The sequence below is a fragment of the Pinus tabuliformis genome, chromosome 8 (assembly GCF_031772625.1).
Source record: "Pinus tabuliformis cultivar Carrire ecotype Pingquan chromosome 8, CPIR1, whole genome shotgun sequence".
Classification (NCBI taxonomy): Eukaryota; Viridiplantae; Streptophyta; class Pinopsida; order Pinales; family Pinaceae; genus Pinus; species Pinus tabuliformis.
Genome location: NC_142294.1, coordinates 249,609,047 through 249,681,135, shown reverse-complemented (window position 1 = coordinate 249,681,135; position 72,089 = coordinate 249,609,047). Strand labels below are relative to the sequence as shown.

General features: G+C 39.5%; 1 protein-coding gene across 1 annotated transcript; it reads left to right on the top strand.

The window, feature by feature from the left end:
* The first annotated feature begins 35,852 nt into the window (after window positions 1-35,852).
* LOC149235084 (uncharacterized) lies at window positions 35,853-36,782 on the top strand. The gene has a single exon (XM_089368454.1). It carries the CDS (start codon window positions 35,853-35,855, stop codon window positions 36,780-36,782), a length of 930 nt encoding a protein of 309 aa, XP_089224580.1.
* Window positions 36,783-72,089: the final 35,307 nt, after the last annotated feature.

Sequence of the window (72,089 nt, the reverse complement as noted above, 5' to 3'; positions counted from 1 at the left end):
TGTTATGATGAATATTGGGTTTATGATTTAATACTGTATTGATGTGTGATTCTGCATGGTTTACATTGTTATATGACCGCAAGTAATAGTATTTGTTTACGTGAAGAATATCTTAATACATGTTAAAGATATCAGACACTTGAGCCGATCTGGGTAATAACAGATTTAGGAGTAATTATAGAGGCATGTAAGCGGTGGATTTACCTATTTATGGTCCGCAAAAGACAGTCCTAAACCTTCACGAAGGTCTAGAGGCTGGTAAGAGGGAGTTATATCGATAAGCCTTAAGGGCTTATCAATCTGCACAAAGGCAGATAAAGGGTATAAAAACAACATCACAACCATCTCTGGGTGCGAAAACTTGGTTCCAGCATCCCCACATACTGCTTCGGGTGAGACTTCAGTCCACGCTTCGTGGATCGATGCTGAAAGGTCTAGTAGTGTAGGGATTTGTTTGGAAAAATCAACTCTGAACCTGGGTCAAGACCCATTAATCCAACATCATGCACATAACCTTGTCGAAATACATGTTCAGCTTAAGCCGGACTTGCTTCTTGTTTTCGCCTCGATGAGTGTGCCAAATGGGTGGGGTCGCATGCGTGCACACAATGACATCCATTCTCTTGAATACCCTTACATGCGATCGACAAAACTGCTCACCCTATCTACTCCATGCTAGCTGCTAGATGGGACCATAACTTGTATGAGTGTAGTTTAATTAGTATGTGCATGTTGCAGCTCCTGTTGTGCTTGTTCCCGCTGCAACTCCTTCTCTTGTCGGTGCAGGTCCTATTCTTCTTTGAGTTTTAGCGTCGCCACCTGTAACTCCTTCTTTGTTTCTCTCTCTTCCTTAGTGCAATCCTCTTGTTGTGCCATCACCTCATAGCCTCAATATCCAAAGCTACTTTCATCACAAGTGGATCTGCTTGAGCTTGCAACTTTGTTCTGACTCTGCACTGTAAACAATCTTCCTCTTACATTTGTCGCATGCAGGTGTGCTACCTTCTGTTGCTGCTGCTACTCACTGTGATGCCACTACCATTTCATCTTGATATCCTTGTCCATGAAAAACTTGATGTCTTCATAGATAGGCAAGTTCATAGACACTTGATCGACTACATCCCCAGTTGTGTTCTGGACGGTGTCATCGACTCTCCTCTCCTGGAAGCCATCGTACCTGCACTGTTGAGAGGTAAACGAAGACCTGTGATACCTATAGACATAGAAACACTCATGACAAGCAATCTGTCAGTCGAAAACCAAAACAAACTGAGGGACTGACATGCAACATACCTGTGTGATTGTCTGTGAAGATCACACAGTTTTCACCGGGAGGCTGGGAGACTGACTGCCAAAACTATACAAGGCACAATCCAAGCTATTGAGAGGATGACTGACTGCTAGAAATATGCAATGCATAGTCTATCCTGGCCTGCTGAGGACCGAAATAGTGCAATGCACACTTTAAGTCAGCAGTGACATGCAAACCAACAACTTGCATTGCGCAGTTTCTATGGCTAGCAAGGCACTGCCTCCCAGAAATGCGCAATGCAAGCCTAGAGCTCAATGCTAGGCTAGAATTGCACAATTTCTGGAGGGAAGGCAGAGCCTTCACTTCCATAAATCTGCAATGCTAGTCGGGCAAGGCAAGGTCCGGGCCAAGGCAACCTAGACCCATCGACAGGCGACTGAAAACATGAGAAGTCTGACCGCATGGTGATACTGAGTGTAAACAAAATTGAGCAAGATCATGCATGCAACAGTAAGTGTAGGATTCAGAAAACAGGAAAACATGCATGCATGTGAAGTGAGTCTCCACAATGGTGACCGTTGGTGCGAAAACAGTGTCATGCATGCAACAGTAGTGGATGCGAACGAAAACTGAAATGATGCTTCTACAAGCTAACAAACATCAAAACAACAACAATCGCTTATTGAAATCAAGCAGAAAGCACTCACAAAATCCGAAACACATAAAGTGACAGAAACACAACACAAGACATGCAAAGTGAGCTTACTTTGAAACAACTGAGCTGAATGTGCTGATGAATCCTAGATGTGATGTGGGATGTTAGAGCTGCAAGATTGATGTGAGGAATGATATCTGCAACATATGGTTCATATGTTGTGATAAAATTGAGGTTATGACAGGCATACCACGAATCTAGGAAAAGCGACACTTGGTGAGAGGTTTCTAAAATGAGCATTGCATGTAACCTCTAGCTACTAAAAATAGACCCCTAAATCTAGGGATGCCTTTACATGTTGCCTTGGGAAAATCATTCCATTCATGCAAATCCATTTTGCTCAATCCCAGAGGGAACCGGTCAACCTGAAGGCACATGCATCAGTCTGCGAGGTTGGGATGAAAATTTGCACAGTTCCTGGGTTGAGTTGGGCTAGCTGTCCCAGAGAGATTGCATAATTTCTGGGGTCAGTAGGTGACTACCTCCCAGAATTGCACAATTTTTGGGTTGAGCAGCAGTGCTGGGTCAGATTGTGCAGTTTTCTGGAGCAAGGCTACCTGACTGCTCTGCGCAATTCTGGAGCCCATTGGTCTGCCAGGCTGATTTGCACAATTTTTGGAGGGAAGGCTAGTTCCCCTCCAGAATTGTGCAATTTTCTGAGGGAATCCTAAAAAATTGATTTGCGCAATTCTTGAGCTCAGCAGGCTAGCCAACTGATTTGTGCAATTTCTAGAGAGAAGGCTAGTTCCTCTCTAGAATTGCGCAATTTTCTGGGGGAGTTGCTTGGTCAAAACATGGTCTAAGTCCGGAACTACAACCTGTGAGGGGAGTGAAGCAAACTAACATGCACAGGTTGAAAAGACACTAAGAAATAGCTGAAGCCTATATGCTTGATGGTGAAAGGCATGCTGCTAAAGATGGTTGGTAGGGAGGCTCCAAAACGAAGCTAAGGAAAAATTTTGGAGGGTGTTTTTAGTCGCTACAACAGATTACTAATTTGAAGCAGAAATTAGTGATATTATTTATTTAATATATATATATATATATATATATATATATATATATATATATTAATGTTAGATGTCTTTTTTATTAATTATGGTTTCTACATGAACACAACCTAAATTTATTTTTGGGCATATGTCATTACAATTATGCTTTTTCACATATAAACTTTCAATTTCTTTTAAACCTAGTTTTAAAACTACATTCTCTTGTATGTTTAGTGTACCCTATAGAAAAAGAGGAAGAGATTAAGAGTGTCACATGATCCCAAAATTTGTTTCTCCAAGTTTATTGCAAGAAAAATATTAAGTGTGGAATGCATGGACCACAACTTTTTGCTTGCATATCATAAAGAAAGTTTGGAGCGATGCAATATTTCACTGTCTTTTCACTACCATTTCCACTATCCATTAAAAGGGCTTTATACCATTCATCCTATCTAGCATTACCTTTCATGTCAACCTGGTCATTATTGTTCCTAACTTCCAACATCCAATTTTGTTCGATTAGGGGATGTTTTGAAACTTGAAAGTGATGAATGGGTTTGCAAAGCGTTTTCTAGGGGTTTGAGTTAAATTATGCAATATAAGGACTAGAGGGATTCCTATAGTGGTTTCCAATTAAACACCACATATTTTTAGTGAAAGATTTAGTGAGAAGCATTTGGTTTGAACCAAAATTTTTGGTTTAAACATAAACAAGACCATTAGAATTTAGGCTAAGAGAAATGGAAACTCCCTGTTGATGGTGCTGGACCCACCAGAATGTCAGGGGATCTCGCCGGTAACAAGTCCCAACTAGACCTCAAATCGTTTGGTGTAGTAGTCCCACCAGTGGGGTAGTACGGTATCGCCTTGACCATGGTTGTGCGCTGAGGTGAGTAAGATGTCCCTGTTGGTAGCAAGGGTGTGACATGCATATCAAGTCAAGGAAGGTGCATGAATGGGTCTAACACACGTAACGGGGGTATGAGTACACCACTTAGAAAGTTGTGACAACACCTGGCTTGAAAGGGAACACATGAGAGAGATACATCACAAGTTGGAAAGAAGGTTAGCCAACGATCCAAAGTGATGGTTAAACCAACAACACATCTCGATAAGATTCATACAAACATATATTGAAAATTCCATACATACATGCGTAAACAACAAATACATATATTCGTAGAGTAACAAATATAGTCGAAATACAATAACAACATATGCATGAAATGTGTTGGCTCTGTTATATTGAGAAAGTGAAAGCTCCAATCTACATACAACTATGACCAACCACTAGTCTCGACAAAAAAACGTTACAGCCAAGGATCATTACATTAATACACTCCAAGCTTTCTATAAGATAAACCTATAAGAATCTTGGCTCCCAAAAGCCTGTACAATGAGTTATGAGGTTCTATAAATAGCAAAGGGCGGGGTGACCCTTGACATTCCCCTTTGTGACTCTTCACCTAGCCTCATGACTCTTCAACTACTACGTGATTGTTGCATTCTACTATCGACACTTGGTCTTTTACTTTTACAAGATATTACATTACAATTTGCACATGTACCCATGTGAGACAAAATAGGATTAAGCAAGATAGTCAAGACATTACTAAGACTCAGACAATTGTGGGAATACCAGCTCTTAGAAATCCTCGTGATGATCGACGGTGGAAAACTGATGCCAAGCTTGGTAGTCTGCTATGGTGTCCACGTGTTCAATGGTGACATCTTGTTGAAAGAGAATTCTCACCTCTTTTGCATCAAGGTACATTGATTTGGCACCAATGTCCAACTCGTATGATAACATGCCCATGATATTCGTTAGTGCAGCCAGATCAACAACATATTGATGCATAGTGTCTGCACTGATCTCCAAGTCTGCGCCGGTGGCTACGTTCATCAACTCATCAAAGTACATGTCTAGCTCTAGTCAGACTTGGTTCCTTGACTTCACCTCGATGAGTGTGCGAATAGATGGGATCACGTGCATGCACACAATGACATCCATGCTTCTGAATACCCGTTCATGTGAAGCCTGCAAACTAGTGATGAGCTCTGGGAGTTCCTCATAGTTCTGGATCTGACTCCAGATGTGTGCCTTCAAATCTACCACCTTTGGCTTCATCATCTTTAGAAAATGCAATGGGGCCCCTTTGTACTTCATTGTCCATGTTTGCATGCGGTTGAAAACAATGTTCATATTTGACAAGATGCGTGCTCTCCTAGCACAATGTTGCTGCCAACCTTTGAGATGGACAACTGACTTATGCACGGTGTCGAATCTGGAATACAACATCAACATGATTGTCTCTAGGGCAAATACTTCATCCAGTATCGCTCTCTTCAACTTTTCTCTGGAAGATGATGTATTCTGTTCTCATCCCTGCTTGGCCGCTTGTAACTCCTTAGCCATGCGCTCATTCCCTGCTATCAAGAATCGAACAATCGAGTTGGTGGATTCAAAATATGCTCTAGTAACATTAGCCAACGCCACTGGATGCTTGCGCACATCAGATACGATCACTCGTTCTTCAAACTGTGCAGGAGATATGTGAACATCCATAGTGGGTACTTTGCGTGACTGCACAAATCTGTGTTGCAACTCGTCGAAAGATATGTTGTGCATCTCTGCTTTCAGATTGTCTTCAAGGATCTTTGTGTCTCCTTGATCGCTTGGGACTTGCTTTGATTTTAGATCTGGTGAAGCCAGTGGGATGACCTCTTGGTTCTTAGGCACGAGGTCAATATCCTAATTTGACTTTGGCTGCACCATATCTGTATCCATCTGTTCTATCATTTGTTCAATCTCTTGAGCTACTCGGATGACCCTATAACTGTATGGACACAATTTCATCAATATGTGCATACTGCACCCCCTGTTGTGCCTGTCTCTATTACGCTTCCTTCTCTCTTATGCACAACTCTTGTTCTTCTCGGAGTTGCTGCTTCAAATCCTTTTCTATTTCCTCCATCCTCTATTTCTCTCTTAGCCTTTGCGCAATCCTCTTGTCGTGTTGTCAAATCTTAGCCTCAATCTCCAAATTTGCTTTCATCACAAGTGTATCTACTTTAAGCTTGCGGCTTTGTTCTAACTGTGTGCTATCAACAACCTTTTTCTTGCCTTTATCATGCGTAGGTACGTTACCCTCTGCTGCTGCTGATGATGGTGCTCTCTGAGATGCTGCTTCTTTCGACTTTTCCAACGACTCTATAACTATGCCAACTAGTTCATTGATCCTGGAGAAGTGATAACAATATTTCCATGGGTCTTCCTCAGGCCAATGCCACGTCCTGTGGATCCAAGGAAACCACACTCTCACACAATGATCCTTCACCAAGCAATGCAGGTCATACAGATTGAAACTTCTAGTTCCGAAGGTGAATCTTTGGACATCCTCCATCTCAGCCTCAACATGCTTGAGATTCCGTATTTAATACAATCCAATTCGCAAAGGAAGAGCGGGCCAAGGTGCCTTCTTTTTCCTATGCAGTCTCGCTGACAACCCTGTCGAGATATGATATAAAACCTCTTGTATGATGAGCTTGTCCATGGAAAACTTCAGTAAAGCATGTGGAGCCTTCTCCGTGTTGTACATCCATATGAAGGTTCCAAGGGGTGAGGCATACCAATCCGCTATGTTGAGCAATGCCTCCATCGCTGCCTGTGACATGCAAGGTAGATCCTGCTCAAATATCGTTTTGTACACCAGGGTTACAAAGTGGTCTGACAAGTGTGTGATAAATCTGCAGAAGCTGCATTCAGAGAACAATCTTCAATAAGTGTGCACAGAGGTTTCCGAAGGTGTCCATGCCCAACTCAAGCCTGGGAACTGCTTACAGGTACAGACTGCATCAAGTATGTATGCCGACATGTATATCTCTGCTTGTTGACCCTTGGGTGGATGCCAAGCTTTTGTCACATGTTCCTTCAACCTGAGATCCAACATGTCGGACCAGTTACAAGGTCTTCCTTCACTCGCTAGTTGGTCCAATGAAATCACCCAACTTCACGGGAAGCTTTTTGTGCTCTCTTGTCCGTATAAGTGGCATGCAAAGATGACCAAGTACTGATATGACTTCCGCAGTATCTTCTTCTTGTAAAACTGGCTGGGTGTTGTCCTGAACTTGGCCGACTCTTCACCCAGCTCTTCAAGATATCTCTTGAGTTTGCACTGTTGCTCAGTTTGCTGAAGGGTTTCTGCATTATGATCACCGGTTATGGCAAGTGATACATTCTCCTGAAATTATTTCACCCTGAAGGTAGAAAGCTCTGTCCCACTAACATTGCTCAACACCATTGTCTCAGGATCAGTGTGCGAGACAATCCAGTGGATCATGTCTGTGCATGGAAATGTGGGATACCTTCATGCAATCCGGTACAAGCCAGACTTGTGAATGTTGACATAAACACTGCGGTCTTCCAGATTTTCCTCAGATGTGCCCAAGAATATATCATTGATGTCCTTCCATTTCATCTTGATGTCTTTGTCTATGAAAATATTGGTGTCTTTGTAGATAGGCAAACTCATAGACACTTGTTCAACTGCATCTCCAGTTGCACTTTCGACGGTGTCCTTTGACCCTGCTCTCTTGGAGGCCATTGAACCTGAAGTGCTGAGAGACAAATGAACACTTGTGATACCTGGAGAGATAGAAACACTCATGGAAAGCAATCTGTCAGTTGAAAACCAAAACAAATTTGAGGACTATCATGCAACATACCCGGGTGACTGACTAGGAAGATTGCACAATTTTCATTGGGAGGCTGGGAGACTGACTACCAAAAGTGCGCAAGGCACAGTCTGAGCTGTCAGGAGGATGAATGAATGATGGAACTGTGCAATTCATAGTCTAACCTGGCCTGCTGAGGACTGAAACTATGCAATGCATAGTTATGTTGGAAATAATACTGAGAGGGGGGTGAATCAGTATTATCAGATCAATAATTTTATTTCCCAAACAAATTTATATACGCTACTTTAGTGAAGAGAACTAGCATGTACGCGCAATTGTGATTAAAGAAACTAGCGTATATCCAGAGAACTTGTGATTTAGACAATTTATCATTTGTTGATCTTAAAGCAGTATATCAGAGATTTATTAGACAGTGCAGTAAAAGAAGAATAAAGCATCACACATAAGCAACACACATGAACACCAAGATTTAAGGTGGAAACCCAATCTGGGTAAAAACCACCTACTGTTGTCGTCTTTGTCTTCTTTTAATAATAAGAAAATCTATTTACAGTCTTGTACTGGTGCAGACTCATACCAGTACGCAGGCTTCTACCTATAGAAGGTTACAACCTTCTCTTGTTCTCCAGCTTCTACTAGAAGGGAGATACAACCCCCTAACTCTTGTACTAGCCAATATGTTTACTAGTACGTAGGTGCTAGTCTACAGAAAAGCTCCACTCTTCCACTAGGGACCACGTTTCATGAATTTTCAGACTGGATACTCCTGGATCACAACACCACAATCTGAAGGCCATGTTTCATCAAATTTTCACACTGGACCCATCATAACTTTTAAACTTAAACTGCATCAACCAATATTCAGATAATCTGAACAATCAAATCACTGACACCAGAACACTGTGCTGAACCTAGAACCCTGCATCATCATTCAGAACTAGTTGTAACCTCAAAAATCATGCATTAGAGTGTATACGCTACTTGGCTGTACCCAAACTGCGTTTATACGCTACTTTCGTTAATTGAACCTGCGTATACCTTCAAAATTACTGCAAACATAAACTTTTGAATCAAATTTGTACCAACTATCAATATTCTGAATATCTACTGTCAACTTTCAGAGCTTTACACAGGCGGGGATAGAGATCACTTCTTCTCACTTATACAATCAATCAATCAAATGCCAGCCTCCTTATGCATTCAGTTTTACATTCAGATCTAAGAAGACTTCATTGACAGACAACAATAAAATAACATAATTTTATTAGATAGATCAATCAGATCTGAAAAGAAGCTTTTCTTTTGTATACGCTACTTGAAAGAACCAAACCTACGTGTATACGCTCTTTGGCTGAGACGAACCTGCATACAGATATGCAAATATTGACTCAGAACTTTGCTGCAATTCTAGACTTCAGAAAAATCCAGATCATGATAGATAATGAATATAACAGGGGAAAAAACATCAAATCTAGTCTCACCCAATATCAGATCATTCAAGAATAAGTCATTTCAAGTCTCATGATTCCTGATCCAATATTGAACTCAAGGTGCACATGAATATTTTAGATCTAGTCCCAAACATAACCCTGCAACATAAAATATACTTCAGATAGAAGTATTCCTTAGAATCTTATTGCTTGCACACCTCTGGCCTAATGATCTTCTCCTCCTTATATACTCTTAGGCCTTCCTCAATACCCTGGACCAAAACCACTTAGGACCAATACCTTAGACCGAATACCTAGGGTCAATACCTTGGACCAAATACCTCGAACCAAATACCTTGGACCAATACTTTGGATCAAATACTTGGTTTTCCAACATGTACATGCTTTTACTCCTGTGAAAGTGCGTGTATATGTTATATGCTTCTTTTATTCTGTTAACCTGCGTGTATACGCTTCTTGGACAAAGTGAACTAGCGTATACCTCTCTTTCTTCATTCTTTGGAGTCTGATCTGTAATCCTTTGCTGTTAACCTGCTACACTGTGAACTGTCATCTGAGAGAGTTTCCATCAAGGACAACACCTGTATCATAATGCCAACAATCTCCCCCTTTGGACTTGATGGCAACAACAACACCAAGACACTCTCCCCCTTTGACATCAAGGGCAAAGGGCGGACCAAGATATTCTCCCCCTTTGACATACATTATGTTGTCCATGCTCCCCCTGAGTACATGTTGAATTCTCTGATTGAGCTCCCCTTTGTACATGTTGAGATGTACTAAAACTGTCCATGCTCCCCCTAAGCACATGCAGAGTCTGCAAAAATATTTTCCAAAAGAATAACATGACTCTATAACTCAACTATGTGAGTATGACCTTCCTATCACCAAAGACTCATACATACATCCATTTCCCAACCAATTGGGGATATACCAAATTTGACTCATCCACCCAACAAAGTGGGGATATACCAATTGTTTATACATGACAAAAATACAATAAATATTACATCATCCATCCCATGAAAAGTGGGGATACAAATTACATCATTTGTCCAATAGGACTCATTCAAATGTATGAGAAGACATATCACACCCTAGACTTTTACATGACTTAAGCAACAAACGGTATAAATATCTGAAGCCATGGCTGGACTCAGCAACCATAATGCCAACAATGCAAAATGCGTGTGAAGGTTAATGCTCCCCCTGAACTTGTGCCACCTATGCATTGTTAACAAGTCAATGATCAAGGCAATTTTGTTAGTTAGATAAAAAGTAATGAACAAAGCATATTGATAGACTGTAATCATCAACAACCGACAGAGCACCCATATCAGAGTCTACTCCACTATTTTTCTTGACTGAAAAACATATACGCTCCTTCACCCACAGAAACCTGCGTGTATACGCGACTATACTTCATGAAACCCACATATAATAACCTTTTTCTAAAAAACTGGATTTTAATAGCAGGATGATGCAGCAACTACTCCCATTTTTTGTCTGAGATATTCAAATGTTTCTATGGGCAGTGTTTTAGTGAATATATCAGCAACCTATTCTTTGGAGGGAACATATTCCAATTTGACCTTTTGTTCCAGCACTTGTTCTCGTAGAAAATGGTACTTGATGGGTATGTGCTTGGTCTTGGAGTGCATGACTAGATTCTTTGAAATATTGATGGCACTTGTATTATCACATAGAATGGAGATGGGTGGATTACATGTGATCTGAATGTATTGCAAAGTTTGCATCATCCAAAGTATTTGTGTGCAGGAAGATGCAACAACCACATATTCTGCTTCAGCTGTTGATAAAGCAATTGAACTTTGTTTCTTGCTGAACCAAGACACTAACCTAGAACCCATATAGAATGCACCACCACTAGTGCTTTTTCTATCATCAACACTTGCTGCCAAATCTGCATCTATATATGCATGAAGAGTAAGATTTGCATCTCTAGGATACCATAAACCAAAGTCCTGAGTTCCTTGAAGATATTTGAAAATTCTTTTGACTGCTTGAAGGTGTGATTCCTTTGGATTTTCTTGGAATCTTCCAACTATTCCTACTGCATGCATGATGTCAGGTCGGGTCCTGGTTAGATAAAGTAGACTGCCAATCATGGATTTGTAAGTTGGTTGATGTACTGTTGCTGATTCATCATTTGAGCTGAGACTACATCCTATTACCATTGGGGTACATACAAGTTTAGAATCTTCCATTCCGTAACTTTTCAAGATTTGTTTGAGATATTTGGTTTGTGAAAGAAAAATATCATCTTTATTTTGTTGAACTTGTAGACCAAGAAAATAGGTAGGTTCACCAAGCAAGGACATTTCAAATTCTTGTTGCATTACTGAAGCAAAATTTTGACTCATGGATTCTTCATTGCTACCAAAATTGATATCATCAACATAAACAATAATAATTAGCAATTTATCAGTTTCAATCTTTGTATATAGATTGCTATTTGCTGAACCTTTTGTAAAACCTTGTTGGTGTAGATATTTGTCAAGGCGGTAATACCAGCCCTTGGAGCTTGTTTCAGACCATAGAGAGCCTTTTTGAGTCTGCATACAAGTTTTGCATCATTTCCAAGAATGAATCCTTCTGGTTGTTCAATATAAACTTCTTCTTCTAAATCTCCATTAAGGAAAGCTGATTTTACATCCATTTGGTATACTTTGAATTTTTGAAAGCTAGAAAGAGCAAGAAACATCCTTATGGCTTCAAGTCTGGCAACAGGTGCAAAAGTTTCTTCAAAATCTATACCTTCTTGTTGAGCATACCCTTTATAGACAAGTCTGGCCTTGTTTCTAATGACTTCTCCATTTTCATTCAGCTTGTTTTTGAATATCCATTTAGTTCCTATAATATTTTTATCATGAGGTCTAGGAACTAATTCCCAAGTATCATTCTTTTCAATTTTCTCAAGTTCTTCATCCATGGCCTTGACCCAACATTCATCTTTGCATGCTTCATTTACATTTTGAGGTTTAGTGGAGGATAGTAATGCTAGATAGCTTGAGGTCCCTGTAATGGTTCTTCTTGTCTATACACCTACCTCTTTTTCCCCTAAAATTTGAGTTTCTGGATGATTTTTCTGAACATACCTGGACAGAGTCTTTTCTTCTACCATTATCTCTTCTTCTGGTGCTTCATTGGTTTCTTCTTCAATATCATTTTGATTTGATGTGGGAAAATAATCCCCATCTTCTTCATTGTCATAATCTTCTGTTTTTATCTGTTTTGGATTTTTGCATGCTTCATCAACTACAACATCAATGCTTTCAACAATTTTTCCAAGTCTTTTATTATAACATTTATATCCTTTACTTCTGGAAGAATACCTTCATCTGCTCTAGGTTCAAACTTACTAAGTTTTTCATTAGTCCTATTGATAAAACGTTTGCTTCCAAAGACTTTAAAGTATTTTATAGTAGGAGTCTTACCATACCAAAGTTCATGTGGAGTTTGAGTGCTATTTAACCGAACATTTGCTTTGTTGAGAATAGTCATGGCAACGAATGCAGCTTCACCCCAGAAGGTTGCAGGAGTTCCAGATTCATCTAGCATAGCTCGAGCCATTTGTTGAACTGTTCTGTTCATTCTTTCTACCACACCATTTTGCTGAGGAGTCCTTGCGGTGGAGAATTGCCTTTTTATTCCATGTTGTTCACAAAAGTCAAAGAATTCATCTGATGTAAATTCCCCTCCTCGATCAGATCTGAGGCATTTGATTTTTCGATCTGATTCATTTTCAACCAAGGCTTTGAAGGCTTGGAAATTTTCAAATGCTTCATCTTTATGCTTTAGAAGACCTATCCAACACATTCTAGAAAAATCATCAACGAACAAAATAAAGTATTCTTCTCCACGAGGTGACTTTTTCCTTGATGGTCCACATAAATCAGTATGGACAAGTTCAAGAGGCTTACTAGCTGACCCTTCTTTTTCCATGAAGTGAACTTTGGTTTGCTTACCGATTTGACATGGTTTGCATATTGTATTTTCTGGGATGCTGATATCTAGAAGATCACGAACAACCTTGAGTCTGCATGCTTTTATTATTTGAGAAAAGATTAGATGTCCCAATCTTCTATGCCACAACCAATTTTCATCATTTTTTCTTAGATAGATGTTGTTGTCCTCTCATGAGTATGTATAATTTGTTTGGAGTTCTTGTACCTTTGATCATGGTCTCTCTTGTATCAAGCTCACGAACAACACATCTGATTGATCAAAACACCATTTCATTTCCTTGATCACACAGTTGACTGACACTCAAAAGGTTATGCTTTAAATTGTCTACATACATAACATTTCTAGCTTTAACCTTTTCTTTCAAGAAAACAAAACCTTTACCTTTTATGACAGCAGGAGTGTCATTTCCAAATGAGACATTCTTTTCTTTTTCTAAGGCATTATATGACTGAAGTTTTTCTTTGTCACTTGTCATGTTTTTAGAGCATCCATTGTCGATGTACCATTGATTTTATTGTCCTTCTGCATATAAGGCTATACCACATAATTTTGTTTGAGATTCTTTTCTTCTCCATATCTTGGGATTTAATGGCGTTTGCTCCTTTTGAGATGTTTGCCGAAATTTGCTCCTGCATTCAGATTCTTCATTACCAAAGTTGTTATAGATTGAGCATTCTATTTCATTTTCAAGAGGAGAAAAGTTATTATAGGAACTTCTCTTGATTCTGTTACATTCCTTTGATTTTGTGCTTCTCTAGTCATGATGGTTTTGTAAGCAACGCATTGAGCAACTTTGTGCCCAAAATTATGACATGAAAAACATTTCCCATTAAATAAGTTCCAGTGACTATCGAATCTATTAACCTGGTGATTTTAGTTTCTATTGATATTCATCTTTGGAGAAAATTGAGTATGATTTGTCTGAGGTTGGTTGTGGCTTCTATCCATTCTTGGAGTAAATTGAGTATGATTTACATGGTGATCAGCTGTATGCCTTTGCTGACGATTGTCATATTGTTCACTGGTCTTTGCTTCATCAAGATAGCTTTTGATGGAGGTTGACGGCTTCTGTGAATGAGATGCTTCTTCAGTATATCCAAGACCTGTCTTTATCAGAGGAGAACACTGAACTTTGATAATTTCATTTAAAGTTTCTGATCCTTTAGAAAATCTAAGATTGAGAGATTCCGTTTTCTCAAGATCCTTTCTTAGACCCACAATTTCACAATCTAGTTTTTCATTGTGTTTTTCCTTTTTAACAAGTTGGTATGTCAAGGTATCTATAATCATATTCTTTTCTTCTAAACATATTTTGAGTTTAGAGATTTCTTCATGAAGGTCTTCCTCTTCTAAATCATCCCAAAAATTATCATCATCATAAGCCATGAGAAGTATATAATCATCACTATTAGATAAACCATCACTATCCTCTTCTAAACTATCCCAAAAATCATTGCTATCGTACGCCATGAGAAGTCTGTAATCTTGTCCAGTTTCATCTTCATCACTATTAGATAAACCATCGCTATCTTCATGAGTATAGTAACTCCTTTTATTCACAACTTGTTTTCTATTCCCTTTTTCATATTCCATTCCTTTTTCATATTTATCTTTATGAGGACATCTGGTAGCATAATGACCGACTCTGCCAAAAGCGAAGCATTTGAAGGGTAGCTTACCTCTAAACCTTCCAGAACCCCGTTGAAGCTTCTTGACAAAGTAAACCTCTTCTTCTTCTTCTGAAATATGTCCTGATTCATTGTGTTCTTCCTTTCCTTTTGCTGAGGCTTTAAATATGGCTTCTCTCATATCTGATGGTCCTCCTTTTCTCATCTCAAAGGAAGTTAAAATTCCGTGAAGCTGTGTCATAGCGATATTCTGTAGATCCTATTTTTCTTCTATGGTAGACACTTTTGATTCAAATTTAGCAGATAAGGATCTCAAAACTTTCTCAACTAAGGTAACTTCCTTTATTTATTCACTCGAATTCTTCATACAATTAACAACCTCATCTATACATAAGAAGTAACTAGCTATACTTTCATCACTATGCATCTTAAGAGTTTCATACTGAATTATGAGAGTTTGAAGTGATATGTCACCACATTTCTCCAAATTTTCATTTGTGGTGACATATCACTTCATGCCAAAGTTTCTTTTCATGCAATGCATTACACTTTCTCAATTTCTTTGTCATTGTAGCAATACACATCACACCTAAAAAAACTTTGGCTATGGCACATCGCATCATGTCAAAGATTCTTTCCATGTGACACATCACATCATGTCAAATATTCTTTCCATGTGACACATCACATCATATCAAAGATTCTTTCCATGTGACACATCGAGCTAGCCTAATGCTAAATGCAAGGATATTATGATAGAGTTACATAATGGAATATAGGCTTCTAAGTTTTAAAAGGTTATTGATACAAGCCAATTTGCACTGAACAATATTTCCTTGCTTGAAAACTACTTTTCATATCTTCCAAAAGTTTTCTTGCTTTTCCCATATCAAATGTAAGCTTTATTTGGCTACAACTTACCACATTTCTCCAAATTTTCATTTGTGGTGACATATCATTTCATGCCAAAGTTTCTTTTCATGTGATGCATTGCACTTTCTCAAATTTTTTGTCATTGTAGCAATACATATCACACCTGAAACACCTTTGGCTATGACACATCGCATCATCTCAAGGATTCTTTCCATGTGACACATCACATCATGTCAAATATGCTTTCCATGTGACACATCACATTATAGGAACTTCTCTTGATTCCTGTTACATTCCTTTGATTCCGTGCTTCTCTAGTCATGATGGTTTTGTAAGCAACACATTGAGCAACTTTGTGCCCAAAATTATGACATGAAAAACATTGCCCATTAAAGAAGTTCCTGTGACTATCGAATCTATTAACCTGGTGATTGTAGTTTCTATTGATATTCATCCTTGGAGCAAATTGAGTATGATTTGTCTGAGGTTGCTTGTGGCTTCTATTCATTCTTGGAGTAAATTGAGTATGATTTACCTGGTGATCAACTTTATGCCTTTGTTGATGATTGTCATACTGTTCATTGGTCTTTGCTGCATTGAGATAGCTTTTGGTGGAACTTGATGGCTTTTGTGATTGAGATGCTTCTTCAGTATATCTAAGACCTGTCTTTATCATAGGAGAACGCTAAACTTTGATAATTTCATTTAAAGTTTTTGATCCTTTAGAAAATCTAAGATTGAGAGATTCCGTTTTCTCAAGATCCTTTCTTAGACCCACAATTTCACATTCTAGTTTTTCATTGTGTTTTTCCTTTTCAACAAGTTGGTATGTTAAGGTATCTATAATCATATTCTTTTCTTCTAAATAGATTTTGAGTTTAGAGATTTATTCATGAAGGTATTCCTCTTCTAAAGCATCCCAAAAATTATCATCGTCATAAGCCATGAGAAGTCTATAATCATCACTATTAGATAAACCATCACTATCCTCTTCTAAACTATCCCAAAAATCATTACTATCATAAGCCATGAGAAGTCTATAATCTTGTCCAGTTTCATCTTCATCACTATTAGATAAACCATCGCTATCTTCATGAGTATAGTAACTCCTTTTATTTACAACTTGTTTTCTATTCCCTTTTGCATATTCCTTTCTTTTTTCATATTTATCTTTATGAGGACATTTGGCAGCATAATGACCGACTCTGCCACAAGCAAAGAATTTGAAGGGTAGCTTACCTCTAAACCTTCCAGAACCCCATTGAAGCTTCTTGACAAAGTTTACCTCATCTTCTTCTTCTGAAATATGTCCTGATTCATTGTGTTCTTCCTTTCCTTTTGCTGAGGCTTTAAATGCGGCTTCTCTCATATCTGATGGTCCTCCTTTTCTCATCTCAAAGGCAGTTAAAATTTCGTGAAGTTGTGTCATAGTGATATTCTACAGATCCTATTTTTCTTCTATGGCAGACACTTTTGATTCAAATTTAGTAGATAAGGATCTCAAAACTTTCTCAACTAAGGTAACTTCCTTTATTTCTTCACCCGGATTCTTCATACAATTAACAACCTCATGTATATGTAAGAAGTAACTAGCTATACTTTCATCACTATGCATCTTAAGAGTTTCATATTGAATTCTGAGAGTTTGAAGCTTAGCACGTTTTACCTGAGAGTCTCCTTCGTAGCTCAGAACGATTTTGTCCCATATTTCTTTGGCTGATTTGAGCTGCATGACTTTGACAAACTTTGATTGTGACAGACTTCCCAATAAAGTATTGAAAACTTTGGCATTGGTTTCATATTGCTTTTTACCTGCCGCATCTGTAGGAATTGCTGTTGGAAATGTATATCCTCCTTCCACAATTTCCCAGACATCTGTTCCAAGAGATTGTAGATAGGCTGTGGTTCTTATTTTCCAATAAACAAAGTTGCTCCCATCGAAGATTGGTGGTCTGATGGATCCCATGCTTTCTTGATTATTCATGTTGATGGATCTCCCTTCAAGCGATCAAGCTTCTTCTAAAGGACCTGCTCTGATACCAATTGTTGGAAATAATACTGAGAGGGGGGTGAATCAGTATTATCAGATCAATAATTTTATTTCCCAAACAAATTTATATATGCTACTTCACTAAAGAGAACTAGCGTGTACATGCAATTGTGATTAAGGAAACCAGCGTATATCCAGAGAACTTGTGATTTAGACAATTTATCATTTGTTGATCTTAAAGCAGTATATCAGAGATTTATTAGACAGTGCAATAAAAGCAGAATAAAGCATCACACATAAGCAACACACATGAACACCAAGATGTAAGGTGGAAACTCAATGTGGGTAAAAACCACCTGCTATTGTCGTCTCCGTCTTCTTTTAATAATAAGAAAATCTGTTTACAGTCTTTTATTGGTGCATAATCATACCAGTACGCAGGCTTCTACCTGGAGAAGGATACAACCTTCTCTCATTCTCCAGCTTCTATAGGAAGGGAGCTACAACCCCCTAGCTCTTGTACTAGCCAATATGTTTACTAGTACGTAGGTGCCAGCCTACATAAAAACTCCACTCTTTCACCAGGGACCACGTTTCATGAATTTTCAGACTGGATACTCCTAGATCACAACACCACAATCTGAAGGTCGCGTTTCATCGAATTTTCACGCTGGACCCATCATAACTTTTAAACTTAAACTGCATCAACCAATATTCAGATAATTTGAACAATCAGATCACTGACACCAGAACACTGTGTTGAACCTAGAACCCTGCATCATCATTCAGAACCAGCTGTAACCTCAAAAATCATGCATTAGAGTGTATACGCTACTTGGATGTACCCAAACTACGTGTATATGCTACTTCCGTTAATTGAACCTATGTATACCTTCAAAACTACTGCAAACATAAACTTTTGAATCAATTTTGTACCAACTATCAATATTCTGAATATCTAATGTCAACTTTCAGAGCTTTATACAGGCGGGGACATAGATCACTTCTTTTCACTTATACAATCAATCAATCAAATGCCAGCCTCCTTATGCATTCAGTTTTACATTCAGATCTAAGAAGACTTCATTGACAGACAACAGTAAAATAACAAAATTTTATCAGATAGATCAATCAGATCTGAAAAGAAGCTTTTCTTTTGTATACGCTACTTGAAAGAACCAAACCTATGTGTATACGCTCTTTGGCTGAGACAAACTTGCGTACAGATTTGCAAATATTGACTCAGAACTTTGCTGCAATTCCAGACTTCAGACAAACCCAGATCATGATAGATAACGAATAGAACAGGCACAAAACATCAGATCTAGTCTCACCCAATATCAGATCATTCAAGAATAAGTCATTTCAAGTCTCATGATTCCTGATCCAATATTGAACTCAAGGTGCACATGAATATTTCAGATCTAGTCCCAAACATAACCCTGCAACATAAAATATACTTCAGATAGAAGTATTCCTTAGAATCTTATTGCTTGCACACCTCTGGCGTAATGATCTTCTCCTCCTTATATACTATTAGGCCTTTCTCAATACCTTGGGCCAAAACCACTTAGGACCAATACCTTAGACCAAATACCTAGGGTCAATACCTTGGACCAAATACTTGGTTTTCCAACATGTATGCACTTTTCCTCCTGTGAAAGTGTGTGTATACGTTATATGCTTCTTTTGTCATGTTAACCCGCGTGTATACGCTTCTTGGACAAAGTGAACTAGCGTATACCTCTCTTTCTTCATTCTTTGGAGTCTAATCTATAATCCTTTATTGTTAACCTACTCCACTATGAACTGTCATCTGAGAGAGTTGCCATCAAGGACAACACCTGTATCATAATGCCAACAAGTTCCAGTCAGCAATGCCATGCAAACCCACAAACTGCATTACGCAATTTCTGGGGCCAATAGGGTACTGCCTCCCAGAATTGCGCAATTCAAACCTGGAGGTCAGTGCTCGCCATATTTGCACATTTTCTAGGAGGAAGGCAAAGCCTTCACTCTCAAAAATGCACATTGTTGTCTAGGCAAGGCAAGGTCCGGGCTAAGGTAACCCTGACCCGCCGACGGGAGATTGAAAACATGAAAAGTTCTGAATGCATGGCGAAGCTAAGTGTAAACAAGAGTGAATGATCATGCATGCAAATAGTGAGTGTAGGACTCAGAAAACGGGAAAGCAAGTATGTGTGTGAAGCGAGTCATCACAATATGATGACCATTAGTGCAGAAACAATGTATGCATTCGAAAACAGTGAGATGCAATGAAAAACTTGAACCAATGCTTCTACATCATAACATGCATCAAAATGACAAAAGTGTTCAACAAAACCAAGCAAACAACATGCATAAAAAGCGAAACACAAAAAATGGCAGAAAAACAACAAATGACATGAAAAGTAAACTTACCTGGAAAAAGTTAAGCTGAATGTGTCGAAGACTCCTAGATGCGATATGGGATGTCAAACCTCCAAGATCAATGCGAGGAATGAGTTCCGCAATGTTGAATAAATAAGTTTGATAAGGATGAGGCTTATGATGCGCATGCCACAAATCTAGGAAAAAGTGACACTTGGAGGGAAGTTGCTAAACGATCGTTGCGTGTAACCTCCAGCTACTAAAAAAAGATCCCTAAAATCTAGGGTTTTTTTTTATTTTTGCTTTTTGCTTTTTTCAGGAAAAGCAACCCATGCACAGGATTTCTCATTCCTGGAGGGAATTAGTCAACCTAAAAACACATGCAACAGTTTGCAAGCCTGGTGATGAGATTTGTGCAGTTTCTAGGATGAGCAAGACTGGATGTTCCTCATGCATTACGCAATTTCTGGACTGAATCCTTGGATGTCAGTTGGAATTGTGCAATTTCTGAGCTGAAGCCCAGTGCTGGGCTGGATTGCACAGTTTTCAGAGGGAAGGTCGCTGGCTAGATTGCACATTTCTGGAGCCCAGCAGGCAGCCTAGTTGGATTGCGCAATTTCTGGAGGGAAGGCTGGTTCCCCTCCAAAATTGTGCAATTTTCCGAGTGAGCACCTCAACCAGAAAATTGACTAAGTCCAAAATGACAACCTGCAATGGGAGACAAAAAAGTTAACATGCACAAGCTCGCAGGTCACTAAAACTCAGCTGAAGCCTATGTACTTGCTCAGTGTAAGACATGCTGCTAAGGATGGTAGGTAGGGACGCTCCAAAACGAAGCTAAGGAAAAGTTTTGGAGGGTGGTTGTAGCCACTACAACAGTTGGCAACACACTAGTAGAACTCCAGCTCTTTGAATGGACCTTGTTACGTGAAAAGCAAGTCTAACTCCTTTGAAAGTATTGTTCATTTCTCTGATCATCTTGCTTTCCACACTAGCTTGATTGAAAGATTTAACATCTACCATGCTCTTGGTCAGTCAGCACACATTTCCAGCCAAGTCAACAAAGTTGTTTCGATTGGGATGAGGGGTATATTGGTACACAAGCAACATAATAGTCAGAGTTTAAGTTTGATATCTAGTTTTGCTCCACTACCAGCAAGTCTGGAGAGTACCCCGGTGGAGTCACACAGGAGCACAAGCATCACTCCGCTACCAGTGAGCCTGGTCAGTACCCCAATAGAGTTACTTGCATCACCTCTTTGTGCAAGAAGCCTTTCTCTTATTTTGCCTTACTCATTTTTCATTTTTTTCAAAAAATTTCACATTTTGTTTTTTTTTTTTCATTTTTCATTTTCATAACTATGCATAGCACTTATTGATTTCAGAGGCGGAAGAATGATCCCAAATTATTAAGAGAATAAGAGGTTGTTCCTTCAAAAAAGTATTTTTTAGATACCTCTGACATACTTGTTAAGTTTTTCCCCATCACCTTACTCTACTTGATTGAGCTGACAAGGGTTAACCCAAAACAACCGACTAGAGTAGGTGATACTAGTTAGCGCAAAAGCGTTGTGTTTTCATCAAGGTTCACTTAAAACAGAATGTATCTTCCATTGGTGTATAATGGACTGAAGACAACAAGTTCTACAAAAAAAGACAAGACAACAGATAACCAAGTATTGATAACTGCACAAGTCCTCTTGTACTTCACCCTTGCTTGTTTCAAGAATCGTGCACAGTTTCATATGAACTAACCTACAAATGTAAATAAGCAAGAAAACAAACAAAAAAGAGCAAAAACAAATGCAAAATAAAAGAAAGTAAACAAAATAGGCAGGCAAGAAAACAAACAACAAAGCAAGAAAGTAAACATGCATGCAAGCAAACAAGACAAAGAAAACATTATTCCTACTCTTAAGCTAACAGTGCATGGAACTACTCATGTAAAGTGATACTTCCAATGCAGCCGCCGGCGCATTGGTTGACCCATGTTGGTGAAGGCATGGTTCGCGAACAACATATTCAAGTGAACTATCAAACATGAAAGATATAAAAACGAAGAAAAACACACTCCATGTTTAAATGCGTCCACAGAAAAGAAAAAGGTGAAAAAGCATGGCATGCAATCCGTGAAATTACCATGGTGCTATGTTACACTGCGTGAAGATGTAAGCATATGCATTCTCTTGATTGTGACATTCAAGAAAATACGAGAAACATAGACAACTTAGGTCGTGCAATTGTGCTTGCTGTGTAAGATTCCTCCAACGCATGAGCAATGGAACCATGTAATTCAAATGGAGGAAGCGAAATATGTGTGTTGGATTGATTTTCAAGGCATATAGATGAGTGATGAGGAGCCTTGGGTGTTTCAACAATTTCCCAATCGAAAGTGAAACCAACCTCGGGACAGTAAGGGCCTGACATATCCATCAGCTTGGGATGAAGTGCCTCGACAATCTGTGGGGTTTCGACTTCATCGACAGATATATCATCATAAACAAGTGGATTTGAAATATCAACAGCGATAGAATCATCATCATGATCAAATACGAGAGTAAATAGATCACGACATCCACGATAAAAAAAACCAATGATTTCATCGACATCTTCACGATCAGATAAATCAAACAGAGGGGTAGATGGGAAGCAATAATGTTCACCCTCTGTGTTTCAGGAAAAAGCAGATGAAAACTCAAGTGGATTTTCAATGAATAATTTGTCCTCTCCGCTGTCGAATGATGAATTGACATCAGGTGTGTTCTGTGGATGATCAACAATGGGTGAATTCATGGATGGATTTAAACAAGGGAAATCAGAGATGGAAGAATCACTAAAGATGTTAGGAAAAAGTAGAGAAGGCGCAGACAGAAGGAGGTCATCCTTCATCGCAGGTTAATGCTCAAGATACCAGTCAGACTCATCGTGAATGACAGCATAGGTTGGTTATGCAACACCAAATCCGTTTATGGATTGATCATTGTTCAAAATAGGTGTAGAGTCCAAAATGGAAGAACACAAGATAGTGCAATCCGGAGGATCGGCAGAACATGAAGACGGAGGCTGAGGTAACAAATGTGTGTGACAACCCATGGGCTTCGCATCCGAATCTGCATGAAAATTGAGAGAAGTGATGCTAGGAGGATATGACAGTTGAAAAAACGTGTGTGCATGTTCACCCACATCACTCTACGGTGGTGAAGCTGTTTGATGAGGGGAAGGCGGCTAGTCACCGGTGGCAGTGATTGTGTCCACTTGTGATTGCACAGCTTCATCATCGAAGTATGCTAAGCGAGGTTTGAACTTCAACTTTATCTTGGGATCGAGTGATTTGTTCAGACAGTATTTGAATCTATCCCAAAGATATTGGAACTTCATCTAGTTTTTCAGAGCTTCCAACTAAAGTACACGGAAGCGGTGCCAAAAATCCACAGGCGATTCTTGTGGAGTATTCCATTGTTTTAACAATTTTTTGTCAAGAGGTTCAGGATCAAAATGATGGAAAGTAGATTCAATTAGATCACAAAACTGCTGAAGTGAGTGCACAAAACTGTGAGACAGGTTGTGGCACCATTGTTGTGGGGATTTGCAAAGTGTGTGTGAAAGAAACAAACTAACCTCTTCTTCATAAAACTCGTCTGCATCCTCAAGGAATGCAAGGAAGTTGTGTAAGTTCTCAGGTCAAGCCACTTTGCCTTCACCATTGTACATGAATTCCGACAAGAGATCATAAAAATCCCTCGTGATGTTGATAGTTATAGCATTGGACATGCATCACAGAGGGAGGAGTCTAATGATATCCATGACATATATGTAAAGATTCAAAATAGGATGTGAGGACTTAGCTTGTCATCTGGCCCTTCTTCTATCGCCAGAAATGTTGATGGTGATGGACCCGCCAACATGTCGGGGGATCTCCCTTGTAAGAAGTCCCAACTAGACCTCAGACCATTTGGTGTAGGAGTCCAAGCAATGGGGTAGTACGGTATCGCCTTGACTGTGGTTGCACGCAGAGGTGAGTAATATGTCTCTGTTGGTAGCAAGGGTGTGACATGTGCAGCAAGTCAAGGAAGGTGCATGAATGGGTCTAACACACGTAACAGGGGTATGAGTGTGCCCCTTAGAAACCTGTGACAACACGCGACTTGAAAGGGAACACACGAGAGAGATACATCACAAGCTGGAAAGAAGGTTAGCCAATGATCCAAAGTGATGGTTAAACCAATAGCACATCTCGATAAGATTCATACAAACATATATAGAAATGTCCATAAATACATGCATAAACAAAAAAATACATATATAATTAGAGTAACCAAGATAACTAAAATACAATAACAACATATGCATGAAATGTGTTGGCTCTGTTATATTAAGAAAGTGAAAGCTCCAATCATACATACAACTATGACCAACCACTAGTCCCAACAATGGAACATTACAGTCACTGCCACCTACTCCTCCAAAGAGATATACCAGCTCTGCACTGTGGAGAAGCCACTTGGCTTGTTACAATATACTCCAAGCTCTCTCTAAGATACACCTATAAGAAGCTTGGCTCCCAGAATCCTATACAATGAGTTATGAGATTCTATAAATAACAAAGGGTGGGGTGACCCTTAACATTCCCCTTTGTGACTCTTCACCTACCCTCATAACTTTTCAATTACTACGTGACTGTTACATTCTACTATCGACACTTGGTATTCACTCTTACAAGATGTTACATTACAATCTGCACATGTACCCATGTGATACAAAATAGGCTTGAGCAAGCCATGCAAGACATTACTAAGACTCAGACAGTTGTGGGAAGACCAACTCTTCGACATCCTCGTGATGATTGATGGTGGTGAACTGATGCCAAGATTGGTAATCCGTTATGGTGTCTGCGTGCTCAATGGTGACATCCTATTGAAAGCGAACTCTCACCTCCGTTACATCCGAGTACATTGATTTGGCACCTCTGTGCATCTCGTCTGATAACATGTGCATCATAGTCTTGAGTGCATCTGGACCAACAACATATTGATGCATAGTGTCTACGTTGGTCTTCAAGTTTGCGTTGATGTCTACGCGCATCAACTCATCAAAGTACATTTCCAACTCCAGTCAGACTTGGTTCTTTGACTTTGCTTCAGTGAGTGTGCCAATAAATTAGATCGCGTGCGTGTGCACAATGACATCCATGATTCTGAACACTCGTGCGTGTGAAGCCTGCGAACTAGTGATGAGCTGCGAGAGTTCCTCATAGTTCCAGATCTGACTCCGGATGTGTCCCTTCAAGTCTACCACCTTTGGCTTCATCATATTTGGCAAATGAAATGGGGATCCTTTGTACCTCATTGTCCATGTTTGCATGTGGTCGAAAACGATGTGCAGATTTGACAAGATGCGTGCTCTCCTAGCACAGCGCTGCTGCCAACTGTTGAGATGGACACTTGACTTATGCATGGTGCCGAATCTGGAATACAACATCCGCATGACTATCTGGAGGGATGATACTTCATCCAGTTTTTCTCGCTTCAAATCTACTCTGGCGAATGATGTAGCCTGTTCTCCTCCCTGCTTCACCGCTTGTAACTCCTTAGCTATGCGCTTGTTCTCTGCTATGAGGAATCGTACACTTGAGCCGGTGGCTTCGGCATATGCTCTAGCAGCATCGGCCAATGCTATTGGATGCTTGTGCACATCAGATACGACCACTCATTCTTCAAACTATGCAGGAGAAATGTGAACATCCAGAGTGGGAACTTAGCGTGACTGCACAACTCTGTGTTGCAACTCGTCGAAATATATTTTGTGCATCTCTGCTTTTAGATTGTCTTCAAGGATCTTCGTGTCTCCTTGGTTGCTTGGGACTTGCTATGTTTCCGGATCTAGTGATGTCGGTGGGGTGACCTCTTGGTTTTGAGGCATGAGGTCAATATCCTAATATGACTCTGGTTGCACCATATCCGTATCCATCTCTTCTAGAATCTGTTCAATCTCTTGAGCTAAGTCCTTCTCCTCTGACTTCTCACCCTGTCTGCTCTATGCCAACTTCTCGGATGAGTCTATAACCTATATGGGCTCAATTTCATCAATCTGTGCATGTTGCACCCCCTGTTGTGCCTCTCTATGTTGCGCTTACTTATCTCTTATGCATAGCTCCTGTTCTTCCCGGAGTTGCTGATTCAACTCGTGCAACTCCTTTTCTGTTTCCTCCATCCTCTGTTTCTCTCTTAGCCTTTGCGCAATCCTCTTGTCATGTTGTCACCTCTTAGCCTCAATATCTAGAGCTGCTTTCATCACAAGTGGATCTACTTTAAACTTGCGGCTTTGTTTTACCTCTGTGTTGTCAACAACCTTTCTCTTTCCTTTGTCATGCGTAGGTACATTACCCTCTGCTACTGCTGATGATGGTGCTCTATGAGATTATGCTTCTTTATGCTTTTCCAACCACTCTATAGCTATGCTGACTGGTTCATTGAGCCTAGAGAAGTGATAGCAATATCTCCATGGGTCTTTCTCAGGCCAATGACATGCCCCGTGGATCTAAGGAAACTACACTCTCGCACAATGGTCCTTCACCAAGAAATGTGGGTCATACAGATTGAAACTTCTAGTGCTGAAGTTGAATATTTTGAAGTCCTCCATCTCGGCCTCAACATGCTTGAGATTTCATATCTCATATAACTCGATCCGCAAAGGAAGAGAGGGCCAAGGTACCTTCTTCTTCCTGTGCAATCTCGTTGACAATCCTATCGAGATATGATATGAAAATGGACACCTCTTGCATGACGAGCTTGTCCATGGAAAACTTCGGTAAAACATGCAGATCTTTCTCCATGTTGTACATCCGTATGAAGCTGCCAAGGGGTGAGGCGTACCAATCTGCTATGTCGAACAATGCCTCCATTGCTACCTGCGACATGCAAGGTGGATCCTACTCAAATATCATTTTGTACATCGGGGTGACAAAGTTGTCTAAAAACTGTGTGATAACTCAACGGAAGCTTCATTCGGAGAACAATATGCAATAAGTGCGCACAGAGGTTTCCGAAGGTGTCCATGCCCACCTCAAGTTCGAGAATTATTGACGGGCCCAAAATGCACCAAGTATGTATGCAGAGATGTATATCTATTCTTATTGACCCTTGTGTAGATGTCGGGCTTCTATCACTTGTTCCTTCAACCTGAGAGCCAATATGTCAGACTAGTTGAAAGGTGTTCCTTCACTGGCCAATTGGTCCAACACAATCACCTAGCCCTGTGGGAAGGTTTCTGTGATCTCTTGGCCGTATAAGCGACATGCAAATATGACCAAGTACTGATATGACTTCTGCAATATCTTTATCTTGTAAACCTAGCTGGGTGTTGTCCTGAACTTGGTCGGCTCTTTCGCCCAGCTCTTCAAGATATCTCTTGAGTTTGCACTACTACTGGGTTTCCTGAAGGATTTCTCCATTGTGATCACTGACTATGGTAAGTGATACATCTATTGAAAGTCCTTCACCCTAAGATAGCAAGATCTATCCCACTGACACTGCTCAACACTAATGTCTTAGGATTATTGTGCGAGACAAACCAGTGGATCATGTTCGCACATGGAAACACGGGATACCTGAATGCAATCCGGTACAAGCCAGACTTGTGAATGTTGACATAAACCCTGCGGTTTTCCAGATTTTCCTCAAATTTGCCTGAGAATATATCATCGATGTCCCGCCATTTCATCTTGATGTCTTTGTCTATGAACAACTTGGTGTCTTCGTAGATAGGCGAGCTCATAGAAACTTGTTCAACTGCATCTCCAGTTTCACTTTCGACGGTGTCCTTTGACCCTGCTCTCTTGGAGGCCATTGAACCTGAAGTGTTGAGAGACAGACGAACAACTGCGATACCTGGAGATATAACAACAGTCATGAAAATTAGGATTGTTCAGTCCTAGAGGGAACTGGTTAACTTGAAAGCACATACAGCAGTCTGCAAGCCTGCGAATGAGATTTGTGTAGTTTTTGGGTTGAGCAAGATTGGGTGTCCCTCATGCATTCTGCAATTTTTGGGCTGAAACCCTGGCTATCAGTCAGAATTGTGCATTTTTGAGCTGAAGCCCAGTTCTGGGCTATATTGCTCAAATTTCAGAGGGAAGGTTGCCTGGTTGGATAGCACATTTATGGAGCCCAGCAGGCAGCCAAGCTGGATTGTGCAATTTCTAGAGGGAAGGTTGGTTCCCCTCCAGAATTGCGCAATTTTCTGAGTGAGCACCTCAGCCAAAAAATTGACTTAGTTCGGAATGATAGCCTACGGTGGGAGACAAACAAGTTTACATGCACAGGATGGAAGACCATTGAAACTCAGCTGAAGCCTATGTACTTGATAAATGCAAGACATGCTACTAAGGATGGTAGGTAGGGAGGCTCCAAAATGAAGCTAAGGCAAAATTTTGGAGGGTAGTTGTAGCCGCTACAACACTCTCCTAATAAATGTGTATGCTAACTACATGATTGTAGTTCTAGATAAAATACACATGATATTTCTCTACGAACTCGAGAACATATGAATTTCAATGTCATCACTCTCAAATTGATTTGGAAGCACATGTTTCTTTTAGTGATCTTGAAACATGTGGTCCCATGCACGAATATATGAAGTTGATTGATCTTGTTTTCTATTCAATCACATAACATTGATTTTCAAATTACAAAAGAGATCTTGACTTTTTGAGATCGGTGAGGCCTAATATTTAATATTAAGTCTTTTCTAGCTTCCTTTGACTAGTTAACTAGTATTATTATTGCACCTAAGGGCATCCAAAATTAATCCATGAAGTATATGTACCATATATAATGAAAATATTCTTCCAAACAACTTCATGAATTTGAGCCTTTTATACATCAATTTATTATTTATTTTGAACAAATAAACCTTAAAATTTAAAATAATAGAAAAGGTATAAAAAAACTCAAATTATAGCTTGGGTAGGAACCGAATGAATGACCTGAATTCATCAAACTACTTGTTGGAAAGAAATTGACCCCTCATCTCTGGAACGACTTGTGGTGAAAGAAACCTTATTAATAATTTCAATATATAAATTCCTAGTCTATAAGGGACTCTGTAAAATCCCTCTATAGAGTAACCTCTCCCAACATAAATGGCTTGTAGAATGACAAACCCTAATTATATGCCCCCTTTATATAGTGTATATTTGTTTAAATAATATTGAAAACCTTTCCAAATGTTTCCCTTCCATTTGACTATGGTTGAGGAGGGTGATTTCCCCAAGTCACCTTCACTAGGATTTTTCCTCCATAGATTGATGACATAGCTAGTTTAATGCTAGATGCAAGGATATTATGGTAGAGTTACAAAATGGAATATAGGCTTCTAAGTTTCAAAAGGTTATTGATACAAGCCAATTTGCACTGCAAAATATTGCCTTGCTTGAAAACTACTATTCATATCTTCCAAAAATTTGCTTGCTTTTCCCATATCAAATGTAAGCTTTATTTGGCGACAACTTACCACATTTCTCCAATTTTTTATTTGTGGTGACATATCACTTCATGCCAAAGTTTCTTTTCATGCGATGCATTGCACTTTCTGAATTTTTTTGTCATTGTAGCAATACATATCACACCTAAAACACCTTTGGCTACGACACATTGCATCATGTCAAAGATTCTTTCCATGTGACACATCACATCATGTCAAATATTCTTTCCATGTGACACATCACATAATATAAAAGATTCTTTCCATGTGACACATCGAGCTAGCTTACTACTAGATGCAAGGATATTATGGTAGAGTTACATAATGGAATAAAGGCTTCTAAGTTTCTAAAGGTTATTGATACAAGCCAATTTGCACTACACAATATTACCTTGCTTGAAAACTACTTTTCATATCTTCCAAAAATTTTCTTGCTTTTCCCATATCAAATGTAAGCTTTATTTGGCTACAACTTACCACATTTCTCCAAATTTTCATTTGTGGTGACATATCACTTCATGCCAAAGTTTCTTTTCATGCGATGCATTGCACTTTCTCAATTTTTTTGTCATTGTAGCAATACACATCACACCTAAAAAAACTCTGGCTATGGCACATCGCATCATGTCAAAGATTCTTTCCATGTGACACATCACATCATGTCAAATATTCTTTCCATGTGACACATCACATCATATCAAAGATTCTTTCCATGTGACACATCGAGCTAGCCTAATGCTAGATGCAAGGATATTATGATAGAGTTACATAATGGAATATAGGCTTCTAAGTTTTAAAAGGTTATTGATACAAGCCAATTTGCACTGAACAATATTGCCTTGCTTGAAAACTACTTTTCATATCTTCCAAAAGTTTGCTTGGTTTTCCCATATCAAATGTAAGCTTTATTTGGCTACAACTTACCACATTTCTCCAAATTTTCATTTGTGGTGACATATCACTTCATGCCAAAGTTTCTTTTCATGTGATGCATTGCACTTTCTCAATTTTTTTGTCATTGTAGCAATACATATCACACCTGAAACACCTTTGGCTACGACACATCGCATCATCTCAAGGATTCTTTCCATGCGACACATCACATCATGTCAAATATGCTTTCCATGTGACACATCACATCATATCAAAGATTCTTTCCATGTGACACGTTGAGCTTTCTTAATTTTTCCTCCATTGCAATAAAGTGTTTATCACACTTAAAATACTTCTGAGCCATAGTATATTACATCACTCCAAACCTTCTTATGTCGTAACATATCACATTATAGAGATTATTTTTGTGCGGCACATCACACTTTCCAAAACTTTCCAAACATTCCTTTGTCATGAAAAATTACAAGACATTGAATTTTTTTCATGCAATACATTATACTTTATCAAACTTCCTTTCATCATGGCACAATGCATATTTCACTTAAAATGCATTTGGTCATGACATATCACATTGTTTTAAAAGTTCCTTTATCATGCTATATTGCTTTGAGGAAAAAAAAAATTGTACAACACATTGCACTTTCCAAGTACTACACCAAAAACAAATTGATAATTCTATCCAAATTGTGCTTTGCATAATTATAAATAAGAAAAAACATTTACTACTAGTAAGTTCTTACCACCCCTTCTCAAGCAATTGTTAATTTCGTCTTTCTCTCTTTTAACAACACTTAACTTTTCATACAATAAATGTTTATAAAAAATCAATTCATGAAATTAAATTAAATTCACTTTTCATTTCTTTATATTTTTTAATAAGTCAAAATTAACATAAAAGGAAAAATTACCCATAAAGTATAGACGAGTTAGTTTGCATGAGATTTAGTCCCCACCAGGTTACAAGTTCAAACCTCAAGAGGAAGAAGTGAGGATTGAAACCATTTTGGGGGGTTAAACTTCCCAAAAGACAGCCAACTCACAATAAAATTCATCATAAGATAAAAAAAAAAAAAAAAAAACATTGATTTATTATTATCTTAAAAACTAGAAATCGTAATCTCATAAATTAAAATCTTCATTAAATTAAAAAAATTAGTAAATTATTATAACATTTTTATATATGCTGAATTTTATATATATATGTTTTTATTTATTTTAAATTTTATAAAAAAATAAAATAAAATATTATATATCGACCTGATGATTTAAACATTTTCCTTTTACTGAATTGTGAAAAAGGTCTTTTAAGCTGAATAAGTTTTGGAAAAATATTGGACATCTCACTCCGTCTCATCACACACGATTCCATTGTTACATCATTTTTGCCACGAATTACACTCAATTAATGGTCCGACCCATCACCCTCCCGGCTTTAAAAACAAATAGCAACGGAACGGACGAACATGACTGGTTTTGTAATCACGGGGCCGCGTGTCCAATTTACTATTGAGAGTCGAGGAAGGAAGCCAAAGATCCATGAAACAGAGGTACTTGTGAGTTGTGGCACATATTGTCCACGGCATCAGAAAAAACACCGGCAATAGGATGCATTGTCAATCAATTCTGGAAAAAATAAAAAACACAAAAGCACCATAAGCGTACAGTAATACTCTATTTTATATGTGTGGAATCAAATCCACTAAATCACTTTCACACCATTGATTTGTGATTGTTACAATTGGTTGAGAATAGCTGGTGAGATGTTGTTATTAAGATTGTGAAATATTTTATTAAATATAGATATTTTGTGGCATATTTTTTATTAGTAGAATTTTTATTTTAAAATTTAATCTATTTAAATTATTTTTGGTTTTAAATAGCTGGTGATTGGGTGTTTTGTTGAGGTATTATGCATTTTTTTGATTTGAAATCGCAGGTTCAATTTCCTGCTTGATGAAGTTATATCTTGATGAAGTTATATATTAGACAAAATGAAAATATAATCCCACCAAATTTACTAAAAAAATCATTATATAAATCAATTAATCAACAACTCTTATGAAATATTCAATTAAACCTAATTACCTGTTTAATTACCTATTATCTTCACATATGATTCTTACCTCAAACCTACTCCTTTAATAAAAATTAAAATTCATATAAAAATTAATTAATTATTACCTATTATCTTCACATATGATTCTTACCTCAAACCTACTCCTTTAATAAAAATTAAAATTCATATAAAAATTAATTAATTTATATTTGATAGATATTTTAAAAAAAATACCTTAATAAACTTAAAAAATATATCAAATATCACATTCCAAAAAAAGGCCCATCTTTTCAACCTATGAAAAGCCATATCACAAAAGACAAATGAAATGGCGAACCGATTTCAACCACTGGAGCATAACTGTTTTTTAATAATTAGGAATTCATACAATGAGGGCCCATTGATCGGTGGGATGGGAATATGTAACTTTCATTATCAATACGGATATACGAGATAATAACGAATTAGATTCCAAGTAATTCGTAGAGTATTTGTTTGTAGTCGTGATGCCGTGTCAGCAACAGCGATATGGGATGCAGCGAGTATTATGTTGTTACCCTTCTTCGCAGCGTAATAAAGTCACACTTGGTTTTCGATACTACAAGTTTTAGTAGAGCGTAATCTAAGAGGCCAGTTAGGGTTGCTCTTTAGTAGGGTTTGGTTGATTTTAGTATGGTTGGTTTTTGTCCGTTTTTAGGTAGATTTTCAGGTCGGGTGAAAATTTCATCAAAATTTAGGAAAGATTGTAATTTTAAGTAGCGAGGTCTTTATAATTTAAATGTTTAAGGGATTTTTCTTGCGTTTTGAGGCTTTTATTTTTATTTTTTTAATTACAATTTAAATGATAACAGATGACTTCATTAAACAGACTTCATTAAAAAATGTCGCTAGATTTTGGTGACGAAGGATAAAACGTAACCTAGATTTATCATAATTTAAAATTAATATAAAGTATAATAGGCACGCAGTTTTGTTTAAAATTAATATAAAGTTATCATAATTTAAAATTAATATAAAGAATAATGGTCACGCAGTTTTTGTTGAATAACCATAGTGAACTAGATTATATTGAAAAATTAAATAATCAATTAAAGTTGGGTAGCTTGTTTACATTATTTATTTATGGATAACTAAATTATATTAAATTCTATCTATTAAAAGAACATCCAAATTAATTTATATAAAATTTAAAATTAATAAATATTATTTTTTGATATTATAAAATCAAAAGAATATCCAGATTAATTTATATAGAAAATTTAAAATTAATAAATATTATTTTTTGATATTATAAAATCAAAATTAAATTAAATAATGGTTTATAATTAAGATGTATAATTTCTTTAACATTTAAAAAAAATTGACTAAAATTATCTATGCTAATTCATATTAATGATGATCCATGGTGGTGGCTTATATCCAAAGGAAAAAAGTATTAATGGAAAATGAAAATTAAGTTTATATTTAAGATGTTCATACACAACTTCAATAAGTTTTTTGGGTAAGGTAAATATTGTATTGTTTTTTAAATGAGAATTTAGATGAAAGTACTCAAAATTTTTATTTAGTTAGTTATTAGGAAAATTCTGACCATATCCAAAATTTACCTTCCTTAGAGAAGCAAAAGACATTAAAATGCTTAGGAGTTCAAAATTTACCATACAAAGATCAAAATATGTGCCTTTACGACCTAGGGTTTTCTACTCACCCCTGCAACAGTGCAGTCTGGATCCTCTCTGCCCTATTTTCCGTCTGCCTTCCTCATCATGACAGCAGATTGCTGGCATAGTTCGCTATGCAATGGCTTTCCCTAGGGGGGGGCTTCAAAGCCTTCCCCTTCAACTGAAAGAGATCCTCAAGCGAAGAAACTGACAAAGCCTTCTGGTCCAGAACAAGAAGACACAGATAAAAGAGATTCCCCAATGCAAGAAATGACAAATGCTTCCGCTGATCAATCAGACAGGTGCAGTGAAGTACAAGAACGAAAGATTGGGCAACAGGAAACGCCCAAGGTTACATCAATGACATGCAAACCCATAGTAGCTGAAAGACACAAGATAGAACTTCCCAGCCATAGAATCAATGGTCAAATCCAGTACATGAAGGACCATGCGCTCATTGGAAAATTTATTAGATTCTGGCAGACTGAAAAAGCTTTGCAAGGATGGATCTCTGCCAAATAGAAACCTAAGGGACATGTCACCCTGCAACTAGGACCAAAAGGGTTTTTCACTGCGATTTTCATTTGCAACGAAGATCGAAATAGGGTTATGGATGAAGATCCCTACTTCTTCAACTCCGTTGGTTTGTATTTAAGGGAATGGGTAGAGAGATTTAACCCTGACAAGGAGGATTTCAGCTAGGCACCAGTCTGGATCAGGATGTACTCGCTCCCGTCGGAATACTAGGATGAAGAATCGCTTAGAGACATTGGCAAGGGGCTGGGGGAGTTTATAAAAATCAATGAAGAAACAAAGTTGCGCAGATACACCTCCTATGCCCGTATTTGTGTCTTCATGCGCCTAGACAAAGCCCTTCTGGACTCGGTAAGTCTCTTCCATGATGACTATGAATGGATCCAACCCTTGGATTTTGAACATGTACCCTTTCGCTGTCGTAAGTGTCATGCCCATGGGCATCTTTTTCGGGATTGTCCTCTAAATGCTAAACCCCAAACCTCTGACCCCTCAGACAAGTCGGCCCATGATGGCTTTACCAAGGTCGCAAACCGCAAAAGATCGCATAAAAAACCTTCCTCCGGAAAAAAGCCCCAGCAGGACGCTGCCTCCATTCCCTCCACAAGCAATAGCTTTGAGGTTCTTGCTAAAACTTCAGAAGACCCACCTCAGAACTCTTTGCCAATCCCACCGATCATCTCATCTCATCCCCCCCCCCCCCCCCCCCCTCTATCTGGCTCCTCTCCCACTCCCTTGCCCCTAAATGACAACATTGGGATTCCTGAGGTGGCTCGAAAGGACCCTGATTGGAAACCTAATGAAATGGATGTTGACGGTTTCCCCAGCCAAACCCTGCACTTAGCAATCACCTCAGCAGAAAGCAGTCAGACGCAACACATGGAAGAAGAACTGGAAAGCATTGATTTGGGAGGACTTGACATTTTCGAGCTTGAACAAGCATGCAGAAGGAAAGACTACGACAAGATTCAAGAGCATCAGCTCAGTACACTGGAAGTCATCATCTCCAGGGCTTACCAGCAACAACAACTGGGCATACAACTGGGCAATCAATGGGATGGTAGCTTCCTTCCTAAAGACTCCAAAAAATGCAAAAGAAAGATAGATCTTCAAAGAACTATTGCAATAGGGAAAATCCTGGTAGACTCAGGTAGATATGCTAAGTTGACAAAGTATTACAAGCCCACCACTAATAGTGAATCATGAAGCTCACTTCATGGAATCTAAGAGGGCTCAATAGCCCCGGGAAACTCAGAATGATAAAAAATATGATAAAGCAGGAGCAGCCCCAGATTTTCTTTTTGCAGGAAACGAAATGTAATAGTAACACACTTGGAAACATCCTCTCTAGAGCATGGCCAAGTTGTCACTCGGTTGCAGTGGATGCTTCGGGTGCCTCCGGGGGACTAGAAATTGCCTGGAACACACAAGCTATAACGCTTTCAGACTTTCATGCCTCCCATCACATTATGCAGGCTACTTTTCATATAATCGGCACCAACATTCATGGCCATCTCACCAATGTTTACTTCCCACAGGAAGCAGGCAACAAAATTGCTCTTCTAGACATAATAGAAGCGCTTAACTTCAATAGAGTCCATCCTCTTTGGATCATTGGAGGAGACTTCAACATGATCACCAAGCTGGAGGAAAAGCAGGGAGGCCGAGCCAAGCTAGAACAGGAAAATGGCCACTTTAAAGAATTTATCCAAAACAATATGCTAATTGATTTGCAATTCTGCAATGGAATGCACACCTGGAGCAATCGCAGGGTTGGGCGGCAACAAATTGCTTCTAAACTAGACAGATTCCTCATCTCTGATAACGCAGTGCATCTTGGAGGCGACATCTTGGCATCAATTCTTCCATTTTCAGGCTCTGATCATTGGCCTATCTCTCTCCAATGGCAAAGACCAGGCAACTCTACCAGGCATCCATTCCGTTTCGAAGCTTTTTGGCTCTCCCATCCCACCTTCAATGACTTCATCAGATCCACCTGGAACAACTTCCCTTCGCCAGAAGGATCAAAAATGTTTCAGTTTCAACAGAAACTCAAATTCCTGAAATCCCAAATCAAGCGTTGGAATCAAGAGACTTTTGGCAACATCTTCCAGGCTCAACAAGATCTAAACAAAGAAATGAGAGAACTCCAGCAACAGATAATCACAGAGGGATACAAGGAAGGGACTTTGGAATAGGAAAAGCACATTCACAATCAATTGGAGGAGAGAAGAAAGCAGGAAGAAATTCTCTGGAAGCAGAAATCTAGGATTAGATGGCTGAAAGAAGGAGAAAGGAACACTAAATTCTTCCACAGAACTACAATACAAAGAAGAATGCACAATACCATCTCTTTCATACAAAAGCAAGGAGGGGAAAGAGTGGAAAACCATGCAGAGATCGAACAGGAGTTTATCAGTCACTTCTAGGAGGTCCATCAAGAATCCCAAACTGATAGACGGCCTGCTATAGAAAAAATCACTCAAAATGTGCCGAAAATTATCACAAAAGAACACAACCAACTCCTTCTTCGACCAGTTATGCCTCAGGAGGTGGATTTGGCTATGAACCAGCTCAAGGAGGGCAAAGCTCCTGGTCCGGATGGCTTCACTACTACATTCTTCCACTCTTTCTGGGATCTTATAAAAGAGGAGGTGTGGCTAGTGGTGGAGGAATCACGCACTCTTCACTAGTTTCTGTGCTCTCTAAATTCAAATTTCATTGCCCTCATCCCAAAAGAGGAGAACACCAGTACTCTAGACAAATTTCGTCCAATCGCACTATGCAATGTTATTTACAAGGTGATATCTAAAGTCATTGCCAACAGGTTGAAGCCGCTTCTGCCCTTGCTCATATCGCCTGAACAATCTGGATATGTAGAAGGAAGACAAATATTGGACGGCATTATCCTCACTCATGAAATCATACACTCCCTCAAGCACTCCAAACAGGCAGGTATGATTCTCAAGATTGACCTCTCTAAAGCTTTTGATAAGTTAAGCTGGACCTATATTCAAAAAATGTTAACAGCCTTTGGTTTTTCCCCAATGTGGGTTCGATGGATTCTGAGTTTAATTTCTACAACATTCTTCTCTATCCTCATAAATGGAATACCCACTCGACCTTTCAGTCCCTCCAGAGGTATCAGACAAGGAGATCCCCTCTCCCCATTCCTTTTTGTTCTAATGGCGGAAGGTCTGGGACGCCATATCAAACATGCCCTCCTCTCCCAGCATCTCAAAGGTTTATCCATTCACAATTCTCCAGCCATCACTCATCAACAGTTCGTTGATGACAACATGCTGTTTGGGTACCCTTCTGTTCAGGAAGCCTCCCTTTTTAAATCCCTTTTGAATGTTTCTCTGATGCTTCAGGAACGAGCATAAACACAGCTAAATCGCAGATCTTCTTTTTTCACACCCCCCTGTCACTCAACATGCTATTGCCCGCATTCTGGGCTTCTCCATAGCCTCCTTACCTTCCAAATACCTTGGAGCCCCCCTTATAGACTCTGCCATCAAGCACGCCTCATGGCGTATGCTCCTTGAGAAACTTGAATCTCGTCTCACTTTATGGACTCACAGAACTCTGAACATAGCTAGCAGATTAGTGCTAATCAAAGTTGTGCTACAGGCAATGCCTCTCTACCTTTTCTCAATCCTGGCAGCGCCTAAATGGGTCCTTAAAAAAATAAAAGCTCTACAGTGCAATTTTCTTTGGGGTGCAACAGGCACAAATCGCAAATGGGCCTTGGCAAAATGGACTACAGCATGCAAGCCAAAAGAAAAAGGGGGTATAGGTCTACGAGATCCTAATCACAACAATGTAATCATGGGTGCAAAAATATGGTGGCAATGGCTCTCTGCTCCTAATAAGCCATGGGCAGCCAAATATGCCAATCACAGACCAACGGAGGAGCTTATTAGATTCACTCCTACTGAAAAAGGATCACTAATATGGAACGCTGCTAGACAACACTTCTTGCTGATCCAACAACACAGTTTTTGGGAAATAAGAAACGGCAGCACTGCTCGGTTCTGGACGGATGCCTGGAACCAACTACCAAAGCTCAATAGCATCTTTAGACCACCTCCTTGCCAAGAGTGGGAGGAGCAACAAAAGGAATCCGTCCAGCAACAGTGGACTCCGGAGACAGAACAAGGGTACAGACAATGGAAGCAGATCGACAGGCTAATCAGGAATGCAGATAACCAGACTAAGGAGGTCTTGGAGAGTGAGCTCCAAAATCGATGCATTAGATCTTCCGAAGGCAGGGATATTTTAAGATGGGGATATACCCCTAAAGGTTCCTTCACCACCAAAGAGGCTTATAAAATTATATGCAAAGATGCAACGCCCTTGGATCCTATTTGGGGCAGAATCTGGTCACCGGGTACTTGGCCCAAAGTTTCCCTATTCCTCTGGCTTGTTGGGCACCGGAAAATCCTCACTTGGGGCAATCTTAGGAAAATAAACTTTCATGGGCCCTCCATCTATCCCAATTGTAATTCTTAGGAGGAAACGCTCCAACATCTCTTGGACTCTTACACTCTTGCCAACTAACTGTGGGAGAAGGCTAGCTTTCGTTGTCAAAAAAGATGCAGAGAGTCCGAAGATATTATCAACTCCATTCGCCATTGGCACCAGAACTCTTATAAAAGTGAACTTCTCAACCAATTATGGAGAATGATTCCCGACCTTCTCCTCTGGACGTTCTCGAAAGAAAGGAACAAGCGCATATTCAAAGATCAAAGCACTCCTTTAGAAATCATTTGGGACAACTTTTGTCTCAATCTTAAAGAGACCTTGGCACTTCAAACTTGGCATCCGGACGATTTTCCCACTCTTGCAAATGAGAAAGCCATCTGGGAAAACTGGAACATACAACTCCCACAAGGTACTCACAATCACAGACCTTCAGAAGGCAACATCATCAGAAAGCACTCATGGACCCCCCCTCCAAAGCATACTTTCAAACTCAACTTTGATGGAGCTTCAAAGGGCAACCCCGGTAAAGCAGGATTTGGTGGCATATTTAGAGATCATGAGGGTTCGCCTCTCCTAATATATTTCGAAAACATTGGCTGGGACACGAACAATTCGGCTGAACTGGAGGGTCTCTGGCAAGGATTACTCCTTTCCCAACGACATGGCTTCCAACCTCTGGAGATCAAAGGTGACTCCCTAATCCTCATCAACCTGGTCAATCAACTCCTCAATGGGGCACATGCACAGAAAATTGCCAACAGTTGGAGACTTGAAGCCAGATTGGATGCAATAGAACAATCACTTCAAACCAATCGTGCCATCATATTCAATCATGTTAAACGGGAAGGAAACAAGGTCGTTGATCTACTTGCCAATTTGGGGGTGGAAAATGGGCACACTCTTCTCACTGGAGCACTAGACATAATTCAGAATCATGATCAAGAACAGGAGTGCAAAATTCTGGTCCAAAGGGATGCAGCTCTCCCGGATGCGGGTGTATAGACAGGCTTTAAATTTGACGGGACAGGGGTGGGGTGAGGTGGGACGACACCTGCCTACCCAGTACAGAATGGATAATCGGCTTCTGAACGAAGGATCTCGGCATTTGAGAAGCGCAGGGTTCATTTGCTTTATTTCAAGTGGCTCTGGATCTCCCATCTTGTCCTCCGCTCTGGTTAATGCCTCCGCACGCTCCGGCTTGCCTCAGACCTCGGCTCTCTTCAATGCAACAGTAATGGCGGGTGCTTCTCGATGCGTGAAAGGGGAAGATAAATTAAGGCTCAGCCATGGGCTTGCTGTGGAGCCGCTTTCGTCGATTCACTCGCATTACTATCTAGCTTCTGGCCTCAGCTCTGGTTTCTGTCTGTATGGTGTTGGCTCCGTCATCCCTGCTGCCTCTCGTGGCTTGAAAGGGGAGGCTAATCTGGAGCTATGCTCTGGTATTTTTGTGGAGCCACCTCCGTTAATCCTCTGGTTTTTCTCTTGGGCCTCTGGCCTTCGTTTTGACGTTTATCTGATTTGCTCTGGCCCTGTCATCGCTGCTGCTCAGCCTCGCTTTTCTCCCGCTGCTGTTGTCTCCCCTATGCCTCGTCTGCGCCATAGAATGCGGTGTCGCAGGGGCCATCCTCGGTGCGCGCCTTCCAGCCCTTCCTCCGATTCACCCTCCCTTTCCAGTGATTTCTTTGCTGGCCACTACCCTCGCACCCGCAGTGGGAGAGGGCGTCTTCATGCTTCCAGCCACTATCCTGTGCCTTCTCCCTCATCTGGCTCCGCGCTTTTCACCTTCAACTGCTCTCTGAACCGCCCAAGGATAACCACTCACATTTCGGTGGTCTTCCATGAGGAAGCCCAGTTGGGGGAGTCTAGCTCTCATTCGAAGGCCTTGGCTCTATCACTGCTCCGACTTCGAACCTCCAGATGGGGATTGGCAGCGCGTCTTTGCAGGCTCTGGATGCTCAAGCTCGCAGTGCTCATGATGTTGTGATGGCGCCGGTTGATCCTGGTCCTTCCGAATCTGAAGCTGCTCTTGCAAGGGATCTGCCTGATACCGGTTGGTGCCGTATAGTTGAAGAGCCTCCAGATGATTAGTTTGCTCACTGTTGCCTTGTTATCGTGCCCTGCGGCCCATACAATTGGGCAAGTTTATGTTCAAACTGCTATGTGGAATTTTTGTTTATTTTTGAATTTCTGTAAACTCTGCAATATCAAGAAGATCATAACTTGTTCCCCTGCGTGGGTTCTGATAACTGGTTCAAGACTGAGTTCCCTGTCATTGGGCAGTCTCCTTATATGCTTATCTTGACAACTCTGCCTTTCTTCAAGGCAGTGTTTTTGACTACGGTCACGTTGTAATTTTCCCCCTTTCTGTTAATAGATTAATCTTATTTAGAAAAAAAAAAGATGTTCATACACAACTTCAATAAGTTTTTTTGGTAGGGTAAATATTGTATTGTTTTTTAAATAAGAATTTACATGAAAGTACTCAAAATTTTTATTTAGTTGGTTATTAGGAAAATTTTGACCATATCCAAAATTTACCTTCCTTAGAGAAGCAGAATACATTAAAATGCTTAGGAGTTCAAAATATACCATACAAAGATCAAAATATGTGCCTTTACAACCATGTAAACAAATTGAAAAAAAAAGTGAAGAAGAAACCAAGGACATAGCAAGAGATTAAATATAGGGGTCTGAATTAGTAGTTGTGACCTAGATGAGATCCCTGTTGTTACTTGGGGTGCCTCCAATGAGGAGAGAGATGTCAAGGTGTTGCTCAATGTGCACCAACATTGATCTAGGTCCTTCATATGGCTATGCAAGTGTTCCATGGAGTGTAGAAGGTATGTCTGATGCTCATATATGTCTAGAAGAACCCAACCTAAGAGGAATTTCATATGACAATACAAATCCACAGTCTTCATGTAGTGGTTAAGGCATCCATGTGTATTCCTAATTTCTGGCACCCAATGAGCCAACTCAGCTAGAACCTTAGTATCCGAGAGGTGGTTCCTTTAGGAAGTACCCCGTCTCTTGGCACTAGTGCACTCATCCTGAATAGGGCTTGGGGTAATATCTATGAACCAAACAACAATTTCCTTCAATCAAAGATGATTTTGTGCACTTCCTCAGCTAGCTCATTCCTGGTAGTATGCTTCTCCCCTACAGACATGTGCGAGTTGACGAGGCATGATGGGATCATAAGAAACAAGACAAGGCCAATGACCTGAAAGATCGATATTAGGGGGCTGACAGAGACTCACACATATGAGAGTCAAGGAGTAGGACGTTTGAGTCATGAATGCGATGAGGACAAAGGGGAGAGATTAACTGCTAAAAAAAGAGAAGGGAGGGGATCAAACAAGGAAAGGTGCCTAAAGGGGGACTCACTACCAGAGAAAGAGAGCCACAAGCCAGAGAGAAGAGCCCAAAGAGGAAATGCACATAAAAGTAGCCAGATCATTAACATTAAACCCCTATAATGGTTGGAAGTACAAGAAATGATACAATGGAAAGAAAAACAAATAGGGAATTAGAGAGGAAGAAGTGTGACTGTGTGTAGAGGGAAAGCTCCTGGACATGACTTAATAGTTCAATAGTGGCATAATGCTTTGTGGAATGTCGAAAGGTACCATAACCTTTCGTACAGTAAGGTTGAGCTCGAAATAACGGAGTGCCCAACGAGCTTGCAAGGAAAGAGTGGCAGCTTTGGTAGCCAAGCCCTCGAGCGAATTGAGAGTAATTTTCTTTAAAACTATGGTCCAAATTGGAAATGGGAGGTCCTTCCTCACTGGTTTTTCAGAGATGAACCAAACTCTGTAGGTTCTCGCCTAGAAAGTTTTCTGGAATTTGAAAAGAGAGAGGAGCTCGATAATATATTGCAAATGTCATTTCCTAACAATGCCAATGGAACAAGATCTTTAAACGAACAACATCATTAATATTGTGGAGTACTAAAACCAAGATTAAAATTTCCATGCTCTCAATTTGCATATAATGATACTTCGCATGGGAGAGACTCCCACTTACAGACTCGGGAATTAGGTTAAAATTATTAAAAATCTTTATATAAATTATAAGAATAGGTGATTAAATACAACATTTGTTAAAAAAATAAGCCTATAGAGTTTGAGTTTTTATATAAATCCATATGAATTAATTATTTGTTATAATTATTATTTTGTAGTTATAATATATTTATTTTTTATTTTTTATTGATATTTATTCTTATCTTATTCAAATTAAATATATAACTTCTTTTTACAATTTAGTAATTTTTTTTTATCTTTATTATAATTCTCATAAACTAATATCTATAATAATTTCTTTCAACTTCAAACTTCTTATTAGTCATGGTGAGAATTCGCCTCGCCTCAAAGTGTGTCGAATTTCAATATTTTCCGAGTTATATGTAATTTTAACCAAAATATATAGAAAATGATTAATATTCCTATTTTCTCGTAAATTCAAAAAAAAAAAATCTGATTTTTTGGAAATCTTATTTCTAATTTTCTATTCACTAATGGGGCATAATTCCCGTAGTGGAGGGCATTTTATTTTTGGTATTTATTAGTTCTTAACAAATCATTTTAAAATCGGAAAAATGTTAATTTTGTGAGTGGTCATTATGTCAGCGAGTGCTCTGACACTAACGCTATTGTGCTATTGCTTTGTCCAATGATGCCAAAATTGATGTGGTTGCAGGTCCTTTATGTGGGCTATGGGAGAGGGGAAAAACTAATCTCTGAACATTTATAAATAACAGGATCATATGCAAGAATAGACAAAAAATCATTAACTAGAATTAAATAGGATGTAATTAACCTTGTTTTTTTAATTTTATGTTTTACCAATGTATCATGGCAACAACCATTAAATGTGCTATCTTCTATAGTAAATAATTTTATGCTTATGTGCATTTGTTTTATGATTTTGCAAGGACCTCCACACAATGAACTTTCACACAACAAAAACAAAAATATTATTATTAAACAAAAATGTTCACACTTCATCACAATCAAAACAAAAATGTTCACTTTCACACAATCAAAGCAAAATTATTATTATTAAACAAAAATGTTCACACTTTCACACAACTAAAACACAAATTTTTTATTAAATAAAAATGTTCACACTTCTACACAACGAAAACACAATTATTATTATTTAAAAAAAAAATGTTAAATATTATTACTAAACAAAAATTAAACAAAAAACTTAAATATTATTATTAAACAAAAATGTTCACACTTTCTCACAACTAAAACACAAATATTATTATTAAATAAAAATGTTCACACTTATGCACAACGAAAACAAAAATATTATTATTAAACACAAATGTTAAATATTATTACTAAAGAAAAATAATATTTAGATTAGGATTAACAGTGGATTCATGGAGATTAGATTGTGATAAATAATAATTATTTATTGTTTATTAGAAATCCCATCTTGTTATTCCTTATATTGGATTTAAAACGAAATATTTCTTTTGTACAACATAAACCTTATAGTGAATTCACTTTGAAGGATTGAATCTAGATATGTGCATGAGAAATCTTTGATAACTGCTTATTGGAATTTTTCATTGTATGTTTGCTTAAACCATTTGTATCATATTAAAATATTTGGTGACTTGCAAGTAAATCCTAATTATTGATTCGAGAATAGTCTTTACCCTTGTATTAGACATCTTTAAATCTTGGGTAAGATCGACTATCCTTCTCTTTGTCAAGATAGATTTTCTTTTGTTATTTGCATTTTAGAAGTAGTTTGTAGTTGCACTTGCATCAATTTTTTTTTATTCTTTCAAGCCTCCTTTCATATGAGCAAGTCCCATTGTGGCTAGACTAAGCCTTGGTTTCAGTCATTTGAAAGGAATCATCATTTTCTAAACTAATTACATATACATGATTCCTTTTCCTTTAGTTTGTTAATCACAATCATCATCGCACATATACAAACTAAAGGCCTTGTATATAAACAATTGTACATATAGGATTGCTTAGTATAGGATAGTCTTAGGACACGGGTAACTGGAGACCCATTGAACCATCCAGGATTTCCATTTCAACGAAAATGATTCTAATTGCGACTCTAACTAGGAAATTTCTCCCATGTTGAGCCAAGACATTTCTAGGCGTCCACATAATTAGTGCTAGAAAGAGGGTCATAAATACTATATCGATCTTGAACCTTATTTGAATTATTTTATTATTTTTACTATGACTACATATTTATGTCATGCTTTTACATCATCTAGACCTACCAAACACTTACCTAAAAATAAAATCAATTTTTTCTCTAATTTGTTATACGAGGGTGAAAGTAGAATTTCTACTATCACTCACCTTCAACAATTTTTAAATTTGTGCACCTCTTTTATTATGGTTGGCGAAAATGAAATTTGCAGATTATTCGCTCATTTGTGACCATGCACCTACTCTTAATTGCAATAATAAAGTGACAAACCTGTGATGGTAGTTACATTTTTATAGGAAAATGCGATGGTAATAGCACAATAGTACATTAAAATTATTCTCCTGCGTTAGTAGTACGATGGTCCTTAAAGGAAACCCTTTTGATTATAGTCATAACTCTGTAACTCGTCGCAGACATACCACATACAATTAGAGTAAAAAATACTTTCATTTCTCAAGTGCGAGCTATACATTTGTTTATGCGTAGAACTTCATTTTGTTGCAAATTCATGTCGGTTGTTAATTGTAATGCACTTCATTAAAAGGTATCATGTCACGTCTTCATTTCTAGTTCTCACGTATCGCTTGTGATAACACAAACAAAATTTGATAGCCCTTTGGTAGCACCATATCATGTTTCTATAATTATCAATGCAAATATTATCATTTTGGTAATCCATCACATGAGTGAAGATTTTAATTAACAAATATCATGGTTTTAGTTTCATTGCTATACGAAATTCCTATCATAGAAGTTATCACAATATCAGTGTTATCCATCATGATCAACAATCTGCCCATGTTATCCCATATTCTATCAAAGTTATCTCATTAGGTGAAACATTATGGTATATCACACTCGTACATGTCAAAGATGTGATTTTCCCATGGCATAATTTTAGTGTTTAACACAATTAGCCAATCCTTAATCAAAATAAACTTTCATCACATTTGTTACGTTATTTAACTTGGGTTTGTCATTTATCACATTAGACACACACTTTCCTTGCAATTAAGACATGAAGCTCTGTTTTGCATTAGGTGTTCTGCATATTCCTGCATTGGCTAGAAATCTGATTTCTGTAAGCAAGTTGGATGATGCAGGTGTCAAAACAGTGTTCGAGAAGGATACTTGCAAGATGGTTCGGGGAGCACTGGTATTGATGCAGGGAGTTCGGATTGGAACTCTGTACAAGCTGCAAGGTAGCACGATTGTTGATGGATGCAACAGTTCTGTGGTTCCTAAAAGTGGAGCAGAAAATCTAGTGGTCTCTGGAGAGAAGACCATGTTGTGGCATCAAAGGCTTGGACATATTGGAGAGAAGGGCCTTCGAATACTTCATGGTAAAGGTATGGTAGAAAGTATGAGTAATAGCTCTCCGGATTTTGATTTCTGTGAAAACTGTGTATATGGGAAGCAGAATCGGGTGAGTTTCCCCTCTGGTAGTAAGAGGGCGAAACAAATATTAGAGCTAGTGCACAGTGATCGTGTTTGGACCTGTGAAGGTTCCATCACTAGGTAAGTCTGTGTACTATGTATCATTTATAGATGACTTCTCAAGGAATACATGGATATATTTCCTTAAGAAGAAATCTGAAGTCTTTGACAGGTTTAAAGAATTTAAGGCTCTCATGGAAAATCAGACATAGAAGAAGATAAAGGTGCCGAGGACAAATAATGGTGGATAGTTTTGCAGCAAGGAATTTGAAGAATTCTATAAGAAGTGTGGTATAGCACAACAGAATACTACTCCATATACACCTCAGCAAAATGGAGTTGCAGAAGGAATGAACAAGATGTTGATGGAAAGGGAAAGAAGCATGCTTAGTGGTGCAGGGTTAGGACAGGAATTCTGGGCAGAGGTGGTGGATACTGCATGTTACCTGGTCAACAGATCACCTTCAACAGCGTTGGAGGATAAAACTCCACAAGAGGTATGGACCGGTAAGAAATCCTTTCTTTCACATCTAAGGGTATTTGGATGTGATGCATATGTACATGTTCCAAAGGAGAAATGAACCAAGTTGGATAGTAAATCTGAAAAGTGCATCTTTATTGGGTATAAGGATGGATTAAAGGGTTATAAGCTTTGGAACCCAGTAACAAGGAAGGTTGTGTACAGCCGAGATGTGGTGTTCAGAGAGGTGAAATATGTTATTAGACATGAAGTCCAACCAAAAGAACCTAAGAAAATAGAGTTTGAGCTAAAGGAGGAAGAATCAAACTCTACAGCAAAGGAGGAATTAGAAGATGAAGAGCCACAAACTTTGGGTCTGAGAAGATCAATTCAAGAAAGAAGGCAACCATAAAGGTATAGTCCATCTACTTTCTGTTCACAATTTTCTTTGTCTGTTACTAATGATGATCCCAGAACTGTGAAGGAAGCAATGGATTCAAAGGATGGAAAACTCTGGAAAGAGGCCATGGTTGATGAAATGGCATCTTTGCACAAAAATGAGGCTTGGGATCTAGTGCAGTTGCCGGCTAGAAGGAAACCCATTGGCAGCAAATGGGTGTTCAAGAAGAAGACAAATGTAGAAGGAAAGATGGAGAAATACAAAGCTCGGTTGGTAGCAAAAGGTTATTCCCAGGTGCCGGGAATTGATTTTGGTGATATTTTTTCTCCTATTGCCAAGGTAACTTCTATTATATTAATTTTATCTAATATTGCTGCTTTTGATTTTGAGGTAGAACAGATGGATGCGAAGACAACATTTCTTCACGGGGATCTGGAAGAGGAAATCTACATGAAGTAACCTGAAGGTTTTGCGGTGAAGGGTAAGAAAGAACTAGTATGCAAGTTAAAAAAGTCTCTGTAGTCACCAAGGATGTGGTATCAAAAATTTGATACATTTATACGGGGACTTGGCTTCACCAGAAGAAAAGCAGATCATTGTGTGTATTTTAAATTAATTGGTGACTGTGTTATTTACCTGGTCTTGTATGTGGATGATATGTTGCTGGTTGGAAATGACAAAGAAATTTTCTAGGATTTGAAGACCCAATTTTCCTCCAAATTCGACATGAAAGATCTTGGTGTTGCAAACTATATTTTGGGCATGAAAATTAAAAAAGATCGGGCAAAGAGGAAGCTCTGGTTAAACTAGAGGAAGTATGTCGAGACAATATTGCAGAGGTTTAATATGCAAGATAGTAAACTAATGAAGGTTCCTATTCCTGTATGTGTGAGGTTATCTGCTAAACAGTGTCCCAAGACACAAGAAGAGGAAGAGGACATGTCCCGTGTTCCCTATGTAAGTGTAGTCGGTAGCCTGATGTATGCAATGGTCTATACTAGACCAGACATTGCACATGCAGTGGGAGTATTGAGCAGGTTTATGTCAAAACCAGGAAAGGAGCATGATCCGAATTGGATCCATGAAGAAGAGTTATCGGAGAACCATGACTGTATCAGGTCGGGTCAGGCTTCAAAGAATTAAGAGCAGCGATCAGAAACACCTCTAAACAATGGTAGTTAGCAGCCAGCGTGGAATGACGAGGACCTCGGTCAAAGCGCACTGACCGAGGCCCATGGAGACTGCGTAGGAGGCGAAACTAGCCCTTGGGAAGCCCGGATCGAGAAAAGGAGGCAGTTTTTGATGCGCGATTAAAAAAACCCCTCGAGAAGGAGAGGCCCCGAGCGCTCGATCGCATGAGAGCCGGGAAAACCGTGGGGAAAAAGGATAAAGGCTAAGGCGGGACCCGCGCTCCAAAAGCCAGCGGTATTTATCGGGGGCACCCTTGGGCGGTAAGTAGTTTTGGTGAAAAAGGAGCGATTCCACTCAACGCCCGACGCGTGGCAAGCGGAGGAGAGAGAAAACCACCACTCATCACGCGCTAACGGTCGAGCAAGTCAACCGCGCGAAATGAGCGAATGCATCGGATCTGGGGGCTCCAGTTCTAACGGCTGAGATCACGCCCGATGGGAAAGCTGGAATCGATAGGGGATAAAGCCGCGATCTATAAGAATTTGACGTCCAATTTGACTGCCAAGGTGGCAGATGTCTCATTCCACGATGTAACTGAAAAAACCGAACCGACAAAGTAAGATGGCGTAGTCGTAGGAGGACAAGTGGCCACTCCCTATGAGCCTAATGATGACGCCGAGACAGGGAACACCAAGTGAAGCTGTAGCAGGCGATCCGACAGAAGTGGAAGAGGAATCGAATAGCCACAAGCTCGAATGGCTTTAAAGCCATGAATAGACAAATCAGAAGACACAGAAGACAAAAGACAGAGAAAGAGAAGAAGGAAAGAAGACAGAGAAAATGAAGAAAAGACAGTGAAGAAAAAAGAAAGCAGAAGGAAGATAGAGGGCCGAGCTAATCAAAGGCAGCATCAAGCACCAAAGAGCTTGAGAGATTCAAGCCATCCCTGAGAGGATCTGTCAGGACTAAGCACCACACTGGCCTCCTTCCATTAAAGACCAAAGAGGTCAAAGAGCTGGTGAGGAAAAGAGTCTATGCACTCTAGTGGCTTGGGGAATCAAAGAACCACCCTACTAAGCAACTTCTGTTTCAGGAGACTCATATCGAGCTCCTTCATTGTAATTATCTTTTTCAAGACACAATACAAGAAGGCCACCATTGAGAGCTGGACCGGAGATGTAGCCCTAGAGGATAGGGTGAACTCTTTATTAATTTCTTGTGTTCTTGTATTTGCTTACTGTGTTTCTCTGTTGTTTTCCATTTCAAGTGTCTGTGTATTTGCAATCTGATCGATTCGTTGCCTAAATAACATAGACACACACCAGCACATGAGTCTGTAATACCTTCAATTAATAATTCTTAACTGAGATCACTCATAGGGTGCTTTTCAGATCAAGTGGTATCAGAGCTTTAGGATGCAAGGTTAGATAAGCTTGTGTTGGTTTAGTTGTTGAATGCTCACTAGATCAAAGCTCAAATTAGGAGAAGGAGAGTTGGTCGTATTAGAGTCGGTCCTTACAGCCCTTCGTCAGAGATCTGTTCACTTTTTGCATATCATTCTTAGGTGTCTCGCTCATTCCACTTCGTTGCATTTAGCTAGGGGCATGCCATTGACTGATGAGAGGGTCTGGTCGTCTTGTCTTTCCTCATGCTAGTACCTGAGGGCTAATTAAAATTCCTCAAAAATCATTGAAGTTCAGGTCACGTCATCATGGTCATAAATGATTATTTTCGTTAAAAAGAGTCTTTAGTCCTAGAGTATAGGGTTTCAAATCTTTTGATACATGTGATAAAAGCTCGCAGGGCATGAGGTTGGTTTCGAGAGGTTCCCATTTCATATTTTTATTCTCAAAAACATTTGAAGACATTTTTAGTTCAAAACTCTGTTTTGAATTAGAAATTGTCAAATTTAGTTTTTGTAATATTGATGTATTTGTTTCACCATAAGAAGTTTCATAGCAAGCCTCTAATGTTTGCCAAAGCCAAATGCCAAAATCCCTGCAAAAAATCAAGACATTTCATCAGTCCAAGATTCAGAAAAAGAGTGAAAAGCCAAAGACAGAATTGCATTAAATGATAAAGTGCCAAAAGCCAAACATTATAAAAATGGGTTATGGTTTATGAGATATTTTACAACCCATTTAAAGCATTGAAAAAAAATCATTTTCACAAATTTCCCAAAGCAAAACCAAGATAGAGTGTTGAAGACAAATTGGGAGTGTTTCAAAATTGTGGAGTCGAAGGGGAAGTGCGCGCTACACACAGAGCAGGCGCGCTACGCACAAGAAGCGCGCGATGCACTGGGCTTCACCGGCCAGTGAAAATTTGCATGCGCGCTACGCACATACCGCGCGCAACGCACTAGGTAAGCGTGCGATGCGTATAATCTCAGAGCCAAAAATTTTCGCTCCTTCATCCAGATTCATGCCAAATTGCCTCCAACTGCTTGCAAGTAGGTTCTTTACGTTTGCCCAGTGAATTTTGGACATGATTATGGTGTTTTGAATGTGGAGAAACAAGTGTTTAAGGTAAAGAAATGTAAAACCCTATGTTTATTTCCAAATTCACTTCTTAGGGTTGGAAACAAATATTAGGGACTGGTGGGGGTTTTCCAAACTTGTGCTATTAATATATGCCCGTGTCATCTATTTTCAGTGGTGTCCATGCTCATTATTAACCTTAGCCTCACGCTCTCTCTTAGCCATTACATCACTACTGTCATTGTTATGGCCATTGTCATTTGTACATTGTTTATCATTTATGTTATGACATAGTCCCATTTTCACTTGTCCGCATCCTCCATTGACATTTGTCAAACACTGCCAGGGCTATTGTCACTTTTTTTCCTAATAGTTATTTTCCCCACATTATTCTCTTGTCTACTTACTTTTCAAATCCCCTCATAATCAAAGCAATGACTGTTTTTTCATGCAAACTCATTTGAAAAAACTATTCTCATTATGGCTTTCCTATGATACTTTGATACACATGTGACACATTTGGGGAGTAAAGCATACACTGAACTTTTGCCTTCACTATACCTCTATCAGCATACATTTTGCAAACAGTCTGATTTTAGCACAATGTCAGAGATGGATTCAGTTTATGAATAGGAGTATGACAGTGATTCCACAGCAGAGATTAATGTGCCACGAAGGTCTCACAGAAGTGGCAAAAGTGGTAAGCATCTCAGGGAGGAACCTACTTCTTTGGCTCAATTGCATGCTTGCCCGCTTGCAATGGATTGTTTTCGCTATCAGTCATGTTACCACTATTGTGAGCTGATTTCACAAACTCAGCATCATCATGAGCTAGCTCGTCTATTTGTTCTACACTTACATGATGGCCGTGTAAATCTTGCTGGAGTAGATTTCATTCTGTCGCCAGAGACCATTGCTCAGGCCACCGGAATACCAAATGTAGGAGAGGAATGGAACAAACGACAGCAGCTAAAAAAATTCTACTATGAGCCATACATCAAACCTAGGTTTATAAGGCAGCTAAGCAGGGTATTTCCATTTAGATTTCTAAAGGATGAGTTTGCACCCTTGATGAAGCTCATCATTCGATATTTCAGTTGTGAGGGAAAATTCTCACGCCTCTATATGTACCATATTCATTTGTTGATGCATTTCACGAGGGTATGTGTGATGAGCATTCCATACTTCATGTATTGCAATATAGAGAGGATGACATATCTTGTACAGAGGAAGACCCCAGCACAGCAGCATAGCAGTATATATCATTACGCGCTGATCAAAATCATTGTGGTACAACAGCTCACACAGCAGGGCATTACTTGGGAGGATTTCATCTCCAGTGACTTCTTCACAGCGCTACAGCCGCCTCCCGAGGTAGTTCATGATGAGGGAGAGCCTTCACATCAGCTTGACATTCCTGAGACTGAGCATATTAGTGCTCCAGTGTATGTGACATACCAGCGAGGCCACAGGGCCTTATTTGCAGCTACACGACGAGTACTATCTCCACATGGCATGGAAGGGGTCTCGCCTTCTTCTTCAGCACAGTTACAGGTTCAGGACAGAGGCAAGAGGCTGATGCATGAGGAGGGCCCTTCAGGAGGCCATGATATTGATGTTACACTCAGTGATGTGGATGGGAGCTCTCCTAGCTCGAAACTGAAAGAGATCATCCAAGAGCAGAAAGTTGAGATTGACAGCTTGAATGAGAAGTTGCTGAAGGCAGAATGGGTGATCAACTATTTGGAGCAGCGCAATAAGCAGCTAGAGGACCAACACACACTTGTAGAGCTGCGACAAATCCGTGAAGACCGAAAGTTGGCCTGGAAAAGACCTGGCGATTTGACACCTTTTGAGCGGCAATTTTGGCTTGAGAAAATCAATCGACATCTGGAGGAGTTTTTGGTGAAGGCCAATAGAGACAAAGACATGCTCCGTCACATGAAACATCATTATTGGGCTCGCATGCACGTCGGTAAAGCAAAAATAAAGATTTTGAAGAGGAGATTGAGCAGAGCATTAAAACGGCGAAAGAGGCCTAATCCACTTCAGATTTTGGCTGAGGCTTCGATGGCTGGGCATGATACATGATGGAGGGTCTTCGCTATGAATTTGAGCAAATTCGGAGAAATTTTTGTCATTTTGGAAATTATTGGCTTGCAAAACAGATTTTTCAGCCAAACGCGTATCGCGTTGACGCGCGCGCTTATGATTGGGACATTTTCTGGAGGAAAACTTTATAATTTTGGATTTTTCATGGTAAGATATGCATGCTCTAGTATGGCCAAGGCATTTCATCAAGTTCTGGATGATCAAAAGGGTCAAAAACACCATGAAAATCACCTTTCTGCCACCTTTTAAACCATCAGGTAGTACTTGTGGGAGAATGAAATTTTGAATGGGCAAATAAGCTCCAAATAGGGAAATTCCACTTGGGTTGGATAGCAGACATCCAGGGCTTTCCAACAAGCTAACATGAGCTTGATTTTGATGTCGGGAAGTGCCCCAAAAGCAGGCTGAAAGGCGCACAACGCATAGAGCTCAGGCGCGCAACGCATAGAGATTTTTGGTCAAATTTTCATCTTCCAGCTCAGAAATTCGGCCAATTTTCACTAGTTTCACCTTTTGATGTAATATTTGACTTATCTTGATGTAATTTGATGTATATGATGTAACTTTGGCACTTATTTACCTATTCTAGATGATTCATTCACAAAATAGCAAAAATTTAATGAAATGGATCAGTTTCCCTTTTTTTAGAGGCAGGTTGTTGGGATGCCTAGTTTTTCAGCTCCATGTTTGGAATTAGTTCAAACTGCTCCTAGAAGGAGGAGCTCGACCCCTAGAGGCTAGGAGATGGGTTGGCATGGTCTATATTATGTAGATTTTCAGTCAGTAGCAAGGGTTGGACTTTTGGGAAAATTTTGGCACACTATTGTACATATCTTCTGCATTTTGGCTAAGGAAAGATCAGAGGTTTTGCAACACCTGTTGGGATTCTTGTGGTTTTCAGTTTTGATGGTGTGTTCTCTCAGTTATTTGTAAGTTCTTTAATGTTTTAATGTATGCCATTCCCTTCTTTTTCTTCTGAAACTAAATGAATGAGTAAGTGAGGTAGAATCCATTGATTTCAGTGCTCTGCCTTTAAATTTGTTTAGTTTTATATGTTTTCACCAGTCTGGAGAGGATCCCTATTTCCCCTTGCCCTTTTCAGCTCCTTGTCATTCTGATCCATCCATACATATGATCAAAAAGCATCAAAGCTACTACCTACCTTGCCCCAACTCGAATTCTGCAAAGATCTGGTCTCATCCCCGAGCCCAAATTTGTTTTTTCCCTTTTCTCCAACAAAACCCCAAAAAATTTTAAATCAAACCTACCTATCCATTTACTAGCCTAAAATCAATATCCATTATAATTCATCTCAGCTCCTTTGAAGACCTTGGCCGCAATAGACCCAGAGAGATCCCTCTCCTGTCCTCGTAGGGCTAGCTACGAGGCTGAGCTTGGTTTGATGTGGCCTTGAGTCTCGCCTTCCCTCAGCCTAAGGCAGATTCCAGCGCTAACATAGTGGCGACCATACTGGGGAGACAAAATGGTTTTCTTGTTGATGTCATTGGTTTTCTAAGCTACAGACGGAGCCTGAAGTTATGCCAAGTAGCCTTCGAAACGCTTTTGCTTTGCATTAGCACTAGTAGATAAACGCTGCTTCAGTCAATCTCCGGTCTAGCTTGTAAACGTGACATCTAACTTGTTAATTACCCTAGTACATCTGCAAATTCTAAGCTTCTGGATGATAAGTTTAGGGTTTGACAGGCTGAAAAAGTTGTTTATGTTCCTTTGATTTCTTGAAAATAACACGCTGGCTTCAAAGAGATATACCAGAGCAAATCCAGATCCTAATCCTCCTCCTGTTTACGAAAATCCCAATATGATTCCGAGACTCCTTCATCAAGAGAGATCTGTGACTCCCGTGTTTAAATCTCATTCATGTCCTGCAATTTTTAAGTATCTTGAAGAACTTGATTTTGATGAGAAGTTTGAATTATCGTTGTTTAAAATCAAATCCGAAAGTGCTCTTGGTTCTCTAGTTCCAGATCCTGACTTTGCTGCAACTCTTGAAGTTGAAAGAAATAATAAATTAATTGAAAATTTTATCTTGAGGCACCTTCAAAGAGACATTTAGTTTTCAAATCTTGCTGATTTCCTAGAAGCTGCATCTGCAAATATTGGATCTTCTATCACAGCTTCCGCCTCGAAAATTCCCACCGAACCGCCTTTCATTCCCACTATTCCCCTGCAACCTATAATCACATATCAAAAGTCTGCAGTAAATTCTCCTTCTTCATCCCACATTGCTTCTCCTCCGCATACACCTCCTTATACTCCTCATACTTCATTTACATCCACTCCTCCAAAAACGCCCAGACCAAATCCGCTAAGAGCAATGGCCGCTCGGTTTGCACCTCTCGCTCTGCCTCAAGTTTTGAATGACATGCCCGCAGATTATCAAAGCAAAATTCCTTTGTTTGATGGCACACCTCAGAATATCACAACTCAACAACATGTCGACAAAATGACAGATTTCTTTGATCTCCATGAGATTGATGAAGAGAATGTGACCATGAGATTATTCGTGCAGACCTTTGGTGGAGAGGTAACGAAATGGTTCAGAACTTTGCCGGCCAGAAGTGTTCCTACATTAGAATATCTGAAGAGACAGTTTCTAGAACATTGGGAAGTAAAGAAAGATCCACTGCAAATCAAATCTAAATATACTAAGATCAAACGAAACGTTGGAGAGTCCGTTCAAGACTATTGCATTAGATTCAATGCAGTGTATAATGCAATTCCAGATGATTTAAAACCAACTAGAAAATCAGCGTTGCTTAAGTTCCCGGATGGTTTTGATCCGGACATGGCTTATCAATTAAGGGAGAGAGATCCACCTACCTTAGAAGAAATGTAGAAAATTGTCGTTAGTGTTGAGGCAAATTTGAATGATAAGAGAGCTAGAATGAAAGAAAAGAAGAAGCCTCTACATAGACCAAGTTCTCCGCAAGGTAGAAAAGATGATTGAAAGGTTAGCTCTTGATAATCCTGAACCACAGATTCGGAATCCTAATTTTCATGGCCAAGAGCAGCCACAATTCAGGATCAAACAGTGTGAGCAGCGAGCACACGAAACGGTAGCATAACAGCAGCAAGTAAAGACACCTCTTCAGCAGAATTTTGTTGGTCAAGAATCAGATGATGAAGATAATGTAGTTGGAGAAGAAAATCACTTCTTTACTCCTGATGATATGCCCACATTTATCACTGAAGATGATGAAAATGCGGCAAGTTCAGCAGTGCAGCATGATGCAGATTTTATCTTGGCAAATGATACAGTTCTCGAGGAAGAGTCGGATGAGTATCAGAGAGGTTATATGCATGCTTTGTCCGCCCAGTAGCGTCAGTATTCACTTAGAAACAGAAATGTTCCCATCAATCCAGTCCAAAAAAGAAAGGAAGTTCCAGCATCTAAAGATGAAACACCGGTTGCCCCAAAGAAAGGAAAAGAAAGTGCTGATCCTACTACTAGCAAGCTTCCACCAGCAAATGAAAAGGTAAATCAGTCCATTGTATCAAAGGATAAAGTTGAAAAGAAAGATGTTCCAACTAAAGAGATGGAAAATATTTCTGTTTTTAGTTTAGAAAATGAAATTTCTAAACTGAAGGTATCCATTCCCTTGACTGAGCTCATGAAGAACAACAGCTATAGAAGTCAAGTCTCCAAAATTATGAATTTTGACCCAATGTCCGATATGGTGAGTGTGGAGGATGATCAACCAGAATTGATATTTGGACCAGCATTGAGTGGTGAGTATGAAGTACCTCCTTTTTATATCAGTTTGAGAGTACATGAGTTTGTGTTGCATAATGTTATGTTTGATTCTGGCGCCTCCCACAATCTTATGCCGAAAGCTATCATGGAGAAGTTGGGTTTGGATATCACCAGGAAATATCATGATCTTTATTCATTTGATTCTAGCAGGGTGAGATGTATAGGGCTTATTAAAGACTTGGTTGTAAGTTTGGATCAGATCCCCGCAAAGAATGTCTTGATGGATGTTGTCGTGGCTGACATTCCTCCTCGCTTTGGTATGCTCCTTTCCAGATCTTTGGGAGCAAAATTGCAAGGAAAAATACAGCTTGATTTCTCCTATGCAACGATTCCCGTGTTTGGCCAAATGAGAAAGTTGTACCGGGAACAAAAAATGAAATACATGATCACGAGCAAGGAGAAACCAATTAATCATCCGGTTAATTATGTACATACAGATCTAGAGTCTTTTGTTTTGTATTCAGATAGTTTCAATGATATTGATAGTCAGTTAGTTGTAGCAGATGATATTCCAGAAATAGCAGAGAATTTCAGAGAAGTTTTGAAGAAAGAACGACAAGAGCAGCAAAACACCATTGAGCAATCAGCTGGAGGTAATGGACAGCAAGCAGAAAAAATACAGCAAACAGCATTTCAACACTTGGGAGAAGAGGAAGATGGTTTGTGGACCATGGATTTTGATGGAGCAGTGGGCAGTGACGGTGCTGGGATTGGTATTTGGGTACGTAGTCCTTTTTCTACTTCAGAAAAAGTGCCTAGTAATGTGCGGGTATGTTCTTACAAGCTTGAAGCTGAGTACGAAGCTTTGATCGCTGCCCTGAAAATTCTAAGAAAAGCTTAATGCTAAGAGGATTGCAGTATATGGCGACTCTGAGTTGGTGATTAAGCAAGTTAAAGGCGAATATCAAACAAAACATCCTCGGATGCGGGCATACCGGAACGCTGTTCTAGATATCCTGAAGGTGTTTTCAGATTATACATTGACGTGTGTGCCTCGTATTCAAAATAGCATTGTAGATGCACTTGCTAAGGCAGCCAGTAATTTGAAGATTCCTATGAACTCAAGCAATAAATTTGAAATCCATGTGAAGCACCGTCCAACTGTCCCGGACAATCTGAGACATTGGCAAGTTTTCAAAGATGATGAGGAGATTAATGATTTTCTGCAAAACAAAGGTAAGTTCAAGGATACTTCAATGGATGTAGAGCATGATGATGGTAAATATGATGTGCAGATAAATAAAATGGAAGTGTTGCAGCTCAAGCATAATGTGATTCCTAAAGGCTTGATACCTTTAGAGGAGCTCTTTGATCATGATGACGTAGCCCGCAAACCGACATTGTAGCCAACAGAAAAGGGAGTTGAAGACGTGAATCTTGGAACAGCTGAGCATCCAAAGATGGTAAAGCTCTCCAAAGAATTGCCACCGAAGGTAAAGGCCAAATATATCAATTTGTTGTCATCTTTTTCCAATGTGTTTGCTTGGGACTATTTTGATTTGAAGACATATGATACAAATATAATTCAGCATACCATTCCTATTAAGCCTAATCAAAAACCTTTCAGACAAAAGTTAAGAAGGCTTAATCCAAAATTGCTGCCATCAATTGGGAAGGAGATAAATAGGTTGTACAAATCAGGAATCATTGTTCCCATCTGCTTTTCTAGTTGGATATCTAATTTGGTGCCTGTGCGAAAGAAGACCGATGAGATTCGTTTGTGCATTGATTTCCGGAATCTCAACAAAGTTTCATTGAAGGATAATTATCCGCTGCCCAAAATGGATCACATACTACAGCGAGTAGTTGGAGCATCACGCATGTCACTACTCGATGGTTATTCCGGATATAACCAAATTTTAGTCCATGAAGATGACCGAGACAAAATAGCGTTCACCACTCCGTGGGGAACCTTTCATTATGCGAAAATGCCTTTCGGGTTGAAAAATGCAGGCGCTACATTTCAGCGAGCAATGGACTTGGCTTTCGCTAATGAGAAAGATGTCTTCTTAGTGGTGTACCTTGATGATTTGACCGTGTTTTCCAAATCAGATGATGAACACTTGATTCATTTGAAAATTGTCTTTGAAAAGTGCAAAAAATATGGTGTGTCACTGAATCCTAAGAAGAGTTTGTTTGCCATGGATGAAGGCAAACTACTTGGGCACATTATCTCAAAGGATGGCATTCGTATCGATCCAGCACATGTGGAAGGAATTCAGAAAATTGACTTGCCCTGGAATAAGAAGGAGATTCAATCATTCAATGGTAAGATGAATTTTTTGCGCCATTTTGTTCCTAATCTTGCTGAGCATCTTAGGGAGATTACAAACATGCTTAAGAAGGACAGCCAAGTGTCATGGACGGAAGAGGCTGTGAAATCTTTCAATTTAGTTAAATTATTTCTTTCTTCAGCTACGGTTCTAATCAGCCCGGATTATACTCAGGATTTTATATTGTTTTCTTTTGCTTCTGAGCATACTATGGCAACTGTGTTAATGTAGAAAAAAGATGAGCATGAGAGACCCATTGCTTTTTTCAACCGGACCATAAGAGATGCTGCTTTGAAATACAACATTATCGAGAAACAAGCCCTTGCACTTGTAAAAGCACTGAAAGATTTCCGTGTGTACATTCTGCATTCTCATATTTAGCTTATGTTCCTAATGCTGTTGTCAAGGATGTTTTGGTTCAGACCGACCCGGAGGGAAGGCGTGGCAAATGGATAGCAGCTTTGTTGGAGTATGATGTGGAGATAAGGCCCACAAAGCTTGTTAAAGGTCAGGGATTAGCGAAATTGATGGCTGAATCAAATCTGCACGTCTTAGACATAAATCTGATCGCTGCCTTGTCTGATGAAAATGAGGAAAGTCCTTCGCTTCAGGTACCAAAAATGTTTGTTCTTTCTCCATGGTATTCGGATATCATATATGTACTTCAAAATTTGTCTGCACCACCTGGTATGGCTAGAAACAAAGCGAGAACTCTTAAGTTGAAGGCTGCTAAGTTTTGTGTTTTGAATTCTGCACTTTATTGGAAAGATCCTGGTGGCATTTTGTTAAATTGTTTGGTGGAAGAAGAAGCGAAGCAGGTCATAGAAGATTTCCATAAAGGGGATTGTGGCGGTCACCTTTTTTGGAAAACAACGGCAAATAAAATTTTGAGGGCTGGATACTATTGGCCGACATTGTTTGCTGATGTGTTTAAGGCTGTCAAGAGCTGTCATAATTGCCAGATTTTTGAAGGGAAACAAAAATTACAGCCTTTGTCTCTTAGGCCCATTGAGGTGAGTGCCCCTTTTCAGCAATGGGGGTTGGATTTTATTGGTGAAATTCATCCTTCTTCTTCAGGTCAGCATAGATGGATCCTCACGGGAATGGATTACTTTACGAAATGGATCGAAGTAATTCCCACCAGGCAAGCTACGGATGTGGTAATAGTTTCATTCCTTGAGAATAATATTTTGTCTTGTTTTGGTTGCCCGAATAAGTTAATAACTGATACTGCAGCAGCTTTCAAGTCAAAGAGGATGGTTGAGTTTTGTAGTAAATATCATATTACTTTGGGGCATTCAACTGCCTATCATCCGCAAGGCAATGGATTGGCAGAGTCTTCCAATAAATCTTTGGTTAATATCATTAAGAAAATGCTAGAAATGAACAAGAAAAGTTGGCATAAGAAGTTGGTCCATGCACTTTGGGCAGATCGAGTGAGTCAAAAGAAATCTATTGGGATGTCTCCTTTCGAGTTGGTGTATGGAGTGGACACAGTGTTTCCTTCATCTCTGGCTATCCCGGTAGTCAAATTGCTTCAAGAAGCAGGCAGCGAGGAGGATCCTATGCAGCGAAGACTTAATCAGATGATTCATTTACAGCAAACATGGGAGGAAGTCTTTCAGAATACATTCAAGTTACAGGAATGCATAAAGAAGATCTACGACAGAAAAGATAAAGCAGATAAATTTCAGCTGGATGAGATCGTTTTGAGGTGGGATGCTCGAAATGAAGATAAGGGAAAGCACGACAAATTTAAAAACCTATGGAAGGGTCCTTTTAAGATTGCAGCGTATCGTTGTCAAAATGCTTTTCTTCTTAAGGAAATGAACGGATATGATTGTCCTGGGGGGCCGATCAACAGTTGGCTGCTCAAGCGGTACCATTCTTGAGTATTTTCTGCTGATTTCATTATCATTGTATATACCGTTTTACTTCTGTTTCATTGCAAGAGTGTACTGATCTCTTTTCTTCAGTCTGGGGCCCGTGGAGAAGGCAATAATTCGGAAGAAGAAGATCAGTTTGGTTTGCAGTTTGTTTAGCTAGTTTAGTTTTAAGTCGGAGTTGGTCTTAGTAAGTTTCCAGTTAAGTTTTCAGTCAATAAATATGTCAAAAGATTTTGTGTTATCTGTTGAAATAATGACTCCATCGCCCAATGGATGAAAGGCAGTGTCTAGCTATCCTAGAGATCTGCCGTTCTTGGCACCTCTTTGGAGCCACCATCCCCATTGGAGCCAATGTTAGAGTCGGTCCTTATAGCCCTCCGTCAGAGATCTGTTCACTTTTTGCATATCATTCTTAGGTGTCTCGCTCATTCCACTTCGTTGCATTTCGCTAGGGGCATGCCATTGACTGACGAGAGGGTCTGGTCGTCTTGTCTTTCCTCATGCTTGTACCTGCAGGGCTAATTAAAATTCCTCAAAAATCATTGAAGTTCAGGTCACGTCATCATGGTCATAAATGATTATTTTCGTTAAAAAGAGTCTTTAGTCCTAGAGTCTAGGGTTTCAAATCTTTTGATACATGTGATAAAAGCTCGCAGGCCATGAGGTTGGTTTCGAGAGGTTCCCATTTCATATTTTTATTCTCAAAAACATTTGAAGACATTTTTAGTTCAAAACTCTGTTTTGAATTAGAAACTGTCAAATTTAGTTTTTGTAATATTGATGTATTTGTTTCACCATAAGAAGTTTCATAGCAAGCCTCTAATGTTTGCCAAAGCCAAATGCCAAAATCCCTGCAAAAAATCAAGACATTTCATTAGTCCAAGATTCAGAGAAAGAGTGAAAAGCCAAACACAGAATTGCATTAAATGATAAAGTGCCAAAAGCCAAACATTATAAAAATGGGTTATGGTTTATGAGATATTTTAAAACCCATATAAAGCATTGAAAACAAATCATTTTCACAAATTTCCCAAAGCAAAACCAAGATAGAGTGTTGAAGACAAATTGGGAGTGTTTCAAAATTGTGGAGTCGAAGGGGAAGTGCGCGCTACACACAGAGCAGGCGCGCTACGCACAAGAAGCGCGCGACGCACTAGGCTTCACCGGCCTGTGCAAATTTGCATGCGCGCTACGCACATACCGCGTGCAACGCACTGGGTAAGCGCGCGACGCATATAATCTCAGAGCCAAAAATTTTCGCTCCTTCGTCCAGATTCATGCCAAATTGCCTCCAACTACTTGCAAGTAGGTTCTTTACGTTTGCCCAGTGAATTTTGGACATGATTATGGTGTTTTGAATGTGGAGAAACAAGTGTTTAATGTAAAGAAATGTAAAACCCTATGTTTATTTCCAAATTCACTTCTTAGGGTTGGAAACAAATATTAGGGACTGGTGGGGGTTTTCCAAACTTGTGCTATTAATATATGCCTGTGTCATCTATTTTCAGTGGTGTCCATGCTCATTATTAACCTTAGCCTCACGCTCTCTCTTAGCCATTACATCACTACTGTCATTGTTATGGCCATTGTCATTTGCACACTGTTTATCATTTATGTTATGACATAGTCCCATTTTCACTTGTCCACATCCTCCATTGACATTTGTCAAACACTGCCAGGGCTATTGTCACTTTTGTTCCTAATAGTTATTTTCCCCGCATTATTCTCTTTTCTACTCACTTTTCAAATCCCCTCATAATCAAAGCAATGACTATTTTTTCATGCAAACTCATTTGACAAAACTATTCTCATTATGGCTTTCCTATGATACTTTGATACACATGTGACACATTTGGGGAGTAAAGCATACACTGAACTTTTGCCTTCACTATACCTATATCAGCATACATTTTGCAAACAGTCTGATTTCAGCACAATGTCAGAGATGGATTCAGTTTATGAACAGGAGTATGACAGGTGCCACGAAGGTCTCACAGAAGTGGCAAAAGTGGTAAGCATCTCATGGAGGAACCTACTTCTTTGGCTCAATTGCATGCTTGCCTGCTTGCAATGGATTGTTTTTGCTATCAGTCATGTTACCACTATTGTGAGCTGATTTCACAAACCCAGCATCATCATGAGCTAGCTCGTCTATTTGTTCTACACTTACATGATGGTCGTGTAAATCTTTCCGGAGTAGATTTCATTCTGTCGCCAGAGACCATTTCTCAGGCCACCGGAATAGCAAACGTAGGAGAGGAATGGAACAAACAACAGCAGCTAAAAAAATTCTACTATGAGCCATACATCAAACCTGGGTTTATAAGGCAGCTAAGCAGGGTATTTCCATTCAGATTTCTAAAGGATGAGTTTGCACCCTTGATGAAGCTCATCATTTGATATTTCAGTTGTGAGGGAAATTCTCGTGCCTCTATATGTACCATATTCGTTTGTTGATGCATTTCACGAGGGTACGTATGATGAGCATTCCATACTTCATGTATCGCAATATAGAGAGGATGACATATCTTGTACAGAGGAAGACCCCAGCACAGCAGCATAGCAGTATATATCATTACGTGCTGATCAAAATCATTGTGGTACAACAGCTCACACAGCAGGGCATTACTTGGGAGGATTTCATCTCCAGTGACTTCTTCACAGCGCTACAGAGAGCCTTCACATCATCTTGACATTCCTGAGACCGAGCATATTAGTGCTACAATGTATGTGACATACCAGTGAGGCCACGGGGCCTTATTTGCAGCTACACGACGAGTACTATCTCCACATGGCATGGAAGGGGTCTCGCCTTCTTCTTCAGCATAGGTACAGGTTCAGGACAGAGGCAAGAGGTCGATGCATGAGGAGGGCCCTTCAGGAGGCCATGATATTGATGTTACACTCAGTGATGTGGATGGGAGCTCTCCTAGCTCGAAAATGAAAGAGATCATCCAAGAACAGAAAGCTGAGATTGACAGCTTGAATGAGAAGTTGCTGAAGGCAGAAAGGGTGATCAACTATTTGGAGCAGCGCAATAAGAAACTAGAGGACCAGCACACACTTGTAGATCTGCGACAAATCCGTGAAGACCGAAAGTTGGCCCGGAAAAGACCTGGCAATTTGACACCTTTTGAGCGGCAATTTTGGCTTGAGAAAATCAATCGACATCTGGAGGAGTTGTTGGTGAAGGCCAATAGAGACAAAGACATGCTCTGTCATATGAAACATCACTATTGGGCTCGCATGCACGTCGGTAAAGCAAAAATAAAGATTTTGAAGAGGAGGTTGAGCAGAGCATTAAAACGACGAAAGAGGCTTAATCCACTTCGGATTTTGGCTGACGCTTTGGTGGCTGGGCATGATACATGATGGAGGGACTTCGCTCAGAATTTGAGCAAATTCGGAGAAATTTTTGTCATTTTGGAAATTATTGGCTTGCAAAACAGATTTTTCAGCCCAACGCGTAGCGCGTCGACGCGCGCGCTTATGATTGGGACACTTTCTGGAGGAAAAATTTATAATTTTGGATTTGTCATGGTAATTAATGCATGCTCTAGTATGGCCAAGGCATTTCATCAATTTCTGGATGATCAAAAGGGTCAAAAACACCATGAAAATCACCTTTCTGCCACCTTTTGCACCAGCAGGAAGTACTTGTGGGAGAATGAAATTGTGAATGGGCAAATGAGCTCCAAATTGGGAAATTCCACTTGGTCTGGATAGCAGACATCCATGGCTTTCCAACAAGCTAACATGAGCTTGATTTTGATGTCGGGAAGTGCCCCAAAAGCAGGATGAAAGGCGCGCGACACATAGAGCTCAGGCGCGCGGCGCATAGAGATTTTTGGTCAAATTTTCATCTTCCAGCTCAGAAATTCGGCCAGTTTTCACTAGTTTCACCTTCTGATGTAATATTTGACTTATCTTGATGTAATTTGATGTATATGATGTAAATTTGGCACTTATTTACTGATTCTAGATGATTCATTCACAAAATAGCAAAAATTTAATGAAATGGATCAGTTTCCCTTTTTTTAGAGGCAGGTTGTTGGGATGCCTAGTTTTCAGCTCCATGTTTGGAATTAGTTCAAACTGCTCCTAGAAGAAGGAGCTCAAGCCCTAGAGGCTAGGTGATGGGTTGGCATGGTCTATATTATGTAGATTTTCAGTCAGTAGCATGGGTTGGACTTTTGGGAAAATTTTGGCACACTATTGTACATATCTTCTACATTTTGGCTAAGGAAAGATTAGAGGTTTTGCAGCACCTGTTGGGATTCTTGTGGTTTTCAGTTTTGATGGTGTGTTCTCTCAGTTATTTGTAAGTTCTTTAATGTTTTAATGTATGCCATTCCCTTCTTTTTCTTCTGAAACTAAACGAATGAGTAAGTGAGGTAGAATCCATTGATTTCAGTGCTCTGCCTTTAAATTTGTTTAGTTTTATATGTTTTCATTAGTCTGGAGAGGACCCCTGTTTCCCCTTGCCCTTTTCAGCTCCTAGTCATTCTGATCCATCCATACATATGATCAAAAAGCATCAAAGCTACTACCTACCTTGCCCCAACTTGAATTCTGCAAAGATCTGGTCTCATCCCTGAGCCCAAATTTGTTTTTTCCCTTTTCTCCAACAAAACCCCAAAAAATTTTAAATCAAACCTACCTATCCATTTACTAGCCTAAAATCAATATCCATTATAAGTCATCTCAGCTCCTTTGAAGACCTTTGCCTAGATAGACCCGGAGAGAGCGCTCTCCTGTCCTCGTAGGGCTAGCTACGAGGCTGAGCTTGGTTTGATGTGGCCTTGAGTCTCGCCTTCCCTCAGCCTAAGGCAGATTCCAGCGCTAACAGGTCGAAACTAATCCTGAAATTGGGAGAGTCTATCATCGAAAGACAATGTCAGAGGAAGGTTCCGTGGGGCTAGACCCTCAATTCATAGAAAGTTTCCTAGCCATAAAGTCCATTGTAGAAGAAATGTATAGGGACTTTAGAAAGCATAAGGATGAAGATTCATCAGGTTCTAAACAAGACAAAGAAGAAGATGAGTCTCACTTCCATGACCACTCCAAAGGAAAAGGGAAAGAGGAAAACTTTCTCACACCTCCTAATAGTCATGTGCATAATAAGAAAGCATCTTTGATCAAACTAGATGTTAAATTTGATTTGCCTGTATATGATGGAGAGCTAAATGCTGAAAAGTTGGACAATTAGATTAGACAAATTGATGTTTATTGCAGAGTACATAACATCGACTCAGACAAGAGAAAGATTCAGGTGGCAAGTCTACGCCTAGGAGGCACTGCCTTGGTTTGGTGGGAGGACAGAACCCAAGATGATATGAAAAGACATTGTAAGACTATCTCTGTCTCGAGTGAATTTGTTTTTGCAATCAAAAAGCAGTTCTATCCATTGGCCTACATGCAACAAGCCATGATGAGTTGGCAAACTCTTCGGCAGTTGAAAGGGCAAAGTGTGCAAGGGTACACTCATGAATTTAGAAATAGGGCATTGATTCTAGGAATCTCATTAGACTCACCAGAGACTCTGTTAAAGTACATTGGTGGTCTACACAGCTACATGAGGCATACCATCCTCATGTTTAATCCCACTAGTATAGATGAAGTACCTGTACAAGCTACTCATCTAGAAGTTAGAGGAAATAATGGAAATCCAAAAGTTGGGGGACCATCCCAACCCATTGCAAGAAAGAGCAAGGAGAAAAGAAAGCAAAAGTGGAAAGCAAGGAAGGCTAACACTGCACAGAAAAGAAAAGCTTCATGCACTCACTGTAAAAAGGATGGGCATGATGATGAGCATTATTGGATTCTGCATCCAGAGCTGAGACATAAGAAGTTCGAGGGAAAGAAGAAGAAGACTGCTGCAGCTATTTAGAAAGATTTGGGGTCAGACTTAGGAGATGAAACAACTATTGCAGCCACAGGTATAAAAGGTAAGAATTTTGAGGCATCTACTAGTAATTCTGCTCAATATGTTATTGATGAGGAAAATGAGAGAAAAAGACATGAGCTTTTCCATATTCAAGTTGTTTCCAAATATCAAAAGATTGATACTTTGTTTGATAGTGGCTCACAAGTAAATTTAATTTCTGAAGCAATTGTAAAGAAATTGGGATTAGCAACTACACCTCACAAGAAACCATACCCATTAGGATGGTTGAATGACAAAGGACAACTACAAGTGACTAGACAGTGCAAACTCAAGTTTTCTTTTGAGTCAGCATTTCTAGATGAGGTTGAGTTAGACATAATTCCTTTGGATATATGTGGAATTGTTTTAGGAAGTCCTTACTTGTACGATAGAAAGGCTATTTTCTATAGAGCTGAGAACAAGTATCTACTTGTTAAAGATGGAATCAAATACTTTGTAAGAGCTCATAAGCTCAAGAATAATTATACTCTCATAAACTCAGAGTAGATGAAAAGAATGATAAATTCATGCAAACAATTCTTACTGATGGTTGTAAAGGAAAAGAAACCTGATAAAACCAATGTACTTGAGGGCTGTAATGTTGAACAACAAGCTGATATAGAAAAGGTTGTTTTAGAGTATGATATCTTGTTTCAAGAACATAAAGGTCTGCCACCCAAAAAGGAAATAGTACATGATATTATTTTGCAGCAAGATGCTCCATTTCCTAACATTGGAATGTACAGGTTGTCTGCTTTAGAGAATGCTAAAATCAAGAAGCAGGTGCAAGAGTTGCTCGAGAAAGGGTTCATCAGGCCTAGCACATCACCATGTGGGTCACCAATCATTTTGGTGAGAAAGAAAGATGGCTCGTGGAGAATGTGCATTGACTACCGAGCACTGAATAAGATAACCATCAAAAATCGTTATCCCCTTCCTCGCATAGATGATCTTTTGGATCAATTGAAGGAAGTTGTTTATTTCACCAAGCTGGACTTGCACAGTGGATACCATCAGGTCAGAGTTTCAGAATAAGATGCATGGAAGACTGCTTTCAAAACAAAGCAGGGATTGTATAAGTTGCTGGTTATGCCTTTTGGCTTAACTAATGCTCCTGCTACTTTCATGAGATTAATGAATGATGTACTTAGACCATTTCTTGATGATTTTTTTATTGTGTATATGGATGACATTCTTATTTTTAGCAAAACATGGGAAGAACACTTCAAGCATGTTAAGCAGACATTAGATGTTTTGAAAAGAGAAAAACTTCATGTTAAACTCTCAAAATGTGAATTTGGCAAAACATCTCTAAATTATTTGGGTCATATAGTAGGGGGTGGTGAATTGAAGATAGATCCCTCTAAGATGGCAGTCATTGTAAATTGGCCTAAACCAAGTCTGTTACAAAAGTGAGAAGCTTCTTAGGAGTAGCACAATATTGGAGGAAGTTCATTTCTAACTTTTCATCAATTGCATCTCCCTTACATGCTTTAACAGGATTGAACAAGGTGCTTCAGTGGGGAGGCAAACATCAGAAAGCCTTCGACACTTTGAAAGATAAGATTAGTACAACACCTGTACTAGCGCTGCCTAATCTGAAAAGACCATTTGAGATCCAAATAGATGCTAGTGACTATGCCATGGGAGCAGTGTTGACACAGCATGGTAAACCCATATGTTATCATTCTGAGACTTTTAATCCTATAGTAGTTAACTATCCTACATATGATAAAGAATTATATGCATTAGTTTAGAGTGTGAAAAAGTGGAAACATTACTTAATGGGCAAAGAGACAGTGATACATATTGATCGTCAACCACTTCAATATCTACACTCCCAAACTAAGTTGCAGCAATCAAGACATTACAGATGGACGAGTTTTTTACAACAGTTTCATTTAGTCATAAGATATAAAAAGGGCATACATTACAAAGTTGCAGACATGTTATCTAGACCCATTATAAATGCATCTGCTATACTTAAGCATAATTTTGTGCTACATGAAAGCTACATTGAACAATATGCTCAAGGTATAGACTTTAGAGATGTATATGCAACTTTGAGTCACGGAAAAAGAGTAGAAGAATTGGATTATCATGTAAAGGACTGACTCTTATATCATTGTGGAAAACTTTGCATTCCACAAACTGAGTGAATAAAGATAATTAGAGAAGCACACACTTCTATAATATCAGGTCACTTTGGGGTAAGTAAAATAGTTGCACAACTGCAAAGATTTTGTTATTGGCCAAAAATGAATGAGACAGATTCTATATATGTCAGAGGGTGTACTATGTGTGCTAAAAGCAAGCCCAACAACAAAAAACTAGGCTTGTACACTCCATTACCAGTACCTTCTCACCCTTGGGAAAGTGTTTCCATGGATTTTGTTGGAGGAATTCCTAAATCTAGGAAAGGTCACGATTATCTATATGTTGTTGTGGATAGGTTCAGCAAAATGTGTATTTTGATACCTTGTAATAAACAGATTACAGCTGAACAAACTGCAAAATTGTTCTTTGAACATGTATGGGTTCATTTTGGATTACCCTCTTCCATTGTATCTGATCGAGACACTCGATTTGTGGGGAAGTTTTGGTCAAGTCTGTGGGAACTGATGGACACCAAACTAAAGAAAAGCACAACTTTTCATTCACAAACTGATGACTAGACAGAAGTAGTTAACAGGACAGTGATCCAGTTACTCAGAGGATATTGCAGCAAACATCCTAAGCTCTGGGATGAAAACTTGTGTTATGTACAACATGCTCACAACAGAGCAAAACATTCTTCTACACAGATATCCCCTTTTCAGACCTGTTTTCGTTTCACACCAAGGTCGCATTTGGATTTTGTCTTTGGTAAAGATACCACAGTTGAGGGACACAGTGATGTGGACAGGGCAACTAGGTTCATTGAACAAATCCAGGAGATCCACCAGGCAGTACAGGAATAGCTGGAAAAGAGCCAAGCCAATTACAAGGCTAGGCATGAAAAGCATCGGATGGAGCATAGTTTCCAAGTTGGTGACCAGGTCTGGCTGTATATCAGCAAGGACAGGATGCAAGGTGAAGGCAAGAAGCTAAAGCCTATCAGGTATGGACCCTTCAAAATACTTGAGAAGATTGGTGAGAATGCTTTTCTCCTTGATCTACCAGCTTACATGCACATCTACTCAGTCGTAAATGCAGATTGCTTGAGATTGTTTGAACCCTCACTGATTGAGGATCCCGAAGAGCAAAGTTGGCTGCCTTCTATTGATGACCTGCTACCTGAATATCTTAATGAATTGCAGGAAGACACAGTGTTGGACAGGAAGGTGAGGACGACGCACAGGGGAGATGTTGAGTACCTCAAGATTGGACTCAAAGGTTCAAATTCGAGCAGTGCAAAGTGGATTGAGATTGGACAAGTGAGAAAACAGTACCCTCACTTAGTCGATGCTTGAAAACCAACTTTTGGTGGTCCAAAATCTTTTCAGTGGGAAGGTCGTGATCTTAATTGGATCCATGAAGAAGAGTTATCAGAGAACCATGACTGCATCAGGTCGAGACACGCTTCAAAGCATTAAGAGCAGCTATCATAAACACCTCTAAACAGTGGCAGTTAGCAGCCAGCATGGAACGACAAGGACCTTAGTCAAAGCGTGCTGACTGAGGCCCATGGAGATTGCGCAGGAGGCAAAACTAGCCCTTGGGAAGCCCGGATCAGGAAAAGGAGGCAGTCTTTGATGTGCGGTTAGCGCTTAGCGCTAGCGCTAATCGCGCATCGCTGGGCAAAACCCCTTGAGAAGGAGAGGTCCCGAGTGCTCGGTCGCATGAGAGTTGGGAAAACCATGGGGAAAAATGCTAAAGGCTAAGGCAGGATCCAAGCTCTAAAAACCGGCGGTATTTATCGGGGGCACCCTTGGGCGGTAAGTAGTTTTGGTGAAAAAGGAGCGATTCCACTCAGCGCCCGACGTGTGGCAAGCGGAGAAGAGAGAAAACCGCCACTCACCATGTGCTAACGGTCGAGCAAGTCAACCACGCGAAATGAGCAAATGGCATCGGATCTGGGGGCTCCAGATCTAATGGCTGAGATCGCGCCCGATGGGAAAGCCAGAATCGACAGGGGATAAAGCCGCGATCTATAATAATTTGACATCCGATTTGACCACCAAGGTGGCAGATGACTCATTCCAAAAAACCAAACTGATGAAGTAAGCTGGCACAGTTGTAGGAGGACAAGTGGCCACTCCCTGTGAGCCTGATGATGACGCCGAGACAGGGAACTCCAAGCAAAGTTGTAGCAGGTGATCCGGCGGAAATGGAAGAGGAATCAAACAGCCATGAGCTCGAATGGCTTTAAAGCCATGAACAGAAAAAGCAGAAGACATGGAAGACAGAAGACGAATAAAGAGAAGAAAGGAAAGAAGATAGAGAAAATGAAGAAAAGACAGTGAAGCAAAAAGAAAGCAGAAGGAAGACAAAGGGTCGAGCTTATCAAAGGCAGCGTCGAACACCAGAGAGCTTGAGAGATTCAAGCCATCCCTGAGAGGATCTGTCAGGACTGAGCACCACACTGGGCTCCTTCCATTAAAGACCAGAGAGGTCAAAGAGCTGGTGAGGAGAAGAGTTTGTGCACTCTAGTGGCTTGGGGAATCCAAGAACCACCCTGCCAAGCAAATTCTATTTCAGGAGACTCATATCAAGCTCCTTCATTGTAATTCTCTACTTCAAGACACAATAAAAGAAGGCCGCCATTGATAGTTGGACCAGAGATGTAGCCCTGGAGGATAGGGTGAACTCCTGATTAATTTCTTATGTTCTTGTATTTTCTTACTGTGTTTCTCAGCTGTTTTCCATTTCAAGTGTCTGTGTATTTGCAATCTGATCGATCTGTTGCCTAAATAACATAGACACACACCAGCACATGAGTCTGTAATACCTTCAA

What these genes read in the sequence shown, in the direction of transcription:
- LOC149235084 (XM_089368454.1), top strand. Translation starts at nt 35,853, where the DNA reads ATGATAAAGCAGGAGCAGCCCCAGATTTTCTTTTTGCAGGAAACGAAA.